Here is a 72089-nt window from a genome sequence, read left to right as displayed (position 1 = left end):
GTAACATAAGGTCATGGGTTCGAGTCTTGCCTCATGACAGGTGGCGAAGGCTGAGAGGATTTTTTAAAAGGGCTACCATGGCGTGGGATCGTAATAGTCCGGACAACCGGCCAAAACCCCACACTTGTAGATTAGATGAGAAATTTTGCTCTCTGACAATGGAGGTTGTACATCAGTCGACATCGTCGGCTGTGAAAGACGAAGAGTCGAGGGGCGTCTAAGGGCATGTGGAGCCATGGGCCCCAATGACAAGATCAACGACGTCGTGGAAACGGTCTCGTTCGATGACACCCTCGGGGAGATCGAGAGGATGATTGCGGGAGGTCTAATTGAGGATTGGATGATTCTGGTCCATTCGATCGACATGTACGTGGAGATAGCAAAGTTCAGACGGGGCGAGTCAAACCACCCACGTCAACACTAAGTACAAGATTGTGGACCGGAAGGTGAGGCCAGTCGTTGAAACCGACAATCATGATTTTAAGAGAGCTTATTTTAGATGTTTTGCGTAAGTGGTTCGTAGCAATGAAGTTGATACGTTGATGTGGGCATGTAGTTCACAATAAGGGATAAATACTACATTGTGAAAGCGAGATGTCTAGAAGGAAGGCTTTGTTTGAGGCAAGCTCGTAGCTTATCAGTAGATAGTAGTGATGGGCTTGGTTTGGTTTCTTTGTCTCGAAACCAAACTGAACCGAACCATTTATATAAAACAAAAACCAAACCAAACCATTTATGAACTCCCAAGCCATTTAAATCAAACAATTTAAGCAAAGGTAAACCAAACCGTTTAGGGAAAAGTTGAAACCAAACCGAACTATCTAATAAAAAATTTAAACTTAACCATTTAAGGCAAACTAATTAAAAATCTAAAATAAACATTAAATTAAATGAGCACTTAATAAGTTAAATTTATTAAATCAATAAAAACATTAATTAAACCATTAAATTAAATAAACATTTAGGTTAAATTAATTAAATAAACAAAAAACCATTAAATTAACAAGCCATTAAGGGGGAAAAAAAGTTAACCAAAAACCAATAAACCAAACCATTTGAAGAAGAACCAAATTCGAATCAATCTAAGATTGTGGAAGATGAAAGAGAGAGACAGATAGTCACGGCCCGCCAATGCTACGCTTCCATTCTCTGCTCTTCTCAATAACCTTCCTGTCCACACCTCACCCAGTTTCTCCTTCCCCACAGAGACTTCATTCTGTTTTGGAGAGAAGATTCCATTGAAGAAGCTTCAAATTTTAAGCATCTCTGAAAGAAACACAACTACAAGGAGAGGGAAAATAGATAACGAATGGTGAAGAGAAGGATGCGCAGATCGTTGTAGACAAGACGAAGAGGATGGCTGATACGGTACACCAGGGGAACTCTGATGCAGTGCCCCCGACAACTCCTCCACGGTCAGCCTTCATTGTTGTCTTCACACCGGAAGAGGAAGCGATGTTGAAAAGAGAGGTAAGTCGTTTACATTCATACTGAATAGTGTGTAGGGTTATAGGTTTAATGCCGAATAGAGGAGATTTGAGAGATCTCCTCCACGCGGCTTTCCAACATAGGATAGGAAAAATCATTGATGTGCAAATTCTTGGACATGCATTCTATCACCTAGAATTGGATACAGCCGAATCCGGTGTGGTCATGTTGAATGCAAATGTGATCAATATTCGAAATGCTATTGCTTGTTTTGTGCCTTGGAAACCGGGCTTTGATCCTGTCGAAATGTTGAATTCAGGGCATTGTTTGACCCCGATTTTTGTGGTTTTCCCGAGAATCCCTAAGGAGTACATGGTTGTACTCCCATCAATCACAGTAAGAATTGGCATGGTTCTTCCTCCTCGTGAGGAGGCATTAGAAACGAAGCTAACAGGATATCCATCAATTCGAAAATTTACCTACTTAGGTACTTCTACCATCACTCACCAGGAAGACGATATTCATGCAAAAATTGGAGTGTGTAGGTATGCCTGGACAATGTTTTTATTGTAAACAACAAGGCCATGTATTGAAAGATTGCCCCCCGATGGAATGCCACATATGGAATGCCACATATGGGTTTGAGTTTTTGAAATTGTTGGGAGACATGGTTGATAATGGCGTTGCATCAATACCCGTTCATGTTCTTTTCAAGACTATGCAATCTCTGGTAGGATTTTCATTTCCTTTTTGTGGTTATGATAAACAAACATGGGTGACAACAGATGTTCGATTGGCTATTAGAAAACAAACATTACACTTCGCAAAATATGTTAATTGTGACAATTTTGGGGAAGTACTATTAAGGGAACTTGAGGCAGCAACTATACAACTTTTGCCACTGTTTGATGTGACGGGACGAAGACAGGTGGTTGTCTCCTTAGAATCTGAGATCCTTCCAAATTGTGGATATACCTATATTCATGAAGATGGGGTTATTAGAAGGTCAAGTATTAGCTAAAGCTCATCATCATTATAGAATGGTACGCGATGCGATACCTTTATCATGTTCCATAAGAGGTGAGCAAGAGGGCAATGAGGCCAATCTGGAGCCATTAGCAAAAAACATGAAAATGGCATCACAACAACCCAAGTTTCCTTAAATGTGAGTGATGTCATGGAATGTTCAGGAGTTAGGGAGCCCCTTATATAGACGATACAAACATCGTCTCCGTCAAGAGATTAACAAATGTATAGTGGGTGGATCCTTAGATTTTCTTTTAATACAAGAACATCATTTAAATACCTTTAGAATTTCTCATTATGGTTCTATTCTATCTGGAAACTGGGACATGTTCTAGTCTCCCGCAATGGGCAACACAAAAGTCCATGGTGGGGTTTGTATGGCTATTTCTCAGAGGTGGATTCCATACATTATCCAAAAACAAGTGGTCATTCCTAGAAGGGCTCAATATATTATTATGCAAGAAGGAGAGATTACATGGGGACTCTTGAATATATATGCTCCTAATACTGCCTTTGCACAACAACAATTTTGGAAAAAATTATTAAATAATCTGCCTTCCCTTGATCATTGGTGTATCGCTGGTGATTTGAAAATGCTTGAGGACCCCATTGATAGAATGGGAGGTAGCTCAACCACGATACATGGCCATGAATTAGTAATGTGGGAACAATTGGTGTTTTCCTTACAAATATTAGATGCTTGGCACGCTCCTTTGATGGTTCATACAAACACCTCACTTTTGTTTTCAAGATCAGATAGGCGTGTAAATGGTACTAATTTAGCTCGATTGGATAGATTCTATGTATCTGGAAAATTTATTTTCAACAACTGGTACAATACATATAATGTCGGGAACTACTTTCTCTGATCATGCTCCAGTTATCCTGTCAATTTCGACCCAAAACTTTAAGGAATTCTCCAATTTGAAAATTCCTAAACACGTTGTCGTGAGGATTTTCAATTATGGTGAGAAAACCCGAGCGGGATGAATAAAATGGGAATGTGCAACATTGCACATGCACTTGATAGAATTGTAAAATAAAGTAACAAATGTAAACGAAAGGGTAGAATATAAGGTGCTAAAAGTGCACTACAAAGTTTGTGAAAAGGTGATGTGTAATTAGGGGCTCATGCACATGTAGACTAAAGGGGAGTGCATGGAAATACGGGTGTAATAAGTAGAGGGTGTGGTTGTGTGCGAAAGTGTTAGGAGAGGGAGTTAAGGCCCCATCAATCTCTCATCCTAAGGTCAAGGCAAATATTCCCATTGAAAGAAGGGGATATTTGGCCTCCCTTTTTGTAATGTGCCTTACCCCTTATCACTATAAAACGGAGTGAGAGGGGTCACTTTGGAGGGGGTCGCCATTCGGTTGGTTTGGGTAGACCATTAGGGTTTCAGTTAGGGTTTCATCTAGTGGTTTACATTCGGCCTACGCTGCCATGGTTGTAACTCATGTGGTGTTTTCGTAATATAATCATTCGATGGATCTTGTCTTGTCTTTAATCTTAATCTCTCTAACCTTAACCCTTCTACTCGGTTAAACTCTCAAGCTTCCTTCCCTTTCCTCACTCCCTAGTCCAAGACCCCCGCGGTCCCGTCCTACCCGACACGCACGCACAGATTTCCGCGACAACGTGTTGTTAGACAATGACTTTTCCTTACAAGTGGCTGAATTATGGTCTCAAAAATATGTTATACATGAATCAATGGCTATGTGGGTAGCTAATGGCTTACGATGTATTTCAGAATTTTTTAGGGATAAATCCAAGGAGAGGTTTTCTATGCTACAAGAAAAGGAGAAATGGTCATGTACTTCTCTTGTTTCTCTACAACAATTACAAGAACGTTATCCACATTGCACTTGGATTGCTAAGAAACTTGGGGCAGCAAGACAAGAACTTGTTATACTATTAGAAAAATGTGCAAAATTTCAATATCATCATAGGGCAGCTAATTGGACCCAAATGAGTGATAAATACACAACTGAATTTTTTCATGCCATGAGACCAAATCATAATGCGGTTTCATTCAAACAACTACAACATGAGAATGGAACTATCTCATCTGACCCTCAAGTGATGAGAGAAATAGCCACACGATACTATTCTGACCTATTATCAGTCGTTTCCTTCTCCAATGAGGATTTAATAAGTCGGTCTTCTGTATGGAATAAATTGAGTTCAAGAATAACACAAGATATTAATGTCAAGCTCCAAGACGTTCTTACTTATGGGGAATTGAGTGAAGCACTCCAAGCTTTGCCTAAAAATTGTTGTCCAAGTATGGATGGTTTAACCCCAACATTCTTCATTAAATATTGGGACTTGTTCAAAGCAGATTTATGTACAACATTCCAACAAATTCTTCGGAAGGGTAATATGCCTCCATATTCTACAGAAGGACTAATTTACCTTATCCCTAAATCAAAAGGTCCTTCATTGGACATCAAGCAATGGTGCCTGATTACATTATTGAATACAGTGTATAAAATTTTAGCTAAAGGAATTAGTATACGACTTAGTACTATAATGCCTAAAGTTATACATCCGTCACAAACAGGATTCATTCGGGAAAGGAGCATTTTGGATAATGTTTATACGTTTTGGGAATCTGTAGCTTTGGAAGCCAAATCTAATCAAAACTTGGTCATTGTTATGCTTGATTTTGAGAAAGCTTACGACCGTGTTGATTGGGAATTTTTACAAGGTGTATTGGCTCGTTTTGGTTTCTCAAAAGAATGGATAACATGTATTTCTTCATTATATAATTCGAATTTCGGTACAAAGCCGAGTCTTACTAGCTGGGAATTATGGACCCTTGTTTTCTATTTCTTGATCAGTTCGCCAAGGCTGTCCTTTGGCTCCTTTCCTGTTTTTATTTTTTGTTGAGGCAATGATCTCTTTTTTGAATGCTGGTAATATTGGTATATGGGGACTACGACTCCCACTCTCACATATAGAAGTAAGGGATGTTGAGTTTGCAAATGACACTACCCTATACTTAAAAGGTGATTTGGAAAATTTGCAAAAAACAAAATTGGCCATATCCACATTTTGTAAGGCTTCAGGTGCATTGGTCAATTGGAACAAGTCCTTTGCATTTTGGGTGGGGGATGTAGAGCCTCCTCTATGGGATCCACACCCGCAATTTCGATGGATACCATCAGGTTGTCCTGTTCGGTACGTAGGGTGTACGATAGGTATTCATCTTTCAATGGAACATCAAGTGGCACCCCTCCTATTATCACTACGAAAAAAGTTATTATTATGGAGTTCAGTCAAGTTGTCTTTTGTTGGTCGGATTGTAGTTGTTAACCAGGTTTTATTGGCTTCAACATGGTATGTTTTGTCATGTTGGATATTCTCCAAGTCATGCATTTTGAAAATACGTAGACAGATTTGTAATTTCTTGTGGTCCGGTAAAACGGAAGGCAATGCTCGGTCGAAAGTGAAATGAGATGTTATTACCTTACCTCGTTCTAAAGGAGGAGTAGGTATTATTGATCCAGTAGATCAATCAAGAACATTGTTAAGTAAGTTGCTTGTTAGAGGATTTACACCGGGGCAAGAGATATGGAAAGTATTATTGATTGACTGGTTTTTAGATTGCTCTCCTCGTTTAAGCGCCCCTTGCCCGAAGGATGTAAATTGGATATTTAGGGAAAAATTCCGAGTACCTTCAGCCAATAGATGGGAAGACAAATTTATTAGGACATTAGTTTCAGCATGGAAACATGTATTACCTAGTTTGCTTCATAATAAACCTAATCCCAAACATTATGTTGACTATCTCAGACAAAAGATAGTTTGGAACCCGTTGTTTACAACATCAAATGGTTCAGTGTTGGGTTCTAGACAATGGCTATCGTGGGGGAAAATGACAGAGGGTCCAACGAAAACAGTTTAGACTTGGAAAAAAAAGTTATCGCGTTCATTGAAAGAGCAAAAAGAAATCCTACGTAGTATGCATGGCGGCCAAATAATGTATCAACAAATTCATGAAGCTATGAGTAGACTTCTTATACCACCCAATAATGTAAACCATAGATGGGTTGGGGTTTTTTCAAGATTGGAAGTACTCTTGGCTGTGAAGGGGTATTCAGATGATAAGACATACTGGTTGTTTGAGGTGGATGAAACAAACCAATTATCTTAGTCCCCGGAAACGGTGATAGATTACCCCCATAGTATTGAGCACAAGATAAGGGTCATTGGATATGCTGACCGTAAATGGTATATTGATCCAATGATAGAGGACATAAGGCCACATTGGAAGTTGTGGGTGTTAGCTAAAAAACTGATATTCAGATTAGATTGGGACCCAATTGATTATCAGTGGACAGATCCTTACACAGGTAACAAGTTCAATTTCTTCCAATATTCTGTACAGTTGGGAAGACATGTACTTTCAGATACACGTGATGTGTTGCCAGGTGCATCTCAATATTGGAATCAACAAGGTATTACTCCCCACTTCCTTGCAAAATTTTGGGTTATCTTATGGGCAAGAAAATAACCACACAAAATATTGCATGTACAATGGTTAGTTGTACACTAGGCCTTGCCGATAGGCACATGGTTGCATAGAGTGGGAGTATCTTTTGGTTGTATTCGATGTCAATTACAAATGGAAACTCAAAAACATTGTTTATGGGAGTGCATTGAATCTCAACAGATATGGCAACGACCCCTTAGAATTTTGCCTCATTATTTTCCCCCATTGGTTTTCACTTGGGGCGTGGTGGTTTGGACATCACATGTCCGTGATGCGTTCCATTATGACAATGAATCTATGGACCATGGATTTTACACTAAATATGGAAGTGTTCATACATTACCACTACTGTCATTACAGTTTTCAGGAGTAAGGAAGGAAGTCCAGCCAGTATGGGAGATACTGAGTAGTACCATTGTATATCACATTTGGAAGGCTCGATGTTCTCTCGTTTTCCATCAACTTAAAACACCACCACCTGAAGTGGTTTCTAACATTTGGTTAGACATAATTCATACTTTGAAGAGTCAATGGGATGGTATAGTTGGAGACTCTGAGGCTAAAATTGCTCAACGGGGTGAGTTTCTTATTATCTGGACAGCTACTCCATTCATGACATCCAATTACAACACTCCTTATTGGCATTTTCCGCCGCCGAAATGGTTGTTTCCCCCGCCAATCACATAGAGGTTTAAAATCTTGTAAATTGTTTATACTAATGACAAGATATCTTTTCAAAAAACAAAAACCAAACCATTTAAACCTATAAACCGATAAACCCGAGTTTTAGAACCAAACCAAACTAAAACCGAACCATTTATTAAAAAATCTAAACCAAACTGTTGAGCGGCAAGCTCAACTGGAGCCGGATCGGCTAAATAAGCCTGAGCCGGCAAGCGAGACGAATCGGTAAGCTGTGAGCAACCGAGCTAGCAAGCAACAAAGCCGGTGAGCTGGGGAGCCGGTTAGCCGGATCGAATCAGTAACCGGAAGCCTAGTATTAGTGTAGACTACTAGGCAATTATAGTCTTGCAGTAAGTGTCAGATGCTCGTGTGAGCATTGAAGTACGTGGTACTTCTGTCAGTCCCACGAGGACTTGTATAAATAATGCTACTGAGCATAGTTGTATGTACAGAGTGTTTTTATTGTTTTTTGAATATAGCCTTGAAGTGCTACTCTCTCTGTCTCTCCCGTGTACTCAGTGTATTCCATACCTTCTCTGTTTTCTAACGCTTCCGCAAGTAATCGTTTACATGGTATCAAAGTGCGAGGGTTGAGAACCTCTGGAGCCAACAAACGCTTGAAAGCAAACCCTAACAGGTCGTAAAACAGCAGACAAAGAAGTGATGGATAGAGGGATGGCTAGCTCGCTCCCTGTGGAGAAACTCGACAGATCCAACTATGCATCTTGGTCGTATAAGATGCACCAGTACCTGCTTGGGCATGGCTACTTGAGTTTCGTCGAAGGAGCCAACGAAACAGCACTTGATGCGGCACATAAGGACTTCCCAGTGTGGGAACAATCGGCAAGTACAATGATGTACTACTTCACGTCCAGTGTCGAAGACCAGCTGCTGAGCCACATCCGAGACGCCAAGACGCCGAAGGAGGCTTGGGAGAACCTGAAGAAGGTTTTCGCCGCGAGCACTACAGCCCGGAAGCTGCAACTCCGATAGGAGTTGAGAAATGTTCGACAGAAGGACATGTCGGTGGCGGATTACACGGCCTGGATCAAAGAGATCTGTGACTCTCTTGCCTCTATCAACGTTACTATAGAGGAAGACAAGATGGTATAGGTCTGTCTTGGGGGCCTGGCATCTAAGTTTAGAGCGTTCCGAATGGCGGTGTGTACAAGGGAGAATACGCCGTCATTTTTCGACTTACAGTCGATGCTCCTTGTAGAGGAGAACCACGTCAGTGCGTCAACTAGCGCACCCATTGACAACCGGATGTTGTACACGGAGGCGGATCGGTCCCGTGGGCGTGGTGGACGAGGCGGGTTGGCACGCAATGGAGGCGGCCGGCAAGAGCGAGAACAAAGGCACAGAGAACGTGCTGACAGCAGTTCCAGGACTCCCACAAGCAGGGGAGTCATGGCGACACCGGAAGACGCCAAGAGAAGTCAACAACGGAATGCTAGTACTGTGGCAAAAAGGGCCACAGAGAAAGCGAGTGCTGGAGAAAAAGAGCCGATTCGGACAAATCCGGATCCGGCAAGGCCGGCAAGGATGGTCGGCAAAGCTTGCACAACGCGAAGGGATCGGGAGGATCCAAGAATGGTAACGGGCCAGCCTTGGTGATGAAGCACGAGGCGAACTCGATGAAGAAGCCCACTTCCAAATCAGAGGAAGTGTGGTATGTTGATTCCGGTGCGTCGAACCACATGACAAACCACAAAGAGTGGTTCTCCTTTTTGGAGAAACCGGATCAACTAGGAGTAATCGAAACCGGAGACGACACTCCTCACCCAATTGTGCACGTCGGAGAATTCCCTTTGAGCCACGTCGGACAGAAGGGGAAGCTGATGAACGTATTACACGTTCCGACAATCACGAAGAACCTGGTGTCGGTCGGACAGATCGTCGACCAAGGGATGCAGGTGTGGTTTACGCACCTCGGGTGCTTCATCGAGGAAGAGGGCCAGATTATTGCGCAAGGGCGCAGAGACGGGAGGATGTTTATCCTCGACACCAATGACATCGGCACCGCTCTGTTTGCAAAAGGACAGAAGGTCGAATCGGACATCGACCTGTGGCACAAGCAGATAGGCCATGTCAATTACCGGAGGCTTCAAGACCTACAAACGAAACAAGTTGTTTTCGGTTTGCCGAAGTTTAGCGGCCGGAAGGCCCAACTATGTGAAGCCTGCCAACTCGGGAAGCAACACCGGCTTCCATTCCCCACCGAACGTAACCGGAGCCGTAACAAGCACGACCTTATCCATTCAGATGTGTGGGGACCGGCACAAAATGTTAGTCTTGGCGGGAGTCGATATTTCGTCTCCTTCATCGACGACTATACGCGGCACACATGGATCTACCTCATTGAGCGGAAGAGTGAAGTCTTCGAGTGTTTCCGGAGTCTCCAAAGCATGGTGGAACGGGAATCGTAGAGGAGGATCAAATGCCTGCGATCGGATGGCGGAAAAGAGTACTTTTCCGGCCAATTCAACAGTTATCTGCAGCAAAAGGGAATTCGGCGAGAGTTTAGCTGCAGATACACGCCGCAACAGAATGGTGTTGCCAAAAGGAAGAACCGGTCGCTTATTGATGCGGCAAGGGCAATGCTGGAGAAGAAGAGCATGCCCAAATTCTACTGGGCGGAGGCAGTCCGAACAGTTGTCTACATCCAGAACCGGATCGGTGACAAGGTGTCAGCTCACGAGCTGTATTTCGAGCGCAAGCCAAATTTGAGACACCTTAAGATCTTCGGTAGCATTGCATATGTGCATGTACCGGAAGAGAAGCAGAGGAAGCTGGATGCAAAATCAGAAAAATGCATACTAATCGGCTATGCTCAAGAGCAAAAGGGTTATAAGTGTTATAACCCCTGGACAAAGCAGGTCCGAGTTAGTCGAGATGTCGAGTTTGATGAATTGGCATCGTGGTACTCCTTACCGGCTCCGACTTCCGAATCCGACCCGGTGCTGGTGAATGAGGCTAGTGAGCCTGAACCGGCCCAGGTAGAGGATGATGAAACGTGGACTCAGGATGATAGTCCGGAATGGTTTCGGTTGAGCAGGCCAAATGAGAGACTGAGTCAATCTGACCAATCCGATGAGGAACCAGCGAGTAGTGGAGACTCTGTCGTGCACTCCCCGCGTAAGGAACCGAGGCGACGGTTCACGCGCAAAGAGAAGGGGAAGAAGAAGATGCCGGAATTCGAAACCGGCAACGATGAGTTGGATCAGTGTGCATCCGACTCTGGCAAGGAGAAAGGCGGATCTTCGGCAATGAAGACCGAACCGGCCAAGAAGGGCCTCAAACCGGGTAACAGTGAGTTACGTCGGTCCACCCGCCAGAAGGATCCCGTCAAGCGGTACGGGTACAATGAGTACATGGCGCATCACTATGCGTTCATGACTAAGGTGACTACGCAAAAGCGGCCAAGGAGACAAATTGGCGTGCCACTATGGAGGAAGAAATGCGGGCACTTGATGTCAACAAGACATGGGACCTGGTTGACCCTCCTCGTCACTGTAAACCGATCGGATGCAAGTGGATATACAAGGTAAAGTACAACGCCGATAGTTCTGTTAACTGGTATAAATCCCGGTTAGTGGCGAAGGGATATGTGCAGACCCACGAAATTGACTACGATGAGACCTTCGCTCCGGTAGCAAAGATGACGACGGTTCGTGTGGTGCTGGCAGTTGTTGCAGCAAGGGGTTGGCATCTTCACCAGATGGATGTGAAGAATGCATTTCTTCAGGGTGATCTTGAAGAAGAAGTCTTTATGACTCAGCCCCCCGTCTTTCAATCGGAGATGAACAAGTCGGCGGTATGCCGGCTGAAGAAATCGTTGTACAGCCTGAAGCAAGCCCCTCGAGCTTGGAATGCGAAGATCACGCACCGGTTGCGTAAGATGGGGTTTGTGGCCTCCAAATCGGACTCTTCATTGTTCATCCGGCAAGGCTCAGCCGGCCCGGTATGTATACTATTGTATGTTGATGATCTAGTCATCACCGGACCGGGTGTTCCAGAAATCAACCTCATCAAGTCCCTCTTGTCGGACACATTTGAGATGAAGGACCTAGGGGACCTTCATTATTTTCTTGGGATCGAGGTGATCCGAACCCCCGACGGCATATTACTCTCACAACGACATTACGTCTTGAATATGTTGTACAAGTTCGGCATGACAGAATGCCGACCTGTCTCCACACCCTTGGACCGGAACCAGAAGCTCTGTCCCAACTCCGGACCAGCCTGCAACGAGAAACGGTTCTGACAAATTGCCGGAAGCCTTATTTACCTGACTATCACACGCCCTGACATCAGCTATCCGGTCGGAATGATAAGTCAGTTCATGCAGAAGCCGACCGTGGAGCACCTTCAGTGTGGGCAGCGGATACTGCGATATGTAAGTGGCACGAAGGATCGAGGAATGTTATACTGGTGAGGTATAACCGAAGAGCTCGTCGGTTACATGGATGCCAACTGGGCCGGCGATGCATCAGATCGCCGATCAACCTTTGGTTACATGTTTTCCCTAGGTAGCACGGTTGTTGCGTGGAGGAGCAAAAAGCAGCCAACAGTTGCTCTGTCGAGCACTGAGGCTAAGTATCGGGGCGCTACCATTGCCACCTGTGAAGCCATTTGGCTTCGGCGACTGCTGCAAGACTTACAGATCGAGGTACCGACCCTGATTCTGGTCTACTGCGACAACCTAAGCAGCATGCAACTCGCCAAGAACCCTGTGTTCCATGCTCGCACGAAGCACATAGAAGTGCATTATCACTTTGTGCATGAGCGGGTCCTGAGCAGTGACGTTGAACTACGGTATGTTCACACGGATCGGCAAGTTGCCGACATCATCACCAAGCCGCTCAGATCGGACAAGTTGCAACACTTTACCGACATGCTTGGTGTTCAGCATCTCGACGTGCCACACTTGAGGGGGAGAACGGGCAGAGACACCGGAACGGGCAAAGGCAAAGAGACTGCCGATTGCGTCGGTGAGGGAAGAACAGAAGGCGGCAGAGTCAATAAGGACAGAGCCGACCGAAGGAAGAAGGCCAAGACCCGGACATGGTCCGATGTGGTAAAGGGCTTGGGACCAGAAGATGAATCGGGAGCAACCGATTCGGATAAGAGCTGGAACGAATCGGAGATAGTTGATTCGGTTCAAAAGACAGATTCGGAAGAACCGGATCAATTCAAGGCCAAGCAGACACAGATGCAGCGGAAGTTGATGCCATCGCGGAGAAACCGATGGATCGATAAGCGTCGGAGTCATACCAGCGAAGGAGCTAAGAGGGGCCTATTGAGCAAACATACCGACCGAGAAAGTCGAGGCGCGCAGAACAAGAGGGGTCGCAGCAAACAGAATCGGACCAGACGAGGAGCGCGAGCAAGGTGAAGTGACGCCAGGAGAGGTCGGTTGGAAGAACTGGCTGCCACAGACACTGACACTAAGATCCAACCTCAAGTTGAGCTTGAGGGGGAGTGTTGAGCGGCAAGCTCAACTGGAGCCGAATCGGCTAAATAAGCCTGAGCGGGCAAGCGAGACGGATCAGTAAGCTGTGAGCAACCGAGCCGGCAAGCAATAGAGCCGGTGAGCTGGGGAGCCGGTTAGCCATATCCAATCAGTAACCGGAAGCCTAGTATTAGTGTAGACTACTAGGCAATTATAGTCTCGTAGTAAGTGTCAGATGCTAGTGTGAGCATTGAAGTACCCGGTACTTCTGTCAGTCCCACGAGGACTTGAATAAATAATGCTACTAAGCATAGTTGTATGTACAGAGTGTTTTTATCGTTTTTTGAATATAGCCTTGAAGTGCTGCTCTCTCTGTCTCTCCTGTGTACCCGGTGTATTCCCTACCTTCTCTGTTTTCTAACGCTTCCGCAAGTAATCGTTTACACAAACCAACCATTAAATTTATTTGGACCCGTTAAGCCAAGCGTTATCAGTTCAATTCGGATCGAGCTGGAGTTGGGCCCATAGCTAGTAGATAGAGAGAGAGCAATAATTGTTAACGAAGGGCTATTTGGGGAATTGGTAAAAACAAGTGAGCAATTTGAATGAAGGGCATTGTGGGAAAAAATTAAAACCTTTGAAGGAGCTATACCCCATACCTTGTATCACAATGAAGAGAGAGAGAAGAGAGCTAGAGAGAGAGAGAAAGAGAGAGGAGGGGAAGAAAAAAGCAAGAGTGGAGAGGGGAAGAAGAAGAAGCGAATTCGTTTTTGTTGTTGCGCTCTCTATCAGCAACAGAATTGGGCACAAAGACAAGTGTGAGAAAGCCCTCGATTAGAGTTTCATAACGAGATATATGTTGCCGATTAGGAACACAGTCCACGGTCAGTCCTTCGACCTAGACCTCCAAGTGGTTGTGGAACAACGAATAGGCGTCTATGCGTAATGCATAGGGGAATGTTCCCTATAACCTATCAGCGTATAAGGGAGACGGCTACAACCGACTCCTTATCAAGGGTTACACTTACGTTCTTACACGCTCAGGTATTCCAGACACACAGTGGATTAGCCGTAGCTATACACAGACTTTCAGAGAAGATGGAATTCTATTATGATACGTTTCTTTACATTCCCAAAATTACACGCTCCTCTATCCGAGGTTTTCTGCCCTTTATATACGCAGGGTCTATCTAGCCGTTCACGCTTCCTGCGTGAACCGTTACATGCGTTATGATCTTATATTATTTCTTATTCCTACTCTCTTGTCCGTCGATTACTATTCCGGCAGACAACACCTGGCACGCCTGTGGGACAGTGCCCTGGCACGTCGGACCCATCCCGTTAATCCTCTTCCAAAATGGCCCGGATGTTTGGCTATGATGCGGTGTTCGCGTCCGGAGGTGACGTAGGGCCCGTAGGTGCATCGTGGTGTGGCTCCCCTATTTGGTCGAACTGGTTTCTCCCGGTGTCGCAGTCGTCGTGTGTGGGCGGTCCGGGTACGGGGGGCTCTTCTTGAGCTAGTGGGTTGTGGCGTGCTTCCTTCCGTAGGTACGCGAACCTTGGTGTGTCCATGTCGGAAACTGATACACTTGTGTTGCCAGCTCTACTTGATATTTGCTGCCCGAAGCCATGGTTTGTCCAGAAGCACTGGGTACGCCCCTGGGGCGTCTAAGGCAAGGACGACCGCCGAGATGTCGAAGCGGTGTCCGTCCACGATAATGCCTATTTTGCGATTTAACCCCAATGGTCGTACTGAGGGGGTATCTGCCATTCGGAGCCAGAATGGGCAAGCCTCCCATTCTGAAATGCCTAACTGCTCGCAAGTTTTCGCGCTAATTACATTGACGCCTGAGCCGCCGTCGATTACGCATCCAGGAATTTCCTGTCCGTTGTCGTGAAGAAAACCGTCCCCAGGTGCAAACCGTGTATAGCGTATGTGAACCGGCCCTTACACGTGGACACGCCCCTTGTTGTATGGTAGATAGGTAGGCACAAAAGTCAAATCCTAAGTAGCAATATTCTATAGGGAGAATCGAGGGGTATCTCTGTCCGAAAGGACAGAGAATTAATGTGATGTAAACGAGTGAAACGGTCTCCCTCCTTGAGCTATAAAAGAGAGGGCAACGGGGAGAGAGGGTATCGCGCGCTAGAGGGGACGAAGTGTTGTCGGACTGGGACCGAGCTCTTCTTCTCTGTCGTTCTCCATAGCTTTCTTTTGCGCAGGTTCTCAGGAGGCTGATTCTGCTCCGTGGAACGCCTGTGTGCTTCCGACAGAATCTCCATCTTGCTCCCCTGTGTGCGTGGGTGATCAGGCGTCAGCATCCATCTCGCCGACCTCATCGGCTGTAACCGTTCTAGTCGTCTGCATACATACATATTTTTTTTATTTACATACGCTAGTGTTCTCAACTCGTGTCTCCTGTGTTGTTGGGCCGCGTTCCCGTGCGCTTCTTTGTCTATACGTGAGTGAGCGTCTCTCTCTTTCCTCCCCTTTTCTCACCTATTCCTCGGTCCAAGACCCTAGTGGTCCCGCCTTGTTCTCCACGCACGCGCGTAATAACGCGACATCTTTTGGTGAACCCGACGAGAACAGGCGGCAAAGGAGTAGAAGATGAGGGGGTCGGACCTCGCAGAAGCCATGGCTTCGGCTGTGGACCGTATAGTGAGTGCGCACGAAGGCACCGGCGCCCTTGATAGGGCTATCGAGGCGGTTGTCGGTACGATCGGCCGGTTTAGTGGGAAGGATGCCACGAGCTACTTGGCGTCCTACCGGGCTGAGATGGTAATGAGGGACATTCCAGAAGAGAGGCGTCTAGCCAGATTCCCTCGAGTGGCGATGTCGGGCATCCATACGGAGGTGCTCGAGGTACGGGCCAAGAGCATGACCTGGGAGGAGTTCGAAGGTCAGCTCCTCGAAAAATACAGGCTTGAAGATGCGCTTCGACTTTCGAAGCGGGACTTCATGGAGTGGGTGGAGACCCCCGACAAAGGAAGGAACGCACCAGTGCTCCTCTGGGAGTTTGAGGAACGCTTCGCGCGCCTCTCGGTGCTTGACCGGACCGTTCTAGACACAAGCCGTGTCCTATTGTTTGTTAAGTCAGTTGACGAGCGGGATCGGGAGCAGGTAGGCCTCCTATTGGAGACTGATGACAGGCTGACGGCCGACTGGGCCGTGGTGAAAAGGGTCTGTGGCCGTTTCGACAAACGACGGGAATGGGTTGACAAAGGATCGACAGGGGCGGGCTCTGTCGTAGCAAGGAAGCTCGAGCCAACACCACCAACGCGAAGGGAAGAGACCCGAGATTGGCTCGAGACCGGATCGGCTTCGACCGGCATGGTCAAGGGCTCGTCTGGGGGAGCAGCTCTGGAGGAACTGACGCGGATCGTAAAGGATCTCCAGATCGCCCAGGCACAGAGGGACGGTAGCGAACAGGATCGTGACCGACGACCTCTGGCTGGAAACAAGTGCATGTGGTGTGACGCGGTTGGCCACATCCGGAAGGACTGCGGGGACTTCGCTGAGGCGATGAGAAGCAACGTGGTGTACCTGTGGAACGGACGGGTGCACGCCAGCGAGACCCGAAGGGCCTTGGACCTGAACGTCAGGCGAGGAGGTATGAAAAGGCTGATGGAGGAGGTGGCGGCTCGTCACGCGGAGACCGTCCACTACTCGACGTCAGCTGGTATTCGGGTCGGAGGTGGCAAGGCCCCGAAGATGAACAAAGTTGGGTTCTGGCCGAGGTGCTAGAAGGCCTCGCCGGCGCACGACTAAGGAAAGAAGAGGCGGATCGCGCGGAAAAACGGGTCCGGGAGGTAACCGGGTGGAGTGACCCGGTGGAAGAAAAGACGGGCTTCGTCGAAGCCGCTTGTCAAAACTACGAGGCTCTAGTGGAGGACAAGCGGGTAGGAAAAACCGGAGGGGCCGGGCCCTTGCAACGATATGAAACTCGATTCGGGCAAAGGCGGAATGAGGCCGGTGTAACCGGCGCCCAGGATAATCCCAAGAAGGGTGGGTACCGGCTGGACACAAAAATCGAAAAATCCACGGACCTGCGAAAGGTCCTGGAAGAACGAATCCACGACAGCAAGGTGGAACTGTCGCTGAGGGAAGTGCTCGAGATCGCCAAGAAGGAGTTCCATGACTCCATCGTAGACTTGGTGAAGAGGAAGAGGTTGTCGACGGAGACAGAACCGGAGAAGCCGGTGAAGGTGCGGACGACACACATAGAGGACATGGCGCTGGAAGACGAGTTGGCGGAGAGCCACTATTCGAGGCCGCACTGGGCCAGAGCAACCATGGAGACCCCCGTGAAGATCGGAGATGTTCATGAACCGGTGGTGGCGTTGGTGGACCACAGTTCAGAAATCAATTTGATGTCCATGGACTTCTACAAGAAGGGGAAATGGTCGATCAACACCAAGCACGGGTGGAAAATACGGGCAGCGACGCGTGCCACCGAAGATATGCATGGAGCCTACCCGAATTTACAAGTAAAGATCGGCGATGTTGAGATTGACCATCACTTCTTCGTGCAAGAGACGTCCTCACATCCGGTTATACTAGGAGAACCGTACATCACGGCAGCACGGATGGAGACCAAGGTGCTGGACAACGGCTCGGCCTATGCAAGGGTCAAGAGCCAGGATGGGCGTCACTCGGTCCAGTTCCTGACGGTGAGACCGAACCATGAGCGGAACCGCGAGACCCTCGGGGGCGAAAGCCGAGAAGATTTTTAGAGAGGGCTATCAAGGCGTGGGGCCACGATAGTCCGGACACTCCGGGGAAACCCCACAAGTGTACGATAGCGAAGAAGACCTGTACTATAAGTAGGAAATTTTGGTTCTCCGACAACGGAGGGTGTACGATAGTCGACGTCGTTGGCCGGAAGAAGAAAAGGGCGGAGGAGCGACTTCGGCCATGTGGTATCCTCAGCCCTAGAGAGGAAATCAACGGAGCCGTGGAGGCGGTCTCTTTCGACGATACCTTGGGGGAGCTGCGAGAGGTAGTCGGAGGAGTCCTTAAAGAGGACCGGACGATTCCGGTATGTTCGAAAAGGATGTACGAAGTCATCGCGAACTTCAGTAGAGGGCTCGAGTCGGATCAGACGGCCCGGGTGGACACAAGGTACAAGACTGTGGACCGGAAGATGAGGCCAGTCGCGGCTCCCTTGCTAGAGGGCAGCGAGTTGTGAATAAAGGGGGGTGCGTCGTATCCGAGTTTACGAAATCTGGCCCGCATAGGACACACGTTCACCGACATAACGCTACGTGAGCTCAAAATCGGTGGGGGCGGCTTCCTACTGCTGGCGGAAGAGGACCGGTTTTGGGGAATGCTCAGAAGGCACGGGAAGGCTTTCGCATTCTCACCGAAGGAGATCGGGTGCGTAGACCCGACAGTCGTGGAACCAATGGTGATATTCACGGTACCGCATATGCCGTGGAGTCTCAAACTGATTCCAGTACCCAGAGCTCACATCCCGAAGCTGATGGAGCTGTTAAAGCAGAAGGTCGAGATGGGCATCCTCGAACCGTCGAGTGCCCCATACTCGAATCGGTGGTTTACCGTGCCGAAGAAGGACGGCACGCTGCGCTTTATTCAAGACCTGCAGCCGGTCAACAAGGTGACCATTCGAAACGCAGGAATCGGACCGACAATAGACGAGTTCGCGGAGGCCTTCGCCGGAAGGTCGATTTACTCGGTCGGTGATCTCTACTCGGGGTACAATCAGTTCCAGCTAGCCATAGAGAGTAGAGACATCACGACAATGCGAACTCCTCTCAGCCTAGTACGGATGTGTACCCTACCGCAAGGAGGGACGAACTCGGTGGCTCACATGGTGAACGCAATGAACAAGGTGCTGAGGGATTGTATCCCGGACATCACCATGCCGTTTTTGGACAACGTCCCGATCAAGGGATGCCCGGTGGAGGAAAGGGACGGGACGATCGGACCGGACGGGTGTTGGAAATTCGTGGCGACGCACATCGATGACTGCGAGAAGGTGATGCAGAGGTTAGAGGGCGCGAGGCTCACCTTCTCCGGGGAGAAATCGACCTTCGGGCAATCGGAGATCATGGTCGTCGGACACCTATGCGGGTCGTACGGCCGGAAACCGTCTCCGGCTAAGGTAGAAGCCATCACCGCGATGAAGCACGACTGTAGCTCGGTCACGGAGGTTCGGAGGTTCTTGGGAGCATGCGCGTTCTACCACATATGGATCCCGCATTACGCCCACGTCGCGGAGCCATTATACGGGTTGCTGAAAAAGGGGCGAAAATTCGAGTGGAGAAACGAGCATACGGAATCTGTCCGAAAGATGAAGGAAGCACTTGCCGCAACTCCGACACTCCGAAAGGTTGTCTATGGAAAGGACACTCCAATTTACGTAACAGTAGACACGAGTCCGACCGGGATCGGATGGGTCATCAACCAAGAGGACGAGGACAGCATGCATTTCCCAATCCAGTTCGACGCGAAGGTCCTCAGCGAGCGACAGCGAGGATACGCCCAGGTTAAACGCGAGCTCTGGGGTATCGTTTCGGCGGTAAAGGCCGATAAAGACTACCTGATTGGGACAGAGGTAATTATCGAGACAGACTGCTTGCCAATTCTTGGCATGGTTTCCGGATGCGCGACGCCGGACCTAGCAATGCTCAGGTGGATAGCGTACATCAAGTCCCTAAATCCGGAAGTACGACACATTTCCGGGAAAGACAATGCCATGGCCGACATGCTTTCAAGGGCGAGGTTCGAAAACGAGGGCGGCATGGTTTCGGAGGACGAGGAAGTCGGCGTGGACTTCTTCGAGGCGGCTTACGTAACAACCGGCAGGGAATGCGCTCCAACGCTTAACGATTTCGACGAGAGCAAGTACGACGAGGAGTGGCTACAGATCGGCGGGTTCCTGAAAACAATGACACCGAACGCGGCGTGGACAAAGGATGAGGCCAACCGGATTCAGAAGAAAGCGTACCAATTCTTTCTCTGGGACGGGTACATATGGAAGCACCCGAAGAAGAGGAACGACATCCCGCTCCGAGTGGTGGCGAAGAAGGAGGAACAGGAGGATTTGCTGGCGGCGTACCACGATAGTCCTTGGGCTAGACACCGTGGAACGTGGGCCACGTTCGAAAAGCTAAAGGGGAAGTACTGGTGGCCGGGACTATACCGGGACGTGCATCGGTTCGTGACAACTTGCGAAAGCTGTCAGGTGCACTCCATGATCTGACACCGGGACGAGCTTCACCCGACCTACCCTCCGACCGTCCACTTCAAGTGGATGGTGGATTTGGTGATGATGCCAATGGGGGTAGGACAGATGCGGTATCTGGTGCTGGCTCGGGAGGATCTAACGAACCAGGTTGAAGGCCGAGCCCTATAGAACAAGACGACTGCAGCCGTGTGCCGTTTTTGATTGAGGACGTGGTATGTCAATACGGGTGCGTAGGGAAGATCGTGGCTGACCGTGGTGAGTTGGACGCAGAAGAGGCCGAAGAGCTGTTCGACCGGCTAGGAGTGAAACTTTCGCTCACCACAGCGTTGTCGTGAAGAAAACCGTCCACAAGCGGAATCGGTGCACCGGAGCATAGGAACCGGCTCTTCATGCACGTACGCCTTATGTTGTACATAAGAGAGAATTAGGGACATGGAAGATCCTAGGTAGGTAGATTCGGTAGGTAGGAAGTTAATAGGAAACGGCTCCCTTCTTGCCTATAAAAGGAGGGAGACGAGGAGGAGGAAAGGGATCGCGGTTAGAAGAAGGACGAAGTGTTGTTGGGTTGTCGGCCGAAGGCTTCTCTCTCTTCCATACTCCATAGCTTCTTTCTGCGCAGGTTTTCGGGAGGCTCGTGCTGCTCTGAGGAATGCCCGAGTGCTTCCGGCAGCACCTCCAACCTACTCCTTTCCTTCGGAGCGTTTACAAACAGGCATCGGCATCTGTTCGCCGGCCTGTTCGGTTGTAACCGACTTTGTGCTTCTTGTTGTTTTGTCTTTTTTAACATATACATACATACATTCACGTCTCTCTGTGTCGCTGTCCCACTCGCGTCTTTGTGTCGAAGGGTCGTGTCCCTGTGAATCTACGCTCGCACGTAGAGGGTCTCTTCTCCTTTCTCTCTTGCTCTTCGGTACAGGACCCCCAAGGTCCCGCCTCATTCCACGCATCCGCGAGGAATACCTCGACATCTTGGTGAACCCGACGTGAAGGAGGCGGCAGAAGAGCAGAAGATGAAAGGGTCGGATCTTGCGGAGGCCATGGCTTCGGCCGTGGATCGGATACTGAGCGCACGCGAGGGCTCCGGCACCCTCGACAAAGCCATTGAGGCGGTCGTCGGTACGATCGGCCGGTTCAGCGGAAAGGATGCCACGAAGTATTTGGCGTCCTACGGGGCAGAAATGCTAATGCGGGACATTCCGGAAGAGAGGCGTTTTGCCGGGTTCCCTCGAGTGGCGATGCCGAGCATCCATGCGGAGGTGCTCGAGGTGCGGGCGGAGAGCCGTACCTGGGAGGAGTTCGAAGGTCAACTCCTAGAAAAATACGGGCTGGACGACGCGCTCCGGCTTTTGAAACGGGACTTCATGGAGTGGGTGGTGTCCCCCGGCAAGGGAAGAAACGCATCGGCACTCCTCCGGGAGTTCGAGGAACGCTTTGCGCGCCTTTCGGCGCTTGACCGAACCGTTCTGGATACGAGCCGGGTCCTACTGTTCGTCAAGTCGGTGGACGAGCGGGACCGGGATCAAGTCGGCTCCTTGCTGGAAACCGAAGACGGGCTGACGACCGACTGGGCTGCGGTTAAGAGAGTCTGTGGTCGTTCCGACAAACGGCGAGAATGGGCTGACAACGGGACGGCTGGTGCGGGCTCTGTCACAGCAAGGAGGCTTGAACCGGCACCGCAAGGGCGAAGGGAAGAAACCCGGGCATGGCTCGAAACCGGTCCGGCTTCGACCGGCATGGTCAGTGGCTCGTCCAGAGGAGCAGCGCTGGAGGAGTTGACGCGGGCGATAAAGGATCTCCAGATCGCCCAGACTCGAAGGGAAGGCGACGAACTGGCTCGTGACCGACGGCCGGCAGCAGGGAACAGGTGCATGTGGTGCGACGAGGTCAGCCACATTCGGAAGGACTACGGCGATTTCGCAGAAGCGTTGAGGAACTGGGTGGTGTACCTGTGGGAAGGCCGGGTGCACGCCCGCGACACCAGAAGGGCCCTAAACCGAAACGACGGGCGAGGAGGAATGAAGAGACTGATGGAAGAGGCAGCGGCACGACACGTGGAGGCCATCCACTACTCGGCGTCGGCCGGCATTCGGGTTGGGGGCAGCAAGGCCCGAAAGGAGGGCAAAGACGGATTCTGGTCGGCAATGCTGGAAAGTCTTGCCGGCGCACGGCTAAGGAAAGATGAAACGGACCGCGCTGAGAGACGGTACCGGGAAATAACCGGGTGGAGCGATCCGGTCGAGGAGAAGACGGGATTCGTAGAAGCCGCCTACCGGAACTACGAGGCTCTGGTAGAAGACAAACGGGTGGGGAAAGCCGGAGCGGCCGAGCCCTCACAACGGTACGAGACCCGATTCGGGCAACGACGGAACGATGCCGGTGGGTCCAGCTCGCAAGATAACCCCAGGAAGGGTGGATACCGACTAGGGACGGAAATAGAAAGGACTACGGACCTACAAAAAGTCCTAGAAGAACGGATCCTCGACAGCAAAGTGGAGCTGTCATTGCGGGAGGTGCTAGGGATCGCCAAGAAGGAGTTCCACGACTCCATTGTGGACCTGGTGAAACGGAAGAGGCTGTCGACGGAGACGGAACCGGAAAGACCGGTGGAGGTGCGGACGACGCACATCGACAAGATGGCGCTGGAAGATGAGTGGGCGGAGAGCCACTATTCAAGGCCGCACTGGGCCCGAGCGACCACGGATACCCCGGTAAAGATCGGAGATGTTCAGGAACCGGTGGTGGCATTGGTGGACCACGGTTCGGAAATAAACCTGATGTCCATGGACTTCTATAAGAAGGGAAAGTGGCCGATCAACACCAAGCACGGGTGGAAGATACGGGCGGCGACACGCGCCACCGAGGAACTGCACGGGGCCTGCCCGAACGTGCGAGTCAAGATTGGCGACGTCGAGATTGACCAGCACTTCTTCGTACAGGAGACGTCCTCGCACCCGGTCATATTAGGGGAACCATACATCACGGCGGCGCGGATGGAGACCAAGGTGCTAGACAACGGTTCGGCCTACGCGAGGGTCAAAAGCCAGGACGGGCGCCATTCGGTCCAATTTCTGACGGTGCGACCGAACCACGAGCGAAACCGTGAATCCCTCGGTGGCGAGAACCGGGAGGATTTTTAGAGAGGGCTGCCAAGGCATGGGGCCGAGACAGTCCGGACACTCGGGAAAGACCCCACAACTGTACGATAGAACCGAAACCGAAGAAACCTTGTACGATAGGTAGAAAATTCTGCTTCCCCAACAACGGAGGGTGCATGATAGTCGGCATCGTTGGTCGAGAAAGGGTAAGGGCAGAGGAGCGACTTCGAGCGTGCGGAGTTCTCGGCCCGGACGAGGAAATCAGCGGGGCCGTGGAGGCGGTCTCCTTCGACGACACCTTGGGGATGCTGAGGAAGGTAGCCGGAGAAGACCTTAACGAAGACCGGACGATACCGGTATGTTCCAAAGAGATGTACGAAGTCATCGCGAACTTCAGTCAGGGGCTCGAGTCGGATCGAACGGTCTGAGTTAGCACGAGGTACAAGACTGTGGACCGGAAGGTAAGGCCAGTCGCGGCACCCTTACCGGAGGGCAGCGAGTCCCGAATTAGAGGGGTTGCGTCGGACCCCAGTTTACGAGATCTGGCCTGCATAGGACACACCTTCACCGACGGGACGCTCCGGGAGCTCAAGATCGGTGGGGGCGGGTTCCTACTGCCGGCGGAGGAAGACCGGTTTCGGAGAATGCTCGGAAGGCACGGAAAGGCCTTCGCATTCTCACCGGAAGGCCTTTCCTCATTGCGCTTCATTCAGGACCTGCAGCCGGTCAACAGAGTGACCACTCGGAACGCAGGAATCGGACCGACCATAGTCGAGTTCGCGGAGGCCTTCGCCGGAAGGTCGATTTACTCGGTCGGTGATTTGTACTCGGGGTACGACCAGTTCCAGCTACCCGTGGAGAGCAGAGACATTACAACGATGCGAACTCCCCTCGGCCTAGTGCGAATGTGTACCCTGCCACAAGGAGGGACCAACTCGATGGCCCACATGGTGAATGCAATGAACAAGGTACTGAGGGATTGCATCCCGGACATCACCATGCCATTTCTGGACGACATCCCGATAAAGGGGTGCCCGGTGGAAGAGAAGGACGAGACAGTCGGGCCGGACGGATGCCGACGATTCGTGGCAACACACATCGACGACTGCGAGAAGGTGCTACAAAGGCTAGAGGATGCGAGGCTCACCTTCTCCGGGGAGAAATCGGCCTTCGGGCAATCAGAAATCCTGGTGGTCGGACACCTGTGTGGACCGTATGGCCGGAAGCCGTCTCCGGCAAAAGTAGAAGCCATCTCCGCGATGAAGGCCGACTGTAGCTTGGTTACGGAAGTTCGGAGGTTCCTGGGGGCATGCGCGTTCTACCACATATGGATCCCGCATTACGCCCACGTTGCGGAGCCGCTATACGGGTTGCTGAAAAAGGGGCGAAAATTCGAGTGGCGAGACGAGCACACGGAGTCAGTCCGGAAGCTAAAGGAAGCTCTTGCGGCAGCACCGGCGCTCCGGAAGGCTATCTACGAAAGGGGTACCCCGATATACATAACGGTGGATACGAGTCCGACCAGGATCGGATGGGTCGTCAACCAAGAAGACGAGGACGGCATTCGGTTCCCGATCCGATTCGGCGCTAAGGTCCTCAGTGAGCGACAGCGAGGGTACGCCCAGGTTAAACGCGAACTCTGGGGTATCGTTTCGGCAGTAAAGGCCGACAAAGACTACCTGATCGGGACAGAAGTGACTATCGAGATGGATTGCCTGCCAATTCTCAGCATGGTTTCCGGATGTGCGACACCGGACCTGGCGATGCTCAGGTGGATAGCGTACATCAAGTCCCTGGACCCGGAAATACGGCACATTTCCGGAAAGGACAACGCCATGGCCGACATGCTTTCGAGGGCGAGGTTTGATGACGAGGGCGGCATGGTTTCGGAGGACGAAGAAGTCGGCGTGCACTTTTTCAAGGCGGCGTACGCAACGACCGATGGGACGAGCACTCCGGCACTTAACGGCTTCGACGAGAGCAAGTACGACGGCGAGTGGCTGCGGATCGGTGGTTTCTTGAGGACAATGACGCCGGATGCGTCGTGGACGAGAGACGAGGCCAACCGGATCCGGAAGAAAGCTTACCGATTCTTTCTCCGGGACGGATACTTATGGAAGCACCCGAAGAAGAGGAACGGCGTCCCGCTCCGGGTGGTGGCGATGAAGGAAGAACAGGAGGAGCTGCTGACGGCCTACCATGACAGCCCTTGGGCTGGACACCATGGAACGTGGGCCACGTTCGAGAAGATGAAAGGGAAGTACTGGTGGTCGGGACTGTACCGGGACGTGCATCAGTTCGTGACAACTTGCGAGAGCTGTCAGATGCACTCCATAGTCCGGCATCGGGACGAGCTTCACCCTACGTACCCTCCGACCATCCACTTCAAATGGATGGTAGATCTGGTGACGATGCCGATAGGAATAGGACAGATGCGGTATCTGGTCCTGGCTCGGGAAGATCTAACGAGCCAGGTGGAAGGCCGAGCCCTTCAGAACAAAACGACCGCTGCCGTATGTCGGTTCCTGATCGAGGACGTGATATGTCGGTACGGGTGCGTCGGGAAGATCGTGGCTGATCTCGAGGAGTTGGACGCCGAAGAGGCCGAGGAGCTGTTCGACCGGCTAGGAGTCAAGCTCTCGCTTACCACTACGTACAATTCGGAGGCGAATGGGAAGGTGGAGCGCGGACGCGGACCGATCGTCAAGGCGTTAGTTCGGGCATGCGGGGGGCAAGTCGGGAACTGGCCGCGACTGCTGCCTTACGCGTTGTGGGCTGACCGAACTACGCACAGTTCGGTAACCGGATTCATGCCGGCAGAGCTCATGTTTGGGCAGAAGCCGATCATGCCGATGGAACGTACGATCCCCTCATGGGCAACCGTGGACTGAAGAGACGAAATGAGCCGGGAGGAACTGTTGGCGGCGCGCATAAGGCAGCTCGAGCGAAGACCGGAGGACGTAGAGCAGGCTACGGAAGAGCTTCGGGTGGCAAGGACGAGGAACAAAGCCCGGTTTGACCGACCGCACCGGCTACGACCGAAGAAGATCGAGGAAGGCGACTGGGTACTAGTCTATGACAGCAGCCTCGACAACCAGCACCGAGCAACACGAAAGTTCGCAAGAAGGTGGTTCGGGCCTTACGTGGTACAAAGCGCCAACGACAACGGGATGTACCATCTGGCGGAACTCGACGGCGCGAGAATGGCGATACCGGTAGCTGGGAAAAGGATCAAAGCGTTCAAGAAGCGTCACGACGACGAGCCAGATCCGGTTAACCTGGACCGCGACGACGAATGGTCCAAAACCGAGGAAGAACCGACGGGCGGCGAATGAAGGCTGGATCGGTTTTCTCTGTCCCAGCTCAATTTGGCGCATGCCGGTGGATGCGCGGTTAGGTGGGGGCGGATGTCGTGAAGAAAACCGTCCACAAGCGGAATCGGTGCACCGGAGCATAGGAACAGGCTCTTCATGCACGTACGCCTTATGTTGTACATAAGAGAGAATTAGGGACATGGAAGATCCTAGGTAGGTAGATTCGGTAGGTAGGAAGTTAATAGGAAACGGCTCCCTTCTTGCCTATAAAAGGAGGGAGATGAGGAGGAGGAAAAGGAGCGCGGTGAGAGAAAGGACGAAGTGCTGTCGGGTTGTCGGCCGAAGGCTTCTCTCTCTTCCATACTCCATAGCTTCTTTCTGCGCAGGTTTTCAGGAGGCTCGCGCTGCTCTGAGGAATGCCCGAGTGCTTCCGGCAGCACCTCCAACCTACTCCTTTCCTTCGGAGCGTTTACGAACAGGCATCGGCATCTGTTCGCCGGCCTGTTCGGTTGTAACCGACTTTGTGCTTCTTGTTGTTTTGTCTTTGTTAACATATACATACATACATTCGCGTCTCTCTGTGTCGCTGTCCCACTCGCGTCTTTGTGTCAAAGGGCCGTGTCCCTATGAATCTACGCTCGCACGTAGAGGGTCTCTTCTCCTTTCTCTCTTGCTCTTCGGTACAGGACCCCCGAGGTCCCGCCTCATTCCACGCATCCGCGAGGAATACCTCGACACCGTGCGCTTCTTTGTCTATACGTGAGTGAGCGTCTCTCTCTTTCCTCCCCTTTTCTCACCTATTCCTCGGTCCAAGACCCTAGTGGTCCCGCCTTGTTCTCCACGCACGCGCGTAATAACCCGACACCGTGTAATATTAATGTAATAGCCGGGTTGTGTTGATCCACTACCGGCGGTCCGTCGCTAACGTCTGTAAGGTTTGTAGCGACACTCACCCCGGGTATGCTTGTCACCCGTTCTTCCATGGTCTGGCAGAAGCGTGGGACTAGCTGCAGCAGTTTCTCCATGGTTAACGTTATCTCACAGCCCGCTAACGCCTGCCAAATGGGGTCCAGGACCAGTCTTTCGTCCTCTGCTCGCTCCCTCGCGTTCGCGGACTCCTTCCGCATGCGCTCTGTATTGGTTGCGTTTGCCTTTTCCACCCATGCTTGGGCTTGTCGGCGTATCTCGTCTTGCGTAGCCCAATCAACCGTTTTTGTTTGTTGGCGTGTCGTGACTTGCTGCACTTCCACCGTAATCGTATTGACAGCGGGCCCCTTTCCCTTGCGTGTTGGGCATTGCGTGGCATAATGTCCGGGCTACTGACAAATAAAACAATGGATGCTTGATTCACCCTTCTCGGCTCCTAGTGGTGTGTGCCGCTCCCCTGGTGCTACTTGCTCCTCGTGGTCCGGCCTCGTTTGTCGGAACGTACGCGGTGGTTGTTGTTGGTCCCGTCGTTGTTCCTGGTGTCGCTCATCTCCCGAGCTTTCGTCATAACGCCGGTGATCTCGATATTGCCGCGGCTTACCACGATAACCATTGAAGCCACCCCATTTGTTTGTCGGCGGGTGATTCTCGTAGCGCCGACCCCCTTTAGCATAACTCGGATGTCCACAATAATCCTCGTCCTCTGGTTCGTCCTCCTCGGAATCGTTGTGATTTCGGCGATTCCGGTGGTGCCGGTCATCCCGTGGGTTGCGATCCCTATACCGTGGTCGGTCTTCTTGCCTCCTTTGTTCACTCCGGTGTGCTGGACGCTGGGTGTCCATGCTGCGGACTGCAGGAGTGGCTCTATTCAACATATTGTATTCGCATTGGTCGATTGTGTGAGCCTTCAAGTGGCAGATTGGGCAGTGGATTTGCATATTCCACTCCACTATGGAATGCCCCGAGTTCAAGCAAATCGTGCACTGGATTGCTTGACAAAACTGGCGTTCCTCGTCCTAGGGTAACGCTTGTCGTAAGGAGGACATAGAAAACCTTTCCTCCTCCTCGTCCAACTCGAGATGTAACGCTCATTCAATGACCATATCCGTTGTTTCCCCTTTCACGCTATTGTTGTTGAGCATTGCCCGGATGGGAGCGTTGCCCGAATGGGTCGGCATAATGCTGCCAGAAATGTTTCTCGAGCCTCGTCCTTCGCGGGGCTCCGTTCTAGTTTCCGCCGTAAATTTTGGAAACGTAAGTTGAAGTCTGCTATTGTCTCGGTCAGCAGTTGCTTAATCGTGTAGAATTGTCCGAGGATTTCGCGTTGTGGAACCCTCCGATGGAAGAACCGCAAGAAAGCAGATTGCAGCTGATCGAAGGTTGTTATTGCTGGTAAATCCATCTATGAATGCCAAAACGCCGCTCGCCCATCCAATGTTAACCCGAACTCCGTCATTTTCGACTGGTGCACTACCGCCTCCGAAAGGCTCTGCGCCATGTGGTTCGCATTCCAGACATTAAGGAACATGCGAATATGAGTTGCGGCGTTGGTTTCGCCGTTAAAGCGGGGGTAGGCAAAGGTCATGTTGGGGGCTACGGCGGTTCGGGAAAGACCACAGGGTGGCTGTGGTGAGCGTAGTCCCCGCATCTCGTCGAGGTATTTGGAGAGCGAAGAATCACCTTTGTAATCACGGCAGGTTGTACTGAGGTTGCTGAGGCAAGGCTTTTGCCGTGCGCGTTCTTCTGCCTGGCGTGTGACGGACCTTGTTATTGGCCGGTCTTGTCGTGTTGGTTCTTTGGGGCGTCTACGGCTAAACATCCATTCGTCGTTGCTCGTCTGTGAGAAGACACAGATCACCAAGCGTGCCAAAAGTGTTGCCGATTGGGAACACGGTCCGCGGTTAGTCCTTCGACCTAGACCTCCAAGTGGTTGTGGAACAACAAATAGGCGTCTATGCGTAATGCGTAGGGGAATGTTCCCTATAACCTATCAGCGTATAAGGGAGACGGCTACAACCGACTCCTTATCAAGGGTTACACTTACGTTCTTACACGCTCGGGTATTCCAGACACACAATGGATTAGCCGTAGCTATACACAGACTTTCAGAGAAGATGGAATTCTATTATGATACGTTTCTTTACATTCCCAAAATTACACGATCCTCTATCCGAGGTTTTCTGCCCTTTATATACGCAGGGTCTATCTAGCCGTTCACGCTTCCTGCGTGAACCATTACATGCGTTATGATCTTATATTATTTCTTATTCCTACGCTCTTGTCCATCGGTTACTATTCCGGCGGACAACAATATAGCACATTAAATTTGGTGGTCTGTACTAGAAGTAGCGATAGAAATAAGGAATCTTGTGTTATCGGCATCCACATACTTAACACACATTGCGGGTCTTCTATTGTCTTCATCATCTTCGACCTCTTCAATCGGGTGAGTTCTGGTTGTCTCTCTTGTTCATGGAAAATTGTTTTTATCTCGGATCGATATCACCTCAAGAATAATGGATATAAACATGAATTCATCACTAATTGTGGGGGACATCGATATGGAAACAATTGATCCAAAAAAGAGTAATGTGATGGTTGAATGTAATCGTGAAAGGGAAAACATTGGAAGCTCTAAGAGGTTTAAGGGTATTGAAGAAATTAATGAGAAAAAATTGACATATGCCGAAGTAATACATGTAAATGAGGTTGACAAGGATCATTATAATTGGGATAATTTATGGGGAATTGTCAATACCTTGTTGTTTGATATTGTGGAAGAAAATGAAAATGAAGCGAAAGAATGCATTGATGAGGACGTGCATGATGTGGAAGTTGATGTTAAGGCAGTGTTGCAATCTTTTGATGTATTCTATGATCGTGCGGTTATATTATTTTTTACTAGGAAACTCCCATACATTAATTGGATTAAACAATGGTTGAACACAACTGTGTCGCCAAATTGTGTTGAAAATATATATGCAGGACCACAAGGGTTTTATGATGTAGTGTTTCGTTCATCGGAACATCGAAGTGCATTCTTGGCTAAAGTTCCTGTGTTTTTTAATAAATGATTGGTGCATGTAATGCAATGGTCCCCCGTTGTAGACTATCATGCTTTGCTAAACAAGAATGCCCTATTTGGGTAACAGTGGATTGTAAGCATGCTTTTTTGTGGCCACTTTTACCAGAGTTGATGAGTCAAATGGGTAAATTGTTGGTATCTCCACATGCAAATGCTACAAATAAGTGCAGATTTTGTGTGTTATGGGATACAAGTCGTAAGAGGCCAGGATGGGTGCGTATGAACACAGCTGGTATGAAAAAGCTTTGTTTTAAATTGAAGTGGGAGACATTTGCAAGTCATTGTTTTGGATGTGGTGAATGGGGTCACTTTATGGCGGAATGCCATCGTCGTTGTCATTCAACTATAGAGGTTCCTAATGAAGGGAATGGTAAAGAAGGAGTTGGGAGAGATATTGGTGTGTCAGATACTATGGTTGTTATGGATGAAGGAACATCATCTAGAGCAGGTTATAAAGAGTTTTCAGTTCAAGGTGTGGGCCCTAAGAATAAGGGAACTCAATCTATGGATATGGGACAACAAAGTTTGGTGGTTATAGATAAGGGGAAAAAACCATTGGATTTTGAACTAGTAGTGATGTTGTTGTTGAAAAGGATTGGCCTCATCTTAAGGGCAAGTCAAAGGGGAAATCAATGAATATGCAACGTAATAGTTTGCCCACTACTCATGAGAGTGCGTGGAAAGGAAATTCAGGAACTAGGGAGGGTCTTCGAAAAGTTCCTTGGCAAAAACAATTTAGGGATAAGGGATTACCCCTTCACCTTCAATTTGATTCTTTGGGACAGGTTGTAAATTCATCGAATTCTCAAGGTTTTCGTCAAGCGGGAGAACCTAAACAAAAGAGTTTGATAGACGACCCTAAGGATGTGGTGCATGAAAATCCATATGCAGCATTGGAGCATGCTTTGACTAGTTTCATGACATTGGTTGCTCTAAAGGAGCAACTACACCCATAACATTGTTGATTGAATGAAAGTGGTAACATGGAATGTGAGAGGGGCATGTTCTCATCATAAGAAGTATATATTATGGGAAACTTTGTTAAGTAAAGAATGGGATGTATTATGTGCAGTTGAGCATAAGTGTCATGAGTTGGCAGGATCCACAATTCATTTACGTGGATATTCATCATTCTATGCATGACATCTTAATAATCATTATTCATGTGTGGTATTAATCATGCTAGATAAATATTATCCTCAAGTGGTGCATAATGATCCTTATGATCGGTTTTTGGTTCTAGAAATCACTTTTTTTGGCAAGGTTGTGTGGGTGGTTGGGATTTATGCCCCTAACCAAGCCACTCAATGTATTGCATTATGGGGCTCACTCTGTGATTTTAACATGTGTGTTGATGCATCTCAATCTACGTCTGAATATTCAATCATGGATGATCCTGAGCAACTTGCTTGGGATGCATTGGTTATGGAGGTTCTGAAGTTGGATGTTTGGACATGGTTGCATGGGAATGATCCAGGTTTTACTTTCCAATCCGCTCAACATAGACAAACATGGAGTCGGTTAGATAGAATGTATGTGATGCACAATGATTCTTTTTTACCAACATCACTTCGTATGAAAGTTCTACAAGATGTAGGAACTTCAAACCACTTTCCTATTTGTTTGGAGGTTTGTAATCATGCAATTGACATGTATATATCCTTACTTGGAAAGCCTCCATTACGCTTTAACTCTTCTCTTTTGCTTCAACGTCACTTTCATTCTCTGATGGAGCAAATTTTGGTAAATTTTTCACAAAAAGTGAATCTTAAAGGAGTCAAAGCATGGGATATCACGTTACAAAACATTAAGATCATTCATCGTGTGTATGGAGTAACTAATGCTCAACGAAGAAGAGGTCTTCTTCAACAATTCTCACAAGTTCTCTCCAGGTGTAATGCATTATTGATACATGCACCATTAGATGAGGAGCTTTTGGATATCCAAAGTCAATTGCATGTTATTATTTCTCAGTTGCAATGCCAAAGTTATCATTATGTGAAGATGCGACAACTGAGGGATGGGCTCATAGATAATCAATGTCAATCTCATTTGTTTTTCCAAGCATTACATCCTACTTATGTTGGATCTAATGTGGTACATGTCAAACAAGGGGGTGAATGGATAGTGGATCCTACTACAATAATTGACATATGTGTTCATTACTTTAAGGAGTTGATTGACCCACAATTGTTAATGAAAAATGAGGTGAGTAGAGCACATCATGAGTTTTATGATGTGGTTGGATGTATTGTGCATGATCTCATTAGTCATGAATTGGATGCGGATTTCACTAAGGATGAGGCGGACACAGTTTTAAGGCATCTTCCTAGTTGTAAGCCTTGGTTGGGATGATTTGACAAATGAAGTTTTTAAGTGATATTCGAACATTTTAAAGGGGCCCTTAACTTTGATGTTTCAACATTCTTGGGATTCTGGTCGTATGCCTCAAGCTTGGAAGGTTGGTCTAATTAAATTAGTTCCAAAGGTAGCATCTCCTGAGTCATTTCATCAATGGAGACTTGTTCCTTTGATGGGGGGGGGGGGGGGGGGGGGGTGTATAAGATATTTACAAAGGTCTTGGCAAATAGATTACAAAAGTATTTGCCAAAGTTGATACATCCCGCCTAATATGGTTTTATTGCAAGTAGGAATATATTGCATAATGTGTTGAATGTTCAAATGACCATGGATTATGCTCGAAACACTCATCAGGAATTGATTATGGTGCAATTAGATCTGGATAAAGCTTATGATCATGTTAATTGGTCCTTTGTTTATGGGTTAATGCATACAATGGGCTTTGGACCTCGTATGTCTCGCCTCATATTTTTATTAGGACAAGATGCGGTGTCTCGAGTAATGCTTAATGGGGGAGTTACATAAGATATTGCCCTCACCAGATCCGTTCGTCAAGGATGCCCTCTTAGCCCATTGTTGTTTGCTATTGTTACTCATCCCTTGTTAGTGATGTTATCAAGGCTTTCAACAAATGGTGTCATTGTGGGTCTACACCTTCCGTCTGGAGGGCAACTAGTAGCACAAGCTTTGGTCGATGATTCTTTCATATTTTTACAAGCCTCACGAGATAATCTTGAGAAGGGTATGCTTGTATGGAACCAATTTGCATTGGCTTCCAGATTAAATATTAATTGGAGGAAGTCTAGTCTCATATCATGTACTGAAAGGGATTTGGAATGTTTAGGATGGCACAGATACGTGGTTAAGAAAGACTCTATTTTTCGACACTTGGGCTATCCATTTGGAATGAATGTTACAAATGGTCAATTGATTGCATGGATGTCTCGTAAGTTGAGGGATAAGTTCATGTATTGGAAGTCTCAATCTTAGCCATTTCATGTACGCTTGAAGGTTGTACAATGTATTATGGAACCCATGATACTATATTACTTGCCATTGTTGTCATGGACAAAGAAGGCTTTGCATTCTATTTTGCAACCTCTTTGATATTTGTTGTGGAAGAAGAGGGATAAGATGGGAATCACTTGGTTTGCATGGAATCATCTAGCAACCCCTAAGCGCTTGGGGGGAGCTGGAATATTGAACTTATCTAAGCGTGTGATGGCTCGTAGATTTTCATTATTACAAGACATGTGTTCAAACTCACAACCATGGATATCTATTGTTCAATATTTCATTGAGAACAAGGGTTTAACACATGGGAGGACAACAATTAAGGCTTCATTGTGGCAATTACTGAATGGATGTATTTCACTTAGGATTCCGGGCTCTATATGTGTTCAACACTTGGTTACCTCATGGCAAGAAGCACTCTTGTTATGTGTATGGAAACCATCACCTAGTAGAGAGCATTGTAATTCTTTGCAAAAAGAGCTGATTGTGTCTTCTCGATTATTATGTTGGCTAGGAAAGGAGAGATTGCGCTCTCAATTTAATTGTTTGTTTCGTTTGGGGGTCAAAGAGCTGGGAGATATAGTTGAGGCTCCATCTCAAAGAAATTTGGAGTTTGTTGAAGCGCGACAATTATTACGCATTCCACCAAATTATGGGTTTATTTGGCAACAACTACAAAATATTCCATTGATGCAAGGTCCCTTACCTCATCAAACAGGAGAACAACCATGGATTGATTGGTGTTTAAAGGGTCAAACTTCGTTGTTACAAGTGACTACTAATCTTTTGTATCATTGCTCTATCGAGTCTCTTGGATGGTTATCATCTAAGGCTGAAGAAGAATGGGGAATACACAAATCCGATCATGGATGGTGGCAGATCTTACAATGTAGTTGGCATTCTAAATTGCCACTTGTAGCAAAGGTCTTCATTTGGAGAAATTTGATTGGAGGATTGCCTTTGGGATTAGCTCTAAAGCGTCGTGGACTAACAATGGGTAATTGCTTCTTTTGCACTGTTCAAATGGAAGATAGTACTCATCGATTTATACAATGTTCGATTGCTTGTCAGATTTGGAATTACATTTCTCAAATTTGGCAAGTCTTATCACGGTGTTCTTTGACACCTAGACAATGGGTGTTTGCACAATTTACACGGGTTGACCCAAAATCATAGATGGAGATTGTTTTTCTATTTCTAAGATATTGGGGATTGCATCATAATTGGAATATGCGCAACGCTTTTGTGTTCGATGGTAGACATGGGGTGAAAGCATATGTACGAAAGTTGAAGGGAGTACTAATGTGGCAAATTTCTTTATTGGAGCAAGTGAAAATTCTTTCCTCAGTGGGGTGTTCATCTTGCCTATTGGCAATTCAACATGTTCCGCAACCCATGTAGTGTAGTTAGTGGGTGACCATACTCCATTGTCACACCCATTGTAAGTAATTGGTGTTTTCACCAGAGAGAGAGTGGTTGGTAAGGTTGCCCAATGGAGACCAGGTGGTCATGGGTTCAACCCCTACATTCCACAGTGGCATCTAGTGAATTAAGAGATATATAAGAAGTATATAATAGAGAGGTGAGGAAGTTGGGTTTCAAACCCACAACACAGTGCTCGTAGGGCTAAAAACTTACGACTAGGGTAAGGTAATTACGATAATAAATAAATAAATAGAGAGAGAGAGAGAGAGAGAGAGAGAGAGAGAGAGGGCAAGAAAAGAGAGCAATTGTTAACGAAGGGTATTTAGGGAATTGGTAAAAAACCAGTGAGCAATTTGAACGAAGGGCATTGTGGTAAAAAATTAAAACCTCTGAAGGAGCTATACCCCATACCTTGTATGTATCACAGAGAAGAGAGAGAGAGAGAGAGAGAGAGAGAGAGAGCAGCAGCAGCAGCAGCAGAGGCAGAGAGAGGCAGGGAGGTGTACAGAGAGAGAGAGAGAGCCATGGCGGACTCGCCGCGAGCCATCGTCATCGACAATGGAGCTCACACCTGCCGCGTCGGGTATGCTTTAAAAAAGAAAAAAAATCTCAACCTTTCACTCCTACTTACGTACGACCAACAATCTATTCTGCACATACATCTCTGTATGTGTGCCACAACATTCTCTTTTTCTATAGAATCATGTATATCTTATGTATGGGTGAATGTTCTCCATTCAAAGATCTCGCATTAACAAGTGAGAATGTACCATTCGGATAATACAACATTCTCACTGTGGATGTACTCTTTATATGCGGGCTACATTATATTTTTGTTGATAGAAGCATGTATGTGACTATGTACGTTTCTCATCACTGATGTAACGTGTTTTATACGAGAAACATAAACTGTGTATGCATGCATGTATGATATCTCAGCTACAACAAGTTCTGGTGTGGATTTCAGATTATTAGTAGGGAATATAAATTCTCACTATGTAGTATATATAGTCCTCCCAGAGTACTAAGTAAGAGGAGTATATGAATTCTGTAAGACTGATTATGCTCTTCAGAGTATTGAGGGGTATATGCTATATGCTGACCATATACTCTTACATGGATTACCACTATATGCTATGCATGATAAATGTTACTTTTGAGTTGTCAGAGTATTAGAGGGGTATGTTAAAGATTTTCTCTCTTATATACCAGCTGGGCAGGTGAATCTGAACCTAGTATGGTGTTTCGGAATTTGCTTCATCGCCCTCGGCTTAAGGCTTCAGGTGCCAAAGTTGAAAGTGTGGAATTTTTTCTTTTGATTTTATCTTAAGGAGATTGTATTGACTTTGTGTCAGTGTCTCATGTTTTGAATAGGAGACTTGGTGAACATTGTGGGAGACTATGATCCATCTTTAAGCCGATTTCTTGACTTCACACGGTCATCATATCGATCAGCTTTTGATGCAAATGTTGTGTACCAATTTGAGACTATGGAATGTGTAAGTTTGTGCAAAATATATAGAAGTTACAGACAAGATGCCATACACGGTAGATAAATGCATCATGTCCAACAAATAAACTTTCAACAAACCACCTCACATATTTTAAAATTTTGATTTCTTGATTTAACAAAATCCATTATCTTCAGGTTTCTGTTTTTCTCTTTTTTGTAAGATAAGTCTATGAACGTATATACCATGCTGAATATATCTTTGAATATGCAGAATCAGCCTAACTCCACATCTTAACTTGAAAAGATGGATTTTTTTGAAGCTAACCGCTGAAACATATATGTTTGGAGCTAACTGAATACATATTCATCCTATCTATTTATATATTTGCACAAGAAAAACCAAAATTAAGTGTTCATTCTTAAATGCATCTTGAGATTTCAGAGTTTTATTATTTCTGTGAAGGTATCTACTTCAGCTAAATGATATATCTTTCTATGTTCCTGTACATAACATATGTATATGTTTACAATTAAAATCAATCTAAATGTGAAGTTCTGAATAATGCAGATTTTTGATTATATATTCAATCGGATTGGTGTTGATGGTAATGGGGTAATGAATTCAGAGCAACGTTTCTGTTTTGTGTGTGTATAAAAAGTGAAACATTTTGCATTGATTCACTTATTCTCTCTATGTTGTTGTTTTGGAGAACAGATAAAATAGAACATCCATTGCTTTTGACAGAGTGCCCTTGCAATCCATTATATTCAAGGAGCAAGATGGCAGAGCTTTTGTTTGAGACATACAACATACCATCATTAGGTGAATTTTTTAGCATAGAACAGACTGAAGTATGTTTGAAACTATTGTGCTCATTGGCAGACTTATGGAGGCAATACTATATCCATTCCATGTACATTTGTTGCTTCTATAATTTGTTGGAAAGTTCTAAACACCCATGCCTGAAAGAAGAGAAACAAAAAGAGAACTATATATTTTCTGCAAAAATTGATATTTCAAAGACTTAATGTCTTTATATGTGATCAAATAGGCACATCTCTATCATGTCTCTATTGTGATGCTTACTAGCGTATTTTAATAACAGGTCTTGGAATAGATGGAGTCTTTAGCTATCTTCGGAATCAAAGACTTGGAAAATGTGGGCCGAATGGTCTTCTTGTCTGTTCTGGACACACCACAACACATTCTATCCCTGTAAGCTTATAATTTATTGCAGGACATATTTTATTGTATGTACTTGATGTTCAGATTATCTGCTTGTCATTTGTTTTCATGCATCCTTATGTGTATTTGAATATGGTTGTTCTGCGCGTGTGATAAGAAAGAAAGTGTTCCTGCAGATATTGTAGAATGAAGAATTTGAATCTGGATTAGACTATTAGAGTAGTCAGTAATGAAAAAGAAAGGAAAGTTTATCGCCTTGCTCATATTGTGCATACAGACATTTGGAAGTCAAGACTCTGGTTGTGGGATGAATTCGTCATGTAGAAAAGCCTCCAAACAATATATTATTCCTATAACATTGCAAGTTTTGTTAGGGGCATGACCTTTTTTCTGCCTTGATAGATACTGAGGGTACATGTGGGATATATACGTTTCCCGGAAGGTCATCATTTTCTTGCGAGTCCCTGTGTATGTTTGCCTCCCAATTTGTACCTGGGTCCATCATATTGGTAATGATATTAGCTGGGGATGGCAAAACTTGTGCAGAAAAGTCATACAAGCTGTTATATCCTCCTTGCATGGTTACTTACTGTGACGGCGGACATGGAGTAAGTATGTTGAATGTTTTCAGGTTAAAGGTTGGGTCTTCTTGCTTAGCCATACAAGTTTGTTTTATGTGCTGCCTTGCGTCTCATATTAATACACACAAAATCATACTCAGTGGAATGTGTTTTGATCAATATGTTCATGGTCTATTTCTTAGTGGGTTGTTTTTGTTCATTACATTGGAAAATCTTGAACATCAAATGTGGAAACATATTGCTACACCTCTCAAAATGGGGTATTTGTTTGTAGATTTATGGTGGTGAACCTGTATTGGAAGCCTGCTGTAGAACTAATATTGGGGGATACCATGTGACAGACTATTTCAAACGTCTTCTCTCTCTTGAGTATCCTTATCATGTGTAAGTGCTTAAACAGTGTCTGGGCTTCTTTCCCCTACAGACTATTTCAAGCTTATCAATACATGTAGGTTAGTACTTTGACATCTGACAAACTTCTTATGTTTAATTTTTTGCTACAGTGCAAGTTTAACCTGGGATAAAGTTGAGAATTTGAAGATTGAGCATGGTTATATTGCAGAAGATTATAGCTCTGAACTTCAGATATTTAAAGTATGAGTTTTGATACTGCTCTAAACTTCAGATATTTAAAGTATGTGTTAAAGGCTGAATAATCTGTAGATGACATGACTAGGCTGAATTTGTCATAAGTAGGTATTTGTGAACATTCTTTTTATTACGTTGTTGGTTACTATTTCCAAATGTTGATCCTCCAAAATCCTGGCATCCTCTAAATACCCATTGATACGAGAAATGATTTATTCTTGTCTTTGCAGAGGAAAGGTAAAGACGCAGAGGAGAAAACAAGGTCCTGGCAACTTCCATGGATTCCACCACCAGCTGAAGAAAAGCCCTCAGAAGAAGAATTAGCAAGAAAGGCAGCAATAAAAGAGAAGCAAAGCCAAAGATTGCGTGAAATGGCAGCTGTCAAACGCTCCTATAAGATTGCAGATCTTGAAGTGGAAATTCAAGGGTTAGAGCAACTTTTGGAGGAACTTGATAATGTATCTGAGGATCAAATCAATTCAGTTTTGGCAGGATCAGGATATTTGTCAAAACGAGAAGTAGAAGGTGCTTTAGTGAAGGCATCTGCAGCTTTGAAAAAGGCAAAAGGAGAGCCAGTCAAAATTGAAAAGGAGCCTGAGAAAGATTTCGAATCAGAGAAATATCCATTGTTAGATGTTCCGAATGAAATGCTGTCACCTGAACAAGTTGAATTCTCCTTTAAATCCTTTATTACTCGCATTTTTCGTAGAATATCTATTGACATGTGTTTGGTGTTACACTACATATATCTTTATAAAGCAAGCATCGCATAATATCCACCTTACCATGCCTTATGGACATCGACATATATTTTTGATAAATTGGAAGAGGGAATTCTGATTATATTGCTTAACTTATAATGAACTGCTATTCAAAACTGTAGTCTTAGCACCAATAGTGAGGGTCATATACACTAGGCAAGGAGGGTATTTAGGGTCATATATTTCGATAAATGGGAAGAGGGAAGTCTGATTATATTGCGTAACTTATAATGAACAGCTATTCAAAAGAGTAGTCTTAGCACCAATAGTCAGGGTCATATACACTAGGCAAGGAGGGTATTTAGGGTGGTTGTCCAATGCCATTTCTCAGTGTTGAGCATATGTTGATAGTGTTACAATATTTTGTTAGTCTCATTGCTCCTTGGTTCCTGACTGCAGCTGAAGGAAAAAAAGAGGCAGATATTTTTGAAGTCAACCTCGGAAGGTAGACAAAGAGCTAAGCAAAAACGACAAGAGGAAATGTCACAACGGGAGCTAGAACAAAACATGGAGGAGGATAAACGATTGTGAGTGCTGCAGTTTTTATTGTTTTATTTCAGGATGAGTCACAGAACCTATTTAACCATACACAGAGCCTACATGTGCTTGCACTTATGCACATCACACACATGAAGAAACTAATTAGAGAAAGAGAAAAATTAGTGTTTATCTTTAAGTATGGATAAAGACTGTAAATAAATTGATTCCAAAATATATTAGTTAAACCAGTTAAAATAGGTAACTAGTTTAACTACTAACTGTTTTGAGATATAGGCAATATATATTAGTACATATATTACCTATTTTTTCTCCCAAATTGAAGGCCTTTTCAAACTAGTTATTAGGCTTTCAAAAACTATAGATTGCCTAGTGGAGTCTAAAAGTTCTATATCGTAGGGCAAATCCAGAACAATATGTAGAGGATTTACGTGCCCGACAAGCTGAGCTAGCAGCGAAGATCGAGCAAAGAAAGAAGCCAAAGTTGGGAGGTAATGCTGGTGGCCCTGCAGGCAGATCAAACTTGGCATCTACTGTTGGAAACCGTAGTGAACGGCTTAATGCAGCACAAAAAGAGCGAATGAAACTCCTCACAACAGCAGCTTTCGATCATGGAAAAGATGAAGACACTTTTGGTGCTAGGGAGGAAGATTGGCAACTCTATAAAAAGATGGGGAAAGATAATGAAGATGATGATGAGCCTGATGAGAATGAAGTTGAACTTGCACGGGTTAACGCACGGCTACAGGTATTTTGTTGCATCATGTATGAAATGTCCTATTCTTCTAACTTTCTTCTATTTTGTGATTGGACTTGATGAATGACAGATGGATTTTGTCCTTCTCTTGATATTGCATGCTGATTGAGAATCTAATAATAGATTGATTAGTCATGTGGCATGACTTGTTAAAGGGTTTGACTAGCATGGGGTGTAATACGTAGTCATAAGTGGAACAAACTCACATATTATAAGATAGTAAACTTTGCCACCAAAACAATATGCTAATAAGCTCCTATTCAGAAGATCAAGAAGACCTCAGTATAACCATGGGCATGTGCTAAACAAAACCCATGAAGATGTGATCAGTCTTACAAAGGTTTAAATGCAGATAAAAATGAGTTTAAAGCAGTATGAAAATAGTACAAGACATACAGAATTGAGAGGAATGCTCTTTTAGAAAAATCTCATCTTCGAGGTTTTAAAACAATGCCGCATAGACTATTTCACACAAAATTGTGACTAATGGGCTTTCCATACCTAACAGATACGTAGAACTTTGACAATCACCTATTCTTTCATTAATCCTTACATGCCTGTAATGAATCCATTTTCTTTCTTGAAACATAAGGGTTCACTTTGCCCCTAGCAATATGTTTCAATTTAATGAGCATTATGTGCTTTCTTTATTTATATAGTTCCTTTTTCCTCGGATAGTTGGTAACAACTGTTGTATCCTTTTCTAGGGTAAAAGCAATCAAGTATTTTCGTTGTTTTTGCTATATTTTGGATCTTTTTTTTATAAATGATAGAGGTTTCGGTGACAATGACAACTTTTTCTTTTTATAGGAGCTCGATCCTTCCTTCAATCCAGCTTCTAAGATGGGCCTGGTTCCTGAAGCTCCACAAATTCGCCAACTAACGGCGGAGGATTTCCGAATCACATTTGGGTTAGAGAGGTTTCGGTGTCCTGAGATCATCTTCCAACCCCATCTCATTGGTATAGATCAAGTGGGTTTGGATGAGGCAATAAATGTGTCGATGAAGAGATTGCCAGGTGATTGGTCTCAGCCAATCATTGATGGAACCGTTTTGTTGACTGGAGGTAACACTCTATTTGATGGGATTGACAAACGGGTGCTTCTTGAGTTGAAGAAAAATAGGCCTCAAGGCTCCATTCTTAAGGTTGTGAGGGCCCAAGATCCACTATTGGATGCTTGGCATGGTGCTTCTTTGTATGCCAACTCATCAGTTTTCGACAAGCGTGTTTTTACAAAAGCCGATTATGAGGAGAAAGGTGAATATTGGATACAGAAGTATATGTTGAAATACTCTATGTTGAGTTGAGGTTGAGGTTGAATTATTGAAACCTATGGTGTTGGTACCGCTATGGAAATGGCGGTTATGTATGTACAATGATGAACCCATACAAAAAGTTTAATAGAGAAGGATCACATTAATTCAGTATTCATTATTATGTGATGAAATACAAAATTAAACACATGGACCTGAAAATTCGTTTAAATTGCTTGCATTTATCACATTCTTTTTATACTTGAGAAACATTGATTTTAGCAATCAGAATTTCTTCAAGAGTTCAGAATCAGATTGTGTGAGGTTGATCAATCAATCCTCTCCGGGGTTTTCTTTTTGTGGCCAACTTGATTAAAAAATCATTTAGGTGTGGTGGTCTGATTTTGCTCCACTGTTATTTTAATCTTGACAACCATTGGGCCATGTTATTATCGGCGTTGATTTAGTGTTGAATCTATCTATTGAGATGTTCTCTCATGAGTCATATACTTATTGCCACAACATTGTGGGATGTTGAGGACAATTATAAAGAATGCGAGAATGCTGAAAAGGGCTAGGCAACAGCATTTCTGTGCTTTGCTGTATTCTAAGATGAAAATTTCCCCTTAGACTTGGTAGAAGTATCAATATCATGCAAATTAACAAATAATATGCAATGCAAGATTACCTAATGCATGTCTTAGTAATTAACTCTTTAAGATTGTTGTAGTGGCAGCAATCCTTGGTCATGTGATTTGCATACTGCCAATTTCAAAACACCATAACCATGGAAATGATTTCAAAGTATGCTTATCTTACACATGTTTTTTATGTTAATGACATTTCAATATATCATGTGCAACAACTCCAACCAACTATCAATGTCCCTAAATGCCAAAACTTTTTGAATTGTTACTTATAATCATTTTGGAAGGAACGACAATTGGAAACATTTGCTCAAACCTAGTGGGCTCAAGAGATAAACGGAAAAGCATTAGCTCTAGCATGGGCTTTAGTTTGATAAGATTGTTGATGATTCCTTTTTGCCTATTTAGCAATATTCTCATCTAACAAAGAAGTGCTTTTCACTTATGAACAACTTGTATTAACATTTTCTTGATGCTTTATTTAGAGAAATCATGGGAAAAATGATGAAAAAAAAGAGCCAAATGAAAAGTATCATCAGTTGGACAAGATAAACATGATGCCTCCATTCGGTTCATATTTTGTAATGTGGACACCACTTTAGTTTCAACAAAAAGAAAGTTAGTTTACGGGTTAATGCTTGGAACCCACCAAATGCTGCTCCTCCAAAGCAAGCATGGAATATAGATGCTAGTAATCAAAATATATTTCTAAAGCGTTAAGCATTATGCAAGAGCCAAAAAATAGATTTAAGTGATGACGTTCCAATAAACATCGTTTTTTTTCTATTTTCATTATATTTCCCTATAGTATTCGACACCGTAGATTTTTGTATACAAGCCATCACACAATTTGTGTATTAGAAACAAATGACGACTTGTTGAGGAATGAGAGAGTTGGGAACGAATTTCTTGGGGGGTGGGTGAAATGGCGATTACTTGTAAGACAAGACCTTGGTTTCATACTTCTTGTGCAATGGCGATTATTTGTAAGACAAGACCTCGGTTTCATACATACTTCTCGACGGCACAACTCGCAGAATGTGGATTGAGAGTGCCTCTTGAAAGTCGAAGGGTGACTAGTGGCATTTGAATGGGGGGGGGGGGGGGGCATTGGCATGATGCCATGGTATTCCACAAATTCTCAAAGTGGATGGACAGACCGAGAATATGCTCGTTCAATGAATGGACACACAAGGAAGTTTAGGCATGATACATATTCGTGTGGCCGGCCGGCCGGCCAAAGTTCCGAAACAAGGACCAAATACTAGTAATATGTGTGTGTGTGTGTGTGTTTGTGATGATTGGTGATTGATGAAGAAAAGTCGAGATATGAAGAAGGTTCATGTCATGTCATTCCATTCATGCAAAAGGCAATCAAAGAGACCACAGCGAGAGAGACAGAGACAGAGAGAGATAGCAATCGGCCATGCCTTCTCCAAATGTAGTGGATGATCATGTCAATGAGGAGGAGCAGGAGCAGGAGAAGGAGAAGGAGGAGGAGAAGGAGACAGATGATGATGATGATGCTCCTCCACAAGATCTCGCCTTATCACCCCCTCCAAGACCCCTCCTCGTATGTATCATCATTGCAAAGAAATTTCCATATCCATGTAAAATGTACAACATATCTACCTACCCTGTGTCTGTGTCTTTGTCTGTGTCTTTGTTTCTGTCATGTATGATCCATATCCATATCTATATGAGACTATATTCATATCCATATCCATATCCTCCTCTTAACATTGACCATGTGTGACCAAGACATGTTTTTCGTGCCATCATCCATTTGGGCAGCCAGCCCGCCCAAATCGCACACCCTTGGCACCCATAACCTAAAACATCGGGTTTCTATTTATACATGTCCGACCCACTGCCCGCCCAAATGCCACACCCAGCCCCGCGTCTCGCCCATGTTAGACTTGCTACATGAGCCCTCCTTGACCCGCCCGCCCAACTACGTAGTGCCTCACCCCAACCACCCTTCTTATTCATCCACTTTGTGATGGGTACTACTTTTTTTGTACCACAACCTCCTCGCTTTACATGTTTTTCTTTTTTTCCAAAAAAGAATATCTTCGCTTTACATGTTGACCCTTGCACGCGTGCCTTGTGGTTGTTGTCCAAAATGCCTTTCACAGTTCGTATTCGTCCAATTGTGGTTCGTGATATTGTGCCGGTTGGATTCCATTTGCATCTTTGAGCTTTATAACGAGCCTTGTGTGAATAATTCCAATGGACAACCTTATTGATTCTTGGATTCCATTTGCATCTTTGAGCTTTATAAGGAGCCTTGTGGTTGTTGTCCAAAATGCCTCTCACAGTTTATATTCGTCCAATTGTGGCTCGTGCTATTGTGCCGGTTGGATTCCATTTGCATCTTTGAGCTTTATAAGGAGCCCTGTGTGAATAATTCCAATGGACAACCTTATTGATTCTTGGATTCCATTTGCATCTTTGAGCTTTATAAGGAGCCTTGTGTGAATAATTCCAATGGACAACCTTATTGATTCATGAATGTATCTTTGTTATTGCCCAACTCGGCTTTAATGGATCTAATTAATCATCATATGTGTGTGTGTGTGTGTGGGACATACATGTCTTAATGCTAAATCACATCCAATATTGAATAATACTTTCTTGGGATGAAGGTGGATAAATTTTTTCCAAGACCATATGCTATGCATGGTAAAACTCACTCATTTTGTAGCATGACTACCACAAAGCAACCTAAACACGAGATTACTTAAACCCAAGTGCTTGTTGCTTGAGATTTATTCCCAATTACAAGGTCTAGAGGCCACATTTGCATCAAAGGCATGCTATCATTTTTTTTAACTATATCATCAAGTACTTTTATGTTTAAAAGGCAACAAGTATCAATTACAAGAAGCACTTGCATGAACGGTAGTGCTAATGCAACTTTTTTATGTTAACTTCTATTCAAAGTAGGCAAAGGAGGCATGTGGCTTTGTCCTCAGTAATATGTTACCATATGGTCTTTTCGGTGAGAGACCATCAAAATGGAACATCAGCACAGAGCTGGAGTCGACACCTAAGTTCTCACGAGAGGTTGGGCATTACAAGCTAAGAAATATATGCACAGTTCCACGTCTTTGCCATCGACCCGAGCTCAAGAGATTCCAATGTTGGTCTTATACACCACCTCTAGATGTGTCTTCTACACATTTCAAAACCCCTCTTAAAGAAGTACGTATTAATCAATATGTGCTCAAATATCCATTTATCTTTGATGCATTTGTGTCACCATTTTCTAAACAAATTTTAAACAAAGTAAAAAACCAAAATTAGGTAAGCTTGCAATTTGTTACATTATCTACACGTTTGAATTGTTTCACAAATAATTTGGTGTCGTCCCATAACCTTTCATTGTCCTTCAAAGTCTTCTTTCTTGTTCCATTCTCTTTTTCCATGTATCTTGAAGTTTTGTAGCTTTAAACATTTTGATTGTGCCTAGCTTCCCCTAGTGTTTGCACTATTATTATTGAGGTACTTCTGTGACTTTACCATATTTACTATGTAAAATTCCTAAGACATTGACAAAAGTCAAAACTAGGAAAATTGTAAGGTCTTATGCCCATTAAAAGATAATTTAATCGGTAAGAACCTTGATTAGATTGGTTTAGAAGCTTGCATATGCATTATGATACATGTAATGGCAGTGCATGGTCAAATCTAAAACGACAACAATGAAGGAGTACAATGAGTTAGGAGTGGAGAAATGACCAATAAGGAGGGGAATGAAAGACTAGGCCCTAGAAATAATGGATAATTCCCATGAACTTGTAGAAATAATGGATGATTCCCATGAACTTGAGATTGTTGGTTTCCATCAAGACATTTAGGCAAGACATGAAATATGAACCCAAGCCACTTCTATGTATTGTACATATTATGTATTGGTAATAGGGATGCATGTGAACCATTCAAACCCTTTGACCTATGGTGTAATCTATTTGTTATGGGTGGTGCCCATGAACCCTTCGTATTTTGTTCTTGGTTACATGTACTAAAATGACCATATTAGAAGCTCTTATGTTCATAGTTAAGAATATGATATGGATCTAGTACTTTTATGCATTGCAACATAGCCTCTATTTATAGTTGCTTAATCACATATTATTTTAAATAGATTCACATTGCCCAAATTTCATAAGAGTTGTTTCACATGCACTTTATAGACATCTATCAACATCAACCATATTTTTTAAGTAAAACATACTTTCATTTAATTCCTTCACGTATATTTGTAATCTTAATAGAATTGCCTCCAGAAAGTCCCAGTCTACTTTATCATATGCTTTCTCAAAATCTAATAATAGTAGAGGAAGGGAGTGTTTGTGATGTTGGGCCAATGCAATCATCTCCCAAAAAAGGAAGATATTGTCAAATATGCTTCTGTCTTGAAGGAATCCCGATTGTGTATCATGTATAATCAAGGGAACAGTGGTTGCATTCTATTGGCTATTGTCTTTGCTACTATTTTATACATGTCGTTAAGCAAAGTTAATGGATGCCATTTTAAGATTTCATTACATTGAGCATTTGATTTCGAAATCATTTATATGATTCCTTTCGTCCATTCACTGGGCATATTCCCTGTTGAGAAAATTAATTAACAGCTCTAGTAAGAATATGCCCCAACAAGTCCCAATAATGCAAATAGAATACCGCTCCTATGGCATCCTTTCCAGGACACACATATTTACCCAGGGATTTAGCCGTTGTCCAGACTTCGGTGTCTGTATATGGTTGAAGCAACTGGGAAGCCATTAAATGAGTGACCTTCTGTTGTACTATTTCTAGTACAAGTTCACTCTTATTAAGATCTTCTTCTAAGAAGGATTTAGCAGATAACAACTTATGGTAATATATCGTAGCTATATCCCGCATCTCAGAATCATCCGTTGTATAAGAACCATCAGGTCGTTTTAGGGTTTTAATAGATAGTGATTTATACTTCTGTTTAAATTGACTGAAGATCTCTCCGTTAACCCTATCCTACTTTTGTGACCAAGAAGTTGTATTACGCTGGTAGAAATACAAACCTCTCACATGTTGCTTTTTTTGAAATTGCTTTTTACTTCTTGTAAATCCAAGAGCAACATAGGTGAGGTTGGGTATTTTTCCAATAACTTTTGTGTTGCAGCCAATGCCCGACGCAAATTAGCAATCTGTGCACTTCATCGATCAACTGAAGAGGCAACTATATTTATGAAGAAACTCTTGACATCAAGGATGACATGAGTGATATCCCTGAGCCGAAAGGCATCAGAGAAACTATATTTAGACCAGATTTGAGCTATAGAAACTCTATGAGTTTCATCCGCAAGCAATGAGGCCAGGATACAGAATTGCTTAAGATAGGATCTTCTAGTGAATACAATGGGTAAAATGTGTTTCTACATTATATAGACATGCTTCTAGCTTGGTTCTATTTTCATGAGGCAATGATACATTATTTCCAATTTCCAGATCTGTCAGACAAGGTTGTCTGGTAGCACCTTTTCTTTTCATTCTATTTGGGGAAGCTCTATCATCTTTTCTTAGATCCTCAACGACGGCCATCCAAGCAATTGCCTTACCTATTGCAAACTCGACAGTTCTCGATGCTGAGTTTGTGGATGACACTACTCTTTATATTCATGGAGATGTTATTAATCTTGATTGGGTACAGAATTCTTTGCAAATATTTTCAGATGCTATTGGAGCCTCTCTCAATTGGAATAAATATGTAGGCCTTTGGGCCAGTGATAAACCGCGTCCAACGTGGTATCCAGGCCCTGCATTCTATTGGCTTAATCATGGGGAGCCCATTCATTACTTAGGTTGTCTTGTTCATATAGATTTACCATCTGAAGTGATGTTAGCACCATTGTTGTTATCAATCAAGTGTAAGCTAGTATATTGGGACTCTCAGCACCTATCCTTTGCCAACCCAGTTGTGATTGCAAATTCAGTGTTGTTGGCCTCAATGTGGCTTATCGCATCTATTTGGTTGTTCTCTAGGTCGACAATTATGAAAGTTCAAAGCCTCATATGTAACTTCCTCTAGGGTGGAAAAAATGGGTCTCGAGGAGTGGCCAAGGTGGCATGGGATGTTTTGATTAGGCTGAAAAGCCAAGGAAGGCTGGCTTTAATAGATCCCTTGATGCAATCTTGAGCTCTTTTGACAAAGTTTGTAGTCAAAGGACTGTTTCCAGGGACAGAGGCATGGAAGGGTATGTTGCTTAATCAGCTGATGCAATTATCTCCCAAGACGGGACGAAATTGGTTGCCTTCTTTGAAATGGATGTTCTTTACAGATGTACAGAAACCAAGGTGGAATCTAACATCCAATAGATTTCTCCTGGGAATCGTCAGAGCGTGGGATGTAATCAAGATTTTCTTACACAAACAGATGCCTGACAAGTGGGATGGTTGGATGAATCAACCGCTTTTGGCTAATTCACTCGTCCGGGATTCTATTGGAAATGTATTGGGCCTTAGATCTCGTATTGCATGGGGAAAACTTGACAATGGGCCAACAACATTAATGGCATCCTAGATTCATTTTCAATGGATGCCAAAAGCAGACCGACTTAAGCAGTTACACTCGGTATATGGGGCGAAGACAATGACAATGGATATTTCAGCGGCCTTCTCGTAGGCCTTAGCGTGACTTCAGCCAATGCAAGATCATATGTGGTTTGGTTGCCTTACAAATGGCATGATGTTCTTTGTTAAAGGAATTTCTACAAACGGATGTATTTTGTATTTTAATACTCAACAGGATAATAAATTGCAGCCTTGTACACCCTCAAATAATTTACTACAGAACCTACTCGTTGTTCCAATTAGGGTGATTGCCAAATCTGGTAGGAAATGGCTCTTAGATCCACAACCGTCAATAACTCATTTGTGGGATATGCTTTGGTTATATGCACGACAAAAAGTTAGTAGGCTGACGTGGGATCCATGGGGGATGGTTTTGGACCAATCCCATGATGGATCCATTGCAAAAAGTTCCTTTCTTTCAATACACAGTGAAATTTGGTAGAACCTTACTCATGTCTAAGAGTATTCTAGCTCCTGCAGCTCAAAAGCACTGGAATAAGTAGGGTGTTTCAAGCATTCATTTGAAGGCTTATTGGAAATGGATTTGGTCTTTCTGGGGACCAACAAAATATATTCTCTTTAGATGCCTTTTACTACATGCGGCACTACTAGTAGGTTAGTCATTGAAAGGAAATGTGGCAACCGTTCTTAGACAATGTTGTTATTGCGTTGATTTGCAGGAAACTACCAAGCATGCTCTCTTGTCCTGCTTACTAGCCCAATAGGTATGGAATAAAGTTCTTTCTTTATTCCTGACAATTAATGCAAGTTGCTTCTTCTCCTAGGGATCAACAGTATGGGGGGTTCTCCATTCCAATCTCTTGTTGTATGAGGCAGATGATGCTCTAGAGACTATGACAGTCATCAACAGACATCTAATTTCTATCTCCCCTTTTTAGCAACCTCGCAAGCAAATGCATGCAACCCATGTACGGAAAACAATATCTACGGTTACATTATGGATCTTATGGAAGTATCGTTGTAAAAGACGATATGATTCCATAGTTCCTCTTCTCTCAGATATATTGCCAGAATTATGGGAGAGCTTATTGGCGGTAGTGCGTGGGCAATATGACAATATGTCAGGCTCTTCAGAGGTTGTTCTTAAGAAAAAGAAAAAATTACTGCAATTATGGAGGAAGTTCCCTCTGTTCACAACCTCCTCTCAAGGACCAATCTGAAAATATTGTCACCCTTGGCCCTTGCCCTCATCATCCTTTTTGTATATAACACTCTCTTATTGTCCATTTTGTAGACTTCCGGCATTTTTTCTTAATACTAATGAGGGAAATCTTTTCTTAAAAAAAAAATGTGTCTCCTCGCATTCCTATGTATAGACCATCAAAACTATAGTATCTTTTAATTCGACATTTCCTGAATTCATATTTATAGATCACATGGTACAATGTCTCCATAACATCGTTGTCAAGCTTATTGTGCCTTTATTGCAAGGAAATATAGTTGGAAATCAATCTTGAAATTTTGTTGCAAAGTGTGAATATGGCATCTATTGTCCTACAATGTTAGATGCATGGTAGTCATGCACAATAACTCTTGTAAGAAAGTGAGATCAAGAACCCCACAAATTCAAGTAGAATAATATCCAACCACTTTCTTTGTTATATTTAATGGTGGTTTAACCTATATATTAAGTCTACACCAACCACAACCTAGGGGACATTCCCTTACAATGGATATTTACAAGCTCCAATCCACACTAGGGATATTGAACCCAACCCCCTTTCTAGACAATTGGCCTCTTCATTCTAGGTAGGCCGACATATTGGGGTAGAAACAACCAATCTATCTTAGTGTGCCCAATATCCATTAGGCTTGCCCTACACAAATGTTAGAATCACATGCCTTGAAAATTGGTCTCATAAGCCTTTTGCACTCCCCTAGCATCACTTGCATTGTAGCCATTTTACAGGACATCGCAACAATATTATTGAGTTCTCTGTTTATATTCCATTATTGGTACATGGATTTTTCAAATCTTTGTATAACTTAATAAGTGGATTGGATTACATATGTATAGTGCCTAAATTTGTTGCACATTTACTCTCTAGCCTAAATATGTTTTGGTGCAAGACAATGTCATGAGTGGTCTAGAAGTTGGAAACACTTCTTACAATGTACTTCCAATCAACAATTGGGAAATCTCATCAACATAATTTCTAACTTCACCTCCTAAAGGCCAAAGTTGAGAATAATCCTTCTAGTGAACAAATAACAATCCTTCTATTAAACAAATAATGCTATGAGGGCGTAAGCCTATCCACACTCGACTTATACTTTTTCCCCAAACATACTAATACCTTAGATTTCAACACTTTTATTATATGAGAACAAGGTAACTCTTAATCCCTTAAGCTATCAAAGGTACATTGAAGAAATACATGGGGGATTTGATAATTTTGGTATGTTGGCTTCCTCTTTGAATGCTCATACCAATGCATTTTTATTTTAGCAGTCAATATCATTATTGTTTTGGAAACTATATGTTGTAGACAAACATTGACAAGAGCTATCTATTTGAAAGTTGGAACATAAGTACAGAACTTGCAAATGAGAAAGCAAAAGCGCACCAACTAGATGTAAGGTTAGCTAAGGAATTCCATTAAGATTTACGTAGTTTTAAAGATTTATATGTTACAAACAATTGAACAACTTATAGTTTCATAATTTATTTATGCCTACCGTTAAAATCCAAAGCACAAATTAAATTTAGTAATAGACATGTTTTATACCTTTTTTGGGTGTTCTTCATATTTGAGAATTTATTGTTCGATAATTCAAAGGAATCATATGTCGCATATTAATAATGATCAAGGAAGCCACATTTCCCTATATCGTCGTTGGAGGGTTAATGTCGTTCGAAGAAATGCAAATCTAGGGAATGTGTTCAAAATGTCATTGAATCACCATGGGTGGTAGTTGTCACTAAGACCTTGTCTAGAAGATTATGATGCATATTTATTTATTTATTTGATGACCTATGAAAATCACAAAGAAGGGTAGTGAAAGACGCAAAAGAATGAAATGAGACGTTGTATTAGTATATGTAGTGAACATAGAACGCAGTGGGCCATAATGGTTAGTTCACGCCACTTGCTCTTATGTCGTCATCTATTCGAATGTGAGCATGTCCTCCGGTTCCTTCTTTTCCTTTAACCCATTCTCCAACTTGGAACTCATGTAATGTCACTTGAGTTATGATGAACCATGTTGACGTAGAACGCGGTGGGCTGCCTTGGTTAGCCCACAACTATCCCTCATGTCGAGTTCGGCCATCTCCTTCGTCTTCATCTAAAAAGGAATAATGATTATCCGTTCAATGGAAGATATATCCAATAATTTGATAAAGTACACACCTCCTCAACCCTCAAGAATATGTTTCCAACCTCCACACCATCAACAGTCATCCTTATCAAAAGGTCAAGAAGTATTCTTCTTTTGTCCACATCAACCATCTTGCCAGTTACCACCAAAATCTTGTACACACAACAACAAAATGAGTCTAGGTTCCTCATCTCCCCATCAAAATGTGCTTCAGCCCCCACAACATCATCACTCTACTCGGTGTTTAGGTTCATACGATAACACCATCACTAAATTGGGAACTTTATCCTATGCAATAGCATTTCCCTAAGATATTCAAAGGCAATTGGTTTCAAACAACTTTAAATATTTAGACAATTAAAAGGAAAAACGGGATGAACCTTGGTAGAGGAAGATGATTAATCCAACTTGTAAGCCACCTTAACCATTCAAGATTGGAAACTGCACACAAATTATAATGTTCTTCCAAATTTGGAACTTTGTCGATGTTATGAGTCTTAGAGTTCTTAGGAACTTTGTGATATACGTGCTCTCCTTCTTTGAAGATTACAAGCTCATGCTTCTCATCCACACATGTTTTTTAAAGATCTTGGGCATGTTTGACCCTAGAAATGCAATATCCAGCATATCCAATCAATCTTCAACCAGTTCTTGAAAAATTATTTAATTGCTCTTTACCAATTCCAACCATTATTTGGGAACTAGGTTGGAAACCATACAACATTAAAGGTCTAACCCATGAAGGAACGCATTTTGCACTATTATATGTTACCTCCAGGAGATGTAAGTAATCCTCTCAGCTCGTTTGCTTTGGTATTACCATATGGATAAAGCATATTGACAATACTTGATTTATATGTCCAATTTGGCCATTTGCTTGAGAATGATTAGTAGTATTGAATGATAACGTTGTGATCACAACTATTTGAAGGTAGTATTGAATGACAACAAAATTATGTTCACAACCATTTTTAAACATTCCAAACAAATATGGTCAAAATGTTTTTTTATCACAATTTGCAATGTGTGGGTTGTTGAGCCTATACAAATCGTGCAAGCTCACATTTTATCACCAAGACCACAAGAAAGTTCATTGAGCCAATCCTTTACATTGAGATGATTCATGCGAGACTATGCCATAAACATTTAACAAATTTTTGTCCCCCAATATCTTTGAATAATTGGATGATCCAACCCTTCACGGGAAAGTCTTGATCCAATCCATAGATAAACCCTCGCCTTCTAGCTTCATCATTAATTTGTAATATCAAGAGATATTGGTATGGCAATTCAACAACTTGATGACCATGTCGTAAGAACTAGTTCACCCAATTATGATCATATAAGAACTCCTTCAAAATAAATCTATGAAAGGATCCTAACTTTTTAGATGAACCTTCATGGGAAGCCTCATCCCCCATCTATAACTACTTGATTAACAATTCTTCTCTAAAGAAAAACTGACTTCAAGGGCAATGAAAAAGTTTGGCTTGCAATGCAACATGTGTAGATCACACCATTTCTAGAGAAATTTATGAACCACATTCTTGTTACAATCATGATCATCTCAACAAAAGTTAGGGGGCTTAATGCTCTTCATCATGAATGTCTCTTCAATATCCTATATACAATTGTCAAATTTGCATTCACACATGATGCCCATTTCAACATTAACAAATGATTAAGTAGTACACAAGCTTTTAAAGCTTCCTCCTCTTTGTGCTAAGAATTAATAAAGTTTTACTTCTTGCTTAGCATCAAGTTGGTAAAGCAAAATTATCAACTATAGAACATTCTTGTTCAACTTGCCATGGATAGAACTAACCATGTCCATCATAACATCCTCTAACCACGGCCCCTAATCTTTAATAGAGTAGGATCAAGTGGAGCCAAGGGAAGTAGAAGTCGTGGCAAAATACAACATAGTACCAACAAAACAACAACCCTCATCTTGCTGGCTTTTTTCTGGAGGTTGGACTATGCATCTTGCTGATTTGGAGAATGGTATGGCTTCATTGTACTTTCTTTGCCTACAAAGATTGGCGAGGGGGTTTTTTTCTTACTTATCTTTACCTAGAAAGATTGTCTAGGGTCATTCGACACGGCTTTACAATATTCATAGTAATACTAGACTATTTTGTACATGGCCTCTAGCCACTTTCATTTTAATACCAATGGAGTGTTGGGAATATGAGACTGAATCAGGATGATTAAAAATTCAAACACAATTAACACTTGATAAAACCACAAGATGAAAATTAGAGTACACCAAAAATTTTAACGTGGAAAACCCAAAGTAGGGAAAAACCACGGGAACTGTAGGTTCCAAACAACTTCACTATAACTTTGAGTACAATGGAATACGACCTCACTAGAGGAGTGTATCTACCTCAAGGCAATGACCTTGGTTACAACCTTCACCCAATCGGGTGCATAGAATAACAAAGATTACAAACTAAGTACGGCCTCTCTAGGTTTTGACTAGAGAAATGTCCTAGCCTCAAGGCAGTAGCCTTGGCTAGAATCTTCACCCGATTGGGTGGATACAACAACAATAAGCACAAGGGATGTGCTAGCCTCAAGGCAACAGGCTTGGCTACAATCATCACTCGATCGGGTGGATAAACCAACAACAATAAGCACAAGGAATGTGCTAATCTCTCTAGGTTTTTGTCTAGAGGAAATATATTAGCTTCAAGGCAACAACCTTGGTTACGATCCTCACCCAATTGGGTGGATAAACCAAGCAAATAACCTTACTATTCTTCACCCAACTAGGTGGATAGAAAAACTAGCAAAATAGGAAACAAGAAAACAACATGAAATGAACTAACCTGATGCGAGTAGACATGAGAGGTGTTGCACAGTCGTGGTTCTCTGTCAACACGACCAACTCCTCACAAGTCTTTGTCTCCACTTTGGTAGAATGCTCCTCCTCTTGTTCTCCCTCTTTCGTTTTCTGTTTTCTTCTCTATTTTCTGTTTTTCTCTCTATTTTCTGTTTTTGCTCTATGTACGTAGAAAAATCTGATCTCACTCTGTTTCCCCCCTCTCCTTTTTATGTTTTTCTCCTTGTTGCCCAACGTCTATGTACCTGTGTTCACACAAACACACAAAAGACACACACCAAAAAAACATACAAAAGAAAAAGGGTATATATATATATACACACACGCACACACACACATATATAATCATGCATAATTATAACTTTTCCTCTTTTTGGCCCTGAGCCAATTCAGTGCCCTCCCGACTCCCAATCGGCTGTATGCTCAGTCGTCTGCTGACACGCAACTGATTCTCAATCAACCCTTTGGCTCTGTGTTGTGGGCTCCACTTGAGTGGATATGCCCAACATGGAGGATATATTTTTTCAGAAAAGAAAAAACAATAACCACCCTCGTCACTCTTCATTAATGTATTAACTAGAAGGGTCTACGATGCCAAATAACTTCAACAAAAATAGGCACATAATGCTAATAGGATGACAATGTTGAATGACCAAGGAAAATAAGCTCAAATTAATGCCAATAGGCTCATAATGCCATAGGAGGTAGGTGGCTACAATCACTAGACGATGATGATAAACTCTCAAAATACTCCTCTCAAAATGTTATTGGAGCCTATCCTTGTATTCTTTATTTGGTGACAACGATGACTTTTGGGCATCTCTATTGGGGTTTAGGATTGACTTGAACTTCAAAATGGTTGTCCATGATCATTTCCCCTTCAACATTATTTATTTAGTGGAGGGGTAGGGTAATTTGATCATGCAGAGAAGGCGAAACAACCTTAGTGGTTTAGTGCTACTAGCCCTTTAGAGGTTAGGGATGAAAAGGCAATAATATCCTTGCTTGTGATTTGTGATATTTTTAGAGGTAATTCACCCTTCTTCTTCTTCTTCTTCTTTTTCCAAAAAGGAATATACTCCTTTAGTTAAAATATACATAAAACTCAATCCCTTTCTCGGGAAGGCCGAGCCAAGACTATCCTATCCTACACAAGAGATCTTGCTTATTTATCTTACACTTTCACATATGGCTCTAGCCATCCTTTCATGCACATCATTTACATTCACTATCCCACATGCCATGTCTTGGAAAAAAAGAAGAAGGTAATTCACCCTTTTGATTGACTATTATACATTCCAAGTTTATACGTTATTATAGGTACTTGGAAGAATAATTTTAGTGCCTATTGACATATTGATCTCACGACATATGTGTATACATGTATGTTTGCGTATATACTCATATTTTCTCATTTTATTCTTTTATTTATCATATATGTTTTTCTTAGAAAACATATTTTATGAAGTGTCAAAATTTACCTCAGATAAGTTTTGCTTTGAATGTCAGATGATATGCCCTAGGCTGAAATAGTAACTAGATTGAAATATTTGTGGGGGAGGACACTCTTAAATTCTAAAGTGAATGTTTTTGTGCTACTATAAAGATTTACATATGCATCTAATCCCTAATGAAACCATTATTTTGTTGACATTGTGCTAACTAGTTTTGTTTTTAGTGTAGTATGCAAGGTGACCAAGTCAATAAGAAGAGATATTATAAGAAACATAAAGTGGAAATAAATACAATTCGAAAAATGTACAAGAATGGGTTGATGCCATTTGACAAAAATGTGCCACCAAAAGAGGAGAAACAACCCAGGTATCATATCTACTTTCTTCCTAGTAGCAAAGGTCACTAAACTAAAACGAAATGTTTTCATTTCTCGAGGAAGAGCACTTGCCCAAGGAAATGTTGTCCTAAGATAGTCAACATCCATAATGACTTCATGCAAGATTGTTCATATAAAACCTCCCATTACCATTTATATATTCATCTACATGAGAGAGAGGGGTTTCTTTATCAATCGTTTTGCTCTAAAAGGGTTATTGAGTGCTCAAAAGGAGTGACTTTGGGGTAGAAAAACTAGGGAAATGCACGATTATAATTTGGTTTGAAGCGAAGGAGATCTATTGAGCAAGAATGTCACACTCAAAGCTAGTGCAACAAGTGGCAAGTAACATCAATACTTGTGATTTAATTCGAAAGTTGACAATAAATGTTTTTCTCGTAGGAACACATAGTGTTGGACGATCAAATCCCCCAGGGAGGGGGGAGGGGGATTCTTCGGATAAATTATGTTCACTTTCATCAATAGTTCTTTTGTTGTTCTCTTGTTAGTCTAATTCAAGGGATTTCCATTTGCCCTTCGGTAGTTCTCTCCCTAAGTTAGAATAATAGCTCTTCTAGAATATTTGGAAACCACATTACCTATAACATTACATGTTAAGGAATTCAACAAGGTTCACAATTAAATATTAATAATTGCAATGTAGGTATTTGAAGCCTCTAAAACAAGATATCAATGATGTTAAGCACTTGACGAATGAATAATATCTCACCTGGAGGTAACAAGAGCATATATTAAGCATATAGATGCATTACATATACTAGTTTCAAGCAATAGATTGTTGAGAAAAGGCAAAAGAATGCATAAACCAACATATCTCAATTTAGACAATCTTAAACAATGGTTATCACTCTTCATTACATTAACTATGAATAATATTGTAAGTGTGTGGCTCTTCACACACATACATAAACTCCCTGAAAACCTCTAAACTCTTTCACATTTTAGGCAAAGAGGTATCAAGAGCGCATGTGTGTGTTTTGGCTAGACCCTCTAAGAACACTTATATGCATATGTTGAGGAAGGATTGTTGTGATTTTAGAAGTTGCAAAAGATTTTGGGTTCGCACTAAAGAGATATGAATCACACATCCAACCAGACAAATAAATAGAATCTCAAAGAAGAATTGGGGTAAATTTTTCATTGATGAAGTTGTGCATGAAGATTTTTAAATATTTTCTCATGTAATGTATAGTTGCTTATAAGTTGAACATAACCATGTAACTTGAATCTCAAAATGTAGACACCATTGTGAGTATGTGTGTACATTATTTAATTTGCCTATTTAACATTCTACATATTTGTTTGATACATTTCTATCAAATTTATAAGCTGATAAAGAATATATAACATATTGGTTTACTTCACATGATATTATCATAATCTACAGCTATGTTCAATCCATACAATGTCATTGTCAAATTATTCTCATCGGTGATTAATAAAATGAAGATTCGACACTCTACCTAACTAATGGGAAGTATCTTTTAAATAATAATAATAATAAAATGAATATTCTTTATCAATGAGATTTTTTCAAGAACTTGTTGTCAAAACATTGTTTGTACAAGATGTTTGGAGAAACTTATACATATTTACATGAGGTTGAGCAAACTCTTTTTGTTCTAAAAGGGAGATTGAGTGCTCAAAGGGAGTGATTTTGCGATAGAAAAACTAGGGAATTGCATTATTATAATTTGGTTTGAAGTGAAGGAGATCTATTGAGCAAGAATGTCACACTCAAAGCTAGTGGAACAAGTGGCAATTAACATTGTAAATAAACGAGAGTGATTATGTGCAACGGAACTGATATGTCTGTATGTGAGAAGGAGAGAAATAGAGAGAGCTTGACATATATAGAAAGCGCAAGTAAAAGTTGTATTAACAAGGAGAAAAATATAAGAATAACCAACGACCTTACAAGGGAGGTGAGAGAGCACTTATATAGTTACCTTCCCACTATTCTCTTTCTACAACCATCACTTAACTAAAGAGAGGTGGAGTCTTAACTACACATAATATGTGTCATAGAACTATAAAATTCTATAGCACGCTAGTTACTATAGTAGGTGGTGGGGTGTTCACACACTAGGGTGTGTTCCCACACTACTGAAGTTAAGTTTGATTCTCAACACGCCCCTTCAAACGCAACTTCCGGACGCCGAAAAGTTGGTTCGATTCGGCTATTGCCATCTGATCAAAGGCATCGGACATGCCGACCAGTTGCCTTTTCGACTTCATTCTTAAACTTTTGGAAGTGTCCGAACACTTCGCTATTTTGCCACGTAGGGTAAATCCAGGTATGCCTGGAGAAGTCGTTGATGAACGTGACATAATATCGACAACCACCGAATGTTTCCGTCTGAGCCGTCTTAATGTACTACATCCAGGGTCCCTTTGTTCAGGTTCCTCACTTTTGGGAACAGTTGTCGATGTTGTTTCCCGAATTGGCAGGCTTCGCATACACCTGCCATCTCCTTTTCAGTAAAATTCGAGAGTCCGATGACGACTCTTTTCGACTGCATCCCTTTGAGCTTTTGGAGATTGATGTGGTCGATTCGTTTGTGCCACAACTCTATGTCGGTGCCGGCTTTATGGCCCTTGGCATACATTGCCGATTTCATCTCGTGAGAGGCAAGGGTGAACATTCGGCCTTCTCTTCGACAACGCGCGATAATTTGTCCTTCCTTTTCGATGAAACATCCTCCATCGTTGAACCGAACTTGCATGCCTTGTTCCACGATCTGGCCGAATGAGACCAGATTCTTCATTATTGTTGGAACATGCAAGACATTTTTTATGTAGGTCTGATTACCCTCTTCGCCGAACGGGACATTGCCGACATGCTGAATGTGGTGTATTGTGTCATCCCCAGTTTCAACATAGCCGGGTCGATCGGCTTTTCAGAGTTCTCAGAACCAATCTGCATGAGACGTCATGTGATTTGATGCACCCAAATCGACAAACCATACATCTTCGGAACTAGAGGTGCTGGTCGAACACGATTTCATCATCGAATTGCTCTATGTCGCATCAGGAACATTCCGCCACGATCGTCGTAGTTGGAATTTGAGGCGTAATTTGTGAGTTGTCGGCTCGTGAATGTTGTCTCACTTTTCTTTTTCTGACACTCTACCTCGTAGTGGTCGAATTTGCCACAATATCTGCATTGGACGGAGTTGTTCTGTCAGCTGGTCCGACATGATTGCTCCCCCTTCTACCCGAGGCTCCTCCTCGTGCGTTCGTGACAACTTGTCGATAGTAGGAATTGTGCTCTTGGGACTGCATTTGGTTGTGTCAGCCTTGCCCGAATCGGCCTCTTCTGCCACGACTCGTCCTCTTCCTCCATCCGAGTTCGAATAGAGCATGTGTCCCTCTTGCACATTGCTCATCGTTCAGACGTGGTTTTCTTCGACCAATAACATTGACTGGAGATCGAATAAGGAGGGAGGATTCTGTCTTGTGAGAACGGCCGACCTTATTGCACCGACCCGAGGTGCCAAGCCTCCGAGGCATATTTGCACCATTTCATCGTCGTCAATGCTGACATTGATCGACCCGAAGGCGTCGCACAACTCCTTGATCTTCAAGGTGTAGTTGCCGATTGACATGTCCCTCTATTGAATATTGTTCAATTCTTGGCAAAGTTGAAGCTTGCGAGCAACAATATTGGCCACGAAGATTTTCTTGAGGTTCCCCCACACCTCCTTTGACGTTTTTGCCTCTTGAATGTAGTCGAGCATGTGATCATGTACGCATGATGCAAGGCAGTACAACACACATCTCGCAGCCTACTCCCAGGCTAGATAGTTTGCGTGTGTCGGGTTGGCATTTGTTTCTTGTGCTCCTTCGATGTAGCCCCAATAGCATTGGCCGACAAGGTATTGGTGCATCTTGTATTCCCAAGTTTCTCGGTAGGAAGAGCGCTTCCCATCTTAGTATTCATCGTGATTCTTCTTCGGCTTCCCTGTGATCATAGTTCTAGCCATACGTCCCATTCGTGTCATACTCAAACGCCAATATTCGTATCATACTCATACGTGAAAAGGCTCCAAGTATGATTGAAATCCATACGCGGTACATAGATATATTATATATACATATGGTGTATATGGTGTACATAGTGTGTGTGTGTGTGTGTTTGAGGGGGAGAGAGAGAGAGAGAGAGAGAGAGAGAGAGAGAGAGAGAGCGTGTGTGGTCTAGAGAGAGAAGCCCTGTTTTGCATGTGTGAGGAGACAGTGATTGAGTGTATATCTAGACTCTAGAGAGAGAGAGAGAGAGAGAGAGGAGCTATGGGTTTTGTCTGTGTGAGGGAGTATGTAATATGTATATTAGATATCTAGATTTTGTAGAGAGAGAAAATCTGTCAGTTCTCGTGTGAGAGAGAGAGAGAGTGTGTGTGTGTGTATGTGTGTCAGATGTCACTTCTATTCACAAAATATTATGAATATCAAAAATTAAAAAAACTAAAAAAAAGCCAAAAAAAAAAAGCCAAACGAATATCGCGTATCATACGCGTACGTTTGCAAACGTTCGCGTACGTCCAGTAAATTGGACATACGCGAATATTAGGAACTATGCCTGTGATACGAACTATGCAGGTTGCTGCTACAGTGATCGGTCGGTTCTTTGTGAACTTAGGCTTAGACACAGAGAAATAGAGAGAGCTCAACGTATATAGAAAACGCAAGTAAAAATTGTATTAACAAGGAGCAGAATACAAGAGTAACCAACAACCTTACAAGGGAGGTGAGAGAGCACTTATATAATCACCTTCCCATTATTCTCTTTCTACCACCACCACTTAACTAAAGAGAGGTGGAGTCTTAACTACACTTAATATGTGTCATAGAACTATAAGATTCTATAACACACTAGTTACTATAGTAGGTGGTGGGGTATTCACACACTAGGGTGTGTTCCCACACTAGTGAAGTTGAGTTTGATTCTCAACAAATCCTATCTTCATTGTGAAAAGTGTTCCATGTTTTAGTTTAAAGTCATGTGAACTAACTCATATTTCCAAAAATATGGTTTGTAAATTTATGTTTGTCGAGAATCGATGGGTTGAATATAAAATATCATGTTTTAAGCCCTAGTATGATAGCTTGGCAATTCACATGCAAATGTTAGCACAAAAGAAACATAGATGCTCACAAGAAGAATGCTTGGCGAGACGGACATGGGTTGGAAGCCTGTTTGAATCCCAGTTTGTGCTATTCCAACATGTACATATATGAATTGTCTTGTTGCAATTAGGTCTATTGGGGTGCCTCAATGTTTTTGCGAGTATCATATGTTGTCCAATCTATGCCACAATTAATTCCATTCCATGTGTTGTATGCTTATCCTTAGTTTGGGATGATGTACATCGTAAACTAATATGATTCTCTCTAATAAGATGGCTTCATAATTCCAATTTCCACAACCACACAAATTTTTCATATGGCTTTCAAAAAACATTGTTTCCATCATCCAATGGTTAAAAAGAGTATCATTTTGAACAAAGAATTCATGTTTACTTTGAGATCGTGCATTTACGGATTTTACAATTTCATGCTCTAGGTTGAAAACAATAACACTTTAATTTGATATAAGGTCTTGAGCCATGGCACTTAATTGCAAAAAACAGGCTTTACAGCTGAAAATATTTGGTTTCCAATACCCAAGAGTTAAAACAATCATATTTGAAGGAAACTGGCCATGCGTTTAATTTGAAATTGATCTTCAATTTTCTCCTAAAGAAATGGAATTATGTTCAATGTCTAGCATAACATTAAAAGCCATAAACTAAGTGTTGGAAAAACAACACGCCTTTATTCGACAATGTCAATAAAAGCCATTCATGGTTTTTGGACTAGCCACAATTTTTGAGTGATGTACAAAAACAAATTGTCTCCTAATTACATGGCTTTACAAATTCCTTTTTACACAATCCGAGAACTCAAATCCATACAAAAGCATTGCATGTGATGTGCCAACTTTGATAAAAAAATGTTCACGTGTTTCTTGTAGATGAGATAATGCACACTAAAAACATTTGCTTGACTACGTGGCATTTACAAATTAACCTTCACGAGTTGGAAAGCAATACACTACCTTTGCATGTGGTACACCAGTAGTAATGAAAAGCATTCATGTGTTTTCGTCTCAGATCATTGTGCACTGCAACTTTGTCTACTAAATCAATATTGCTTGCCTTTTCAATGGTTGGAGACCAATACACATTATTAGTGCATGTGATACAACAACTCTATGAAAAGCATTCATGTTCACTACATTTATCCTCAAAACTTGGCTTTACAAATTAAACTTTCTACATAAAATACCACAAATTTCACTCTCCCCATATGGCAACACATTCCATGGTATAAAAAGTAAGAGAGTGATCATTTTGGGGACCCTCCACAAAATGTATTTTAAATTTTTAAAAGGACAAACACCATATGTGTAATGCTTTTCAATTATAGCTAGGGATCAACTTCAAAACAACAAAATGTGGTTACAGTTATGGGTATTCCTTACTTGTGTTTAAGTTTTTGTTTATTTCGTCAAATGCCCATGAGTTATCAACTATCACACTCTCAAGCATAATGCACCAAACGCCAACATCCAATGTCTTAATAATGCCAAACACCTTGATAAAATTTGTCACTACTCACATGTAGTAAAGAGAGAAATGCATAAGTACATTGCTAATGTCAATGGGAAATAAAATTTGATTTATCAGACAAGGTTTAACCTAATGCAAGGATCAAACTTTGGGTTTGGGGTGTGCATCTCTCACAATGTCATTTTAATGTCCTCAAAAGGGAAAAAACATTGATTATGGAGGTCCCAAAATACTCTTACAAGAAAGTCTGATTTCTTGGAACAATGGGTGTACCTACAAGTGACTCAAGCATTTTCGCAAGATACTTACTTCGTATGCTTAGGGCAGAGAGCACTCTCATGAGCATGTCATCGGTGTGCAACTCGAGTACTTTCTAGATTCCATCTCTTAAATTTTCATGTGTGTCATGTGCCTAACTAGAAGGTGGAATTACATGACTTTATTTGCCCCTATATCTTGTCTCTAACATCCTAAACTTCTAAGTTGGGTATGGCAATGTGGTGCATTCATGTGCTTTACTTTAACCAAATCCATGTGGACTTTTATCCAACTTTGAGGATTGATGTGTCTCGCCCTTGGCCTAGGGGCAAGCCACAAAGTTGGCATGGCCATCTTTGACATCAAGGCGAGGTATCACGAAAGGCATCCTTGGTACATTCGACAATTTTTGCCATCTGGAAGTGACACTTGGGAGGGAATACATTTAGCTCATATGGCACAACACTTTTGGGCAGAGGGGGGGGGGGGGGGGGGTACCAACCAACACATGGGAATGTCTTGATCACAAGCAAGAGAGATCATGGAGGTTACACTTTGGATTCGACGGTGTGTTGGCGGACCAAGTTTAGATCATATGCGCTCTCTAAGAGGTGCCTCGGAAGAGAGAGATATGTACATAAGAAAGATATATGTATGTATCATGTATGTATGTATGTACTGTATGTATTGTATTGTATTGTATTGTATTGTATTGTATTGTATGTATTGTATGTATGTGTGTGTATGTATTGTATGAATGTGTGTGTGTGTGTGTGTGTGTGTATGTATTGTATTGTATTGTATTGTATGTATGTATGTATGTATGTATGTATGTATGTATGTATGTATGTATGTATGTATGTATGTATGTATGTATGTATGTATGTATGTATGTATGTATGTATGTATGTATGTATGTATGTATGTGTGTGTGTGTGTGTGTGTATGTACTGTATGTATTGTATTGTATGTATTGTATTGTATGTATTGTATTGTATGTATTGTATTGTATTGTATTGTATGTATGTATGTATTGTATTGTATGTATGTATGTATTGTATTGTATTGTATGTATGTATGTATGTATGTATGTATGTATGTATGTATTATATGTATGTATGCATTATATGTATGTATGTATGTATTGGCTACAGACATAAAACAGAGGAGTGAGCTCTGTACTCTACTGCTGCTCGATCCTCTTCGGTGCCTGCCTGCGTGTTGAAGAAGAAGAAGAAGGAGAAGGAGAAACCCTAGGTAGCTCAGGTTCAGTCCCTCTCCAATGCTCCCAGCTTCTTAAGAAGAGCAAAGCAAGAAGATCACGGATCGCGAGAGAAGGAGAATCAAAGAAAGAGCAACCTTACAGAAGAAAGAAGACATGGCAGCTCGAAGACCTCCAGGGGGAGCTTCTACCTTCGATCTTTTCAGCTGGTCTGATGGTCCCCCATCTCATCCTCCTCCTCCTACGTCCGCTGAAGATGCAGGTCTCATTGCGTCCGATCTTCTGCGTGTTTCTTTGTCTTCTTCAGATCATCAGTCCGTTGCTAGTTTTGTGGCAGTAGGAGATGATCCGTCTGCATCCAGTAGCCCCGTGGGACGCCCTACTATCAGAATGCATCAGGTATTTATTCGCGACCTTCTCCTTTTTCTTTTACTTCCTCCTTCTCTTTCTCTCCCTGTCTCCCTCTCCGTTTTCTATATAGTGGTGACATTATCACAAAAGTTTCTCTGAAGAGGTACCTACATATGATTAGTGTTAAAACTTCTTTTTTTACCTGTGTGAGAGCTCACAATGATCTTGTAGTCAAGTAAAGTGAATTAGATAGAGAGAATGAGTGAGTGAGAGCCATCCTTGGCCTCAGGATTATACATTAATCGGCTGTAAGTTTGTGCTTAGCCGGTCCTCTGAAATATTTTGGTTCATCTTAAATAGCATCACCAAAATTTTAAAATAAGTTAATGTTTGTTGCCACATATGTTACCCTATTAATGTTAATGTATTACACTATCAAATTTTTGACTTGGATATCGGGCACATTCTTAGCCTAAAGCTATTTATTGGAAGTCTCAGTCTTGGCCATTCACTACATGACCCAAAATGGTGCAAAAATTTAATGATTCCCATGATTTCTTATTTTTCACTGGTCCTACAATGGACAAAGAAATCACTTGATTAAATGGCTCATCCTCCAAATTATATAGTATTGAAAAAACAATGAAGTCAGGGTTGGCTAGGCTTTATGGAGATCTATGTGCATCCAATTTGCATAGGTGGAGCACTCCTACTGTATTTGCAAGGTCATATTGCGGCATAGTGTCAATAGAGCTTGACCAAAATCTGTTATGGTTCAAAACTTAGTGCTCTCCTTGCAATGAAGTTGGAGATTGATCAAGTGTCACATTATCTGATATATAGGATGGCAGTCTCAAGTGTTGGACACTGGATGGCAATCTTATATTCCATTTTGTGTGGAAGTGTTTCTTTGGCAGGAAATTTTGTTTGATGGTTGCCTTTGGTGGCAGCCTGAAAATATCGATGCAGTTAAGGTGGGATATGTTTTTCTTATACACTAATCTAGGAGGATGCCAATCACAGATTTGGGGTATGTTGTACCTCTGGGCATTGTTAGCTAAGAAAGTTTTTGCTGCCCTATAAGTGGGTTTTCCCAAATGGTATCCATTGTATAAGATAGTGCTTGACTACCTTAGGTACTGGTGTCTATGGTACAATTGGAGTATATGAAATGAGTTTTCGTTTGATAGTCTCCATGGCATATTGCAACAGGTATGTAGGCTGAAGGTTCATTGATTTGGTAGTTTTCATAACTAAGGTCTATGGGCACCTTTTCCTCAGAGGCTTTGCCTTTATTTTAGTTAGTCGCGATTTCCCTTGCGATATGATACTCGGTATTGTTACTAGGGAGAAGAAAGGTATTTTATATTGCTATGTTGTTTTAATATATATATTGTTTTTATGGGAAAGAGAGAGAGATCTTTTTAACGTCCATGGGAGACCGATTGTGATCTATGAGACGGGGCCTAACCCATGACGAGGGTCGAACCTGGGTTCTCTCAATTTTAACTACTCAGGATGTCTAAATCATAATATATATCTGTTGTGAGTTTTGCAATTTGATTCATTGTCTTTGCACCACAAATTCTGTTCCATTTACATTCATGATATAAAGGTAGAGGAGTGTAAAGCAAAACAAAGCCATTACAAATTCATAACCATAATTGACAAAGTCAATTCTATATCCAAATATAAGCATGTCCCTATGGTTTGAGAGATGCTGTTTGTATCTATATGGTAGGGGTCATATTAACTACATAGGGAATCTAAATCATAATATATTTGTTGTGTGTTTTCTAAATTTATTCATTGTCTTTGCAACATAAATCATCTTGGGTTTTAATGAAGTATCCTGCAGGTGGTCTTTAGTAACTACTTAGGGAATCTAAATCATAACATATCTGTTGTGTGTTTTCCAAATTGATTCATTGTGTTTGCACCACTAATCGTCTAGGGTTTTAATGAAGTAGCCTGCAGGCGGTCTTAGCACGATTTCTTTTGGAGAACATCTTACGCCCGAAGAAGCTGATGCTGCATTGAGAAGGTATGAAATATTTATACTTCCTGTGCTTTTTTTCTAATGCCATAACCCAAAACAAGCTGTGTTTTATAAACCATCAGATGAATGCCATAGGATCAACATTTATATGCTTGTGATAGCTCAGCCAATTTAAATCTGTAAGATGTGTAAACCAATTTACCCCATTTACTGAAGAAAGATGGGTTTTTCTTGTTCCGTTTTGGAAGTATCAGGAGACCTGGCTCTGATACCAAGAGGCGTGAAATGACAGGAAGTGGGATATTTGGAGCTGAATCCGAAATTGATGGCATAGATTCACTCAATGGTGTAGTATCCACTCTGGACCGACCGAGTGTTCGTGTCAATCAGGTTTATAAAAAAACACAAATTAATGTGCAGACTAAAAATCTTATTGTTGGCGTTACATTTTTTGTTTCTATATGCTTCTTCATTTGATGTGTAATGGTAGCATTTTGAACTTGCTATTTGTGCTACATGTTTGGAAAACAAAAACTGTCCTCACTAGTTAAGTACACGATATGTATGCACAGAAAAACCATTATTTATGCATACATCCCTGTTTAAAAGAGACGCACATGTCAATACAGATATCCACTGTCTATATGTGTAGAGAGACAATCTGTGAGTGTGTACATGCATAGAAAGAGACTTATTTTAGCCTCATTCTATGAATGTACACACGTTTATAATTATGTGTAACAGAGACTGAGACCTTACACATGTATATATGTGTGTGTTTGTATGCTTCCTGTGTTGGACCCGTCAAACCTACAGCGATTTTGCATATTTCAGCTTCAATTGTGATGCTGTAAAGATGGCTGGTCATTTATGCTTGTCCTTTATTTCATCTGTGGAAGACAAATAAAAAATCGGTCCTCTATTCATATGAGTTTATTTCTGGTCATGGCAGCCAGCAGGTGGTCTAAGTCAAATCTCTTTCGGCGAAGATGGTAGCCTTTCACCAAAAAAACCAACATCACTACCTGAAGTAGCAAAACAACGCGAACTTAGCGGAAGCCAAGAAACGATAGCAGACATCCATGTGAGAAGGCAATTCTCAAACGCAAAATCAAAGGAATTGGTGGGTAGTGATATCTTTGGTCCTCCTCCTGAAGTACCTGCTCGTTCTTCGAATCGCACGTTGGAAGCGCGAGAAGAGGTGAGGGATGTCAAGGAACCCGTAGAGCCTGCACCACGAAATGTCCGAACATCTGTCAAAGTATCCAATGTAAGCAACACATACACTTAACATGTACACATTGTTTGGAAGCTAAAATGGACGTTGAACACTGATTGGTGAGACTTGTGAATGCGTATGTATAGCCCGCAGGAGGTCGAAGCCAGATAACATTTGGGCAGGATACGACGGAGACAACGGCAAGGAAGGTGCATAATCAGAAGGTGGCAGAGCTGACGGGAAACAACATCTTTACTGGGCATTCGCCCCCATCCAGCACTTCGGAGAAGCCAATGAGTGTGGCAAAGCTGAGAGAGATGAGTGGAAACGATATCTTTGCCGATGAGAAACCGGTAGGTCGCGATTGCCTGGGTGGCATTAAAAAGCCACCAGGAGGAGAGAGTAGCCTTTCTCTGGTGTAATCAACATATGTATGCCCCCTCATCATGGATGGATTAGCTTTTTACAAAAACACATAAGCTGTTTTCTTTTTGGGCTTTTTGGAGCATGTTTTTCTGTTGTTGAGTTCTTTGAGCTTAAATTTGGAACTCTTGCCCCCTTCCCTTTTTGTCTTTCTTTCGATACATCAACATACTTTTGATCTATATTGAAATTTCTCCAGTATTCTCATTTCCCATCAGTGGTTACATAGAGACTATTGTGTATGTGAAATCTGTGTATTTTGTTTTTTTCCCCTTCACTCTTTGCTCATTCACAAGCCAAGATTTCCAATATGCATAATGTTTTACTACCCTAGGGTGAATGATGGTGCGACACATGAATGAATCATCATTGGAGTAACACATAAAGACATTGCCAAATATATCTTCATAACACTAAACATGTTGTAAAAAGCCTGTGCTCAAATTTCTGGAGATATCTGTGAGCTCCATCCATGTAAGCATCGTTGTGTTTTCTTGTCAACTATGATGTCTTCATCATCATCATAAACAAGAAATCCACCTTTTTCAAACCCCAACTACCTTTTTTTAATGACATGATTCATTGTGGGTGTACATTCCAACTTTAGCTGAATGAAAACAGCTTATAAGTTTTGGAGATACAGCAATGTGTTTTAGGAGCACATTGTCAACTAATGTTCATATATTGATATACGAAGATTACACATTGTAATCTGACTAGTAAAGCTTGTATCTAACCCAAGTATCATGGAAACTAACTCAATTTATGCTTATATCAATGGTTTTAGAGAGGTTATTATTGCTTATGTGCACATGTATCTTGAAACTAACTCAAATGTGTATTTCAATGAATGATTATAATGAGCATCTGAGTGGTAATACTATATTCATTCGTTAGAGTGGTAATACTATATTCATTGTGCTATACATAGAGATGAATAACAATCGGATGGCTAATGATATGGCATCACATGTTAGTTTTAAAAAACGACAGATTGTTATTGTACCTCCAACACCTATCATATTGGTACACGAGTATATCAAATCAGCCTATGAACATTTAATAATCTTGGTATTGCTATAAGTTGGATTACCTATGTTTTGTAGTTTTCAAGGTTATATTGATAAGATAATGTGGATGGTCTATTGTCTTTAACTAAATGAAACTATAGACATTCATCATATGCTTCAACTGTATCTTCTTCAACATACATGTATTTGTTGTGCATTGGAGTGATATTAGAAAGGACATAATAAACTTCATAGAAATTACTGAATTAATACAGTATACCTTTACTTTGATTTTTCCATACGATCCCCTAAGGGGTTGTGGGGGAAGCAATTGGCCTCAAGAATGTTGGCTAGTATTTAGTAACATGAAATTAACTCTCTTTTTCCCAAAAAGAAGCTACTTTCCCATTAGTTAGGAGAGACTATTACAGAAAGACTATACATGGTGGCTTATACATAAATCAAGGAATCACCCTCCGACCAAGTTCAAGAATATGAGACTTATTTGAACTTATTTCTTTTTTGTAGTTCATGTCAACTTTAACAAGCTTGAAATGGGCTCATTGCAAATATACTCCAAACATTTTGATATGGTAATTAATGTTTGCATTGCATTTACCATATCTTGAAGTGCCAATATTGATCTCATTTACCTGTTGAGGGGATTTTGTCGAGTAATATTGTGTTGAGGCTTTGTTTTCTTGTAGCCATTCCTTTATACATGTTTTCTTGTAGCCATGCAAATTTACTTGTAACGTATGAGTTGTATATCATCCTATGTACTTATTCTTAACTAATGGAAGTAGTAAAAAAAAATTGGAAAATAAAAATTTAGATGGTTTTCGCCCCCAAAAAAAGAAGCTACTTTCCCATTAGTTAGGAGAGAACAACTAAATGTTTTATATTTAACAACTCAACTAAACATATGAGGTGTAACACAAGTTTCACCTAATTGTCAAGATTGGGATGGTTGGATCCATTGATGTATAATTCTAACAATCTCTTTTTGAGAACCTAACACCAATTTGCTTCCATTTACAAAGGTTCCTCCAACTTTTGTGAGATTTTAATACATTAAATGTGTTGT

The 72089-nt window shown here is 43.0% G+C and overlaps 3 protein-coding genes across 5 annotated transcripts; all 3 read left to right on the top strand.

Annotated features, from left to right (window-relative positions):
• Positions 1-35979: 35979 nt before the first annotated feature.
• ARP5 (actin-related protein 5) lies at positions 35980-42783 on the top strand. 2 transcript variants are annotated; one of them, XM_087336405.1, is made up of 12 exons: positions 35980-36110; positions 36740-36810; positions 36902-37026; positions 37549-37585; positions 37696-37803; positions 38087-38196; positions 39022-39131; positions 39251-39341; positions 39566-40000; positions 40496-40623; positions 40994-41342; positions 42162-42783. In XM_087336405.1, exons 1-12 carry the CDS (start codon positions 36052-36054, stop codon positions 42657-42659), a joined length of 2121 nt encoding a protein of 706 aa, XP_087192531.1. In that variant the 5' UTR covers positions 35980-36051; the 3' UTR covers positions 42660-42783. The 2 variants fall into 2 exon arrangements, with proteins under 2 accessions (XP_087192531.1, XP_087192532.1); XM_087336406.1 differs by lacking the exons at positions 35980-36110; positions 36740-36810 and having other exon boundaries at positions 36932-37026; positions 37549-37593.
• A 1895-nt stretch (positions 42784-44678) lies between these two features.
• LOC147850265 (uncharacterized) lies at positions 44679-52756 on the top strand. The gene is made up of 3 exons (XM_087336767.1): positions 44679-44825; positions 46202-46459; positions 52378-52756. Exons 1-3 carry the CDS (start codon positions 44679-44681, stop codon positions 52489-52491), a joined length of 519 nt encoding a protein of 172 aa, XP_087192893.1. The 3' UTR covers positions 52492-52756.
• Positions 52757-66000: 13244 nt separating this feature from the next.
• LOC147850264 (uncharacterized) lies at positions 66001-70172 on the top strand. 2 transcript variants are annotated; one of them, XM_087336587.1, is made up of 5 exons: positions 66001-66399; positions 68322-68395; positions 68605-68740; positions 69303-69620; positions 69716-70172. In XM_087336587.1, the coding sequence occupies exons 1-5, from the start codon at positions 66157-66159 to the stop codon at positions 69989-69991; spliced, it is 1047 nt and encodes a 348-aa protein (XP_087192713.1). In that variant the 5' UTR covers positions 66001-66156; the 3' UTR covers positions 69992-70172. The 2 variants fall into 2 exon arrangements, with proteins under 2 accessions (XP_087192713.1, XP_087192712.1); XM_087336586.1 differs by having other exon boundaries at positions 66002-66399; positions 68599-68740.
• Positions 70173-72089: the final 1917 nt, after the last annotated feature.

The sequence above is a fragment of the Azolla caroliniana genome, unplaced genomic scaffold (assembly GCF_043228905.1).
Source record: "Azolla caroliniana isolate FFs.n. ecotype wild unplaced genomic scaffold, voAzoCaro1.0.p SCAF_21, whole genome shotgun sequence".
Taxonomy (NCBI): domain Eukaryota; kingdom Viridiplantae; phylum Streptophyta; class Polypodiopsida; order Salviniales; family Salviniaceae; genus Azolla; species Azolla caroliniana.
This window is presented reverse-complemented; position numbering and strand designations above follow the sequence as displayed.

Bases quoted from the DNA above. Each gene is read 5' to 3' on its own strand.
- LOC147850265 (XM_087336767.1), top strand. From the start codon at position 44,679: ATGCCTTCTCCAAATGTAGTGGATGATCATGTCAATGAGGAGGAGCAG. The intron at 44,826-46,201 runs GTATGTATCATC...TATTCAAAGTAG, and splicing joins CCCCTCCAAGACCCCTCCTC to GCAAAGGAGGCATGTGGCTT. The intron at 46,460-52,377 runs GTACGTATTAAT...TATATGTTGTAG, and splicing joins TCAAAACCCCTCTTAAAGAA to ACAAACATTGACAAGAGCTA.
- ARP5 (XM_087336405.1), top strand. From the start codon at position 36,052: ATGGCGGACTCGCCGCGAGCCATCGTCATCGACAATGGAGCTCACACC. The intron at 37,586-37,695 runs GTAATGGGGTAA...TTTGGAGAACAG, and splicing joins CAATCGGATTGGTGTTGATG to ATAAAATAGAACATCCATTG. The intron at 39,132-39,250 runs GTAAGTGCTTAA...TTTTTGCTACAG, and splicing joins CTTGAGTATCCTTATCATGT to TGCAAGTTTAACCTGGGATA.
- LOC147850264 (XM_087336586.1), top strand. From the start codon at position 66,157: ATGGCAGCTCGAAGACCTCCAGGGGGAGCTTCTACCTTCGATCTTTTC. The intron at 66,400-68,321 runs GTATTTATTCGC...TTAATGAAGTAG, and splicing joins CTACTATCAGAATGCATCAG to CCTGCAGGCGGTCTTAGCAC. The intron at 68,396-68,598 runs GTATGAAATATT...CCGTTTTGGAAG, and splicing joins GCTGATGCTGCATTGAGAAG to TATCAGGAGACCTGGCTCTG.